At 37.4% G+C, this 72,089-nt stretch overlaps 3 protein-coding genes across 4 annotated transcripts in view; 2 read left to right on the top strand and 1 right to left on the bottom strand.

Moving 5' to 3' along the window:
- The first annotated feature begins 727 nt into the window (after positions 1-727).
- tube1 (tubulin, epsilon 1) lies at positions 728-28,563 on the top strand. 2 transcript variants are annotated; one of them, XM_042746909.1, is made up of 12 exons: positions 728-903; positions 1,576-1,649; positions 4,298-4,350; positions 4,480-4,525; positions 5,119-5,234; positions 23,365-23,486; positions 23,569-23,756; positions 24,206-24,378; positions 24,667-24,807; positions 26,188-26,328; positions 27,915-28,093; positions 28,297-28,563. In XM_042746909.1, exons 1-12 carry the CDS (start codon positions 879-881, stop codon positions 28,446-28,448), a joined length of 1,410 nt encoding a protein of 469 aa, XP_042602843.1. In that variant the 5' UTR covers positions 728-878; the 3' UTR covers positions 28,449-28,563. The 2 variants fall into 2 exon arrangements, with proteins under 2 accessions (XP_042602843.1, XP_042602842.1); XM_042746908.1 differs by lacking the exon at positions 28,297-28,563 and having other exon boundaries at positions 729-903; positions 27,915-28,119.
- A 3,411-nt stretch (positions 28,564-31,974) lies between these two features.
- ccn6 (cellular communication network factor 6) lies at positions 31,975-44,840 on the bottom strand. The gene is made up of 5 exons (XM_042747070.1): positions 44,631-44,840; positions 41,651-41,912; positions 41,122-41,361; positions 35,329-35,522; positions 31,975-33,565 (listed from the first exon to the last, which is right to left on the bottom strand). Exons 1-5 carry the CDS (start codon positions 44,676-44,678, stop codon positions 33,284-33,286), a joined length of 1,026 nt encoding a protein of 341 aa, XP_042603004.1. The 5' UTR covers positions 44,679-44,840; the 3' UTR covers positions 31,975-33,283.
- Positions 44,841-65,810: 20,970 nt separating this feature from the next.
- si:dkey-119m7.4 (uncharacterized protein LOC560629 homolog) overlaps positions 65,811-72,089 on the top strand; it is a 13,131-nt gene continuing 6,852 nt past the window's right edge. The window contains exons 1-5 of the mRNA XM_042746995.1: positions 65,811-66,431; positions 67,473-67,576; positions 70,386-70,540; positions 71,356-71,524; positions 71,653-71,779. Coding sequence (XP_042602929.1) covers positions 66,087-66,431; positions 67,473-67,576; positions 70,386-70,540; positions 71,356-71,524; positions 71,653-71,779 — 900 coding nt within the window. The 5' untranslated portion in view covers positions 65,811-66,086. The remainder of the gene's footprint in view (positions 66,432-67,472; positions 67,577-70,385; positions 70,541-71,355; positions 71,525-71,652; positions 71,780-72,089) is intronic.

The following is a 72,089-nucleotide window of genomic DNA, read 5'->3' on the forward strand; positions in this document are numbered from 1 at the left end:
AATGAAGAGTGAAGAGTGTGCATGGATCTGTGCTTCGATAATCCATCAATATCAAGACAGAAGTGCTGAGTTTAAAACAGATTTAGCCCAGAATCTGTTCACAACTGGGTAGTAAACCATCCAGATCGGGTATCTTTGGGATTTCAGCATACTATAACCTGGGACACACTAATTTTAATCTTGGATACTGTTTAGTGTGGACAGTATGTGGTTTGATACACAGGGATTCATTCTCTGAAAGGATGTATAAAACTTTTTTTTTTTAAGTAGGCCCACAGTAAAATAAAGAACAATATCTTACAACAGCACATAACTGAACATGACTAAATAATAAAAAAATAACTACAAACTTTAAAAAGTAAATAAATAAAATCAAGAAGTAGGCCTGTTACAAGCTAGCCTAGAACAATATGGCATTCAAATAACATAGTACTAAATTAGACACATAAATATAAAAGGGTAAATCAATCAATAAAATCAGCAGCACAAGCTCAAAAAAAGGTAAACAAACATTAAAGGGGTGTTAACAAGATGTTATAATTAAATGAATAAATAAACTTACACTTGTCAGTTAAATAGAACAAAATACCAGCTTTTTATTCTCATTTTAATAATTCTTGAAGAGTGAAAACAGGTGGAGACGTGAAAATCTACATTTGTGGATAAAACGCTTACAGGAATGCTGAAAGGAAAAACTACAAAACAGAACTTCCTTGCGCACTGTGATACGTCATCAACCAGCGACACTTTGACTTCAACTGTCGCGCGAAACGCTCACTGTTTCTATAGCAAACAGCAAACGCCAGCTAACAAGCGACGAGTCTATAGATGGATGTAAGATGCCGATAAAAGTAGATAAAATAGTATAAGCTAAAAAGATGACACAGTCCATAGTAGTTCAAGGTAAGATAGTTCATTTTTAATGGTCATAACTAAAGTTAACCGCGTTAACTTAACGTTACTGCCTGTCACAGGGGCTGAAACATGAATTTAGAGTCATGTCTTTATAGTAACCATGACAATTTCAGGAAATAGAACTAAATCTTATTTTAAGAAATATGATTTCAGGAAGTTTCTGTATTACTGTCCCAGTCTGTTCATGTCAGCTGCTAGGTCTGTATTCAAACCGCTGTTTTCTTCTAGTGTTTAGCTTCTCGCAGCTAACGTTATGTCGGTAATAAATAAAGCAGACTTTCCGTCATCAAGAGCATAAGATTCATTCAACCCAACACTGTCCCTTTCAGATTTGAAGCAATTGGATTTTGAATTCTTCTTTTACATACAGAAATACTTACAAACATACATGCATAAATGAATGTAGGTGATCATTTAGAAATGATTTATCAACACAAGACCACTGATATTATTTCATTAAGATCCTCTTCCATACTAAACCAAAAATATCAGAAAATAGTATCTCGCATGGGAAAAAAATAAATAAAATAAAGTTGTCATTGGTTCCCAAATAAACAACAAAAAAGTTGAATAACACCCCTGACCTAGAATTTCTGTCTTGTTGCCTCATGTCATTGTTGTGTGTGTGTGTGTGTGTGTGTGTGTGTGTGTGTGTTTCAGTTGGTCAGTGTGGGAATCAGGTGGGCTGCCGCTTCTGGGACCTCGCACTCAGAGAACATGCACACGTCAATCAAGTGAGAAATAATATGACACTATAGAGATGTTTTTCAAATACTTGTTTCTTTTTTGTAATATTTTTTTAAGACTTGTATGACACTGTCTATTTTACAGGTAGACTGAGTATGTAATATTTGTGTCCTTTTATGTAAATTAGAAGTTTATTTATCATGTCAGTCATATTCTATTCACCGTAAGATTTAGATTTAATATGGGGATCTCAACAAGCCTGTCAAGAACACACCTGGGCCACATTTCACCCTAAAATCAAAAGACAAAAAAAGAAAATAATATTTTGCATTAAATATGAATACATATACAAATATGTTTAAATGTTATATGATGATAAAAAAATTCTGTTTCATTACATTTTAAAAGTGCCTCTATCATGTCTAAATTCTGCTTTATAATTATATGAATTGGGGGTTTGCATTGTTCATTGGTTAGCATTGAGATTCACCATAAAAGGTGTTTTCTAACATTGTTACTGTTGTGCTGTGAGGGAATATCTGGATCTGGTGACACTTCATTCTGGCCACTGGCCTAAGTAAAGACCTGGAATTGTTTTTGTTTTGTTTTTTATCTATGAGCAAGAGATTATTTAAAGTGAAAATTTTTATCATTTACTCATCCTTATGTTATCCATAAGACTACAGTTAATCTTTGGAACACAGGCATCAAAAGTCCAGGTAACTACAATGTAGAAGATCCAAAAGGTCATAAAGGATTATTCTGCTGTGGTGACTCCTGATGAAAGCAAGCAGAGAGAGAGAGAGAGAGAGACAGTGACAAACCTGTTTTCCTATACATTTGCCAAATGATTATATGATCAACTCCTGAACCCAAGTCTTGTGAAGAGATACAATCACTTTATATATATATATATTTATATATATATATATATAGTTAGTCGAGGCCAAAAATATTGGCCCCCTTGGTAAATATGATCAAAAAAGGCTGTGAAAATTAATCTGCATTGTTAATCCTTTTGGTCTTTTATTTAAAAAATCCACACAAATGTATGCTTTCATTGGATAATAAGAATTTAAAACGGAGGGGAAATATCATTATGAAATGAATGTTTTTCTCAAATACTCGTTGGTCACAATTATTGGCCACCCTATAAATTCTTATGAGTATATTCTGAAGTATATTCCCATTAGGGCTGGACAATATATCAAACGATATGACCATGTGCATCTCGTCAGTAAAGCCGGTTCCATGATTAGCGGTAAATCCCCATCACCTGCTTTCAAATGGAGCTGCAGTTAATACACAGAGCCGTAGTTTACTGACAAGCTACGCTATATCAAGCTCATTATCGAAGGCGATTCATCTTCAATAATGAACTCTATATAGAGTAGCTTCTCAGTGAACTACGGCTCTGTGTATTAACTGCAGCTCCATTTGAAAGCAGGTGATGGGGATTTACCGCTAATCATGGAACCGGCTTTACTGACGAGATGCGCATGGTCATATCGTTCGATATATTGTCCAGCCCTAATTCCCATTCATATTCACAATTTTGAGCACTCCAGCATGATTATAAACATGAAATCATCCAGCTCTGGCTTCCTGTTTCACAGAAATATAGAGAGGAGGGAAAACAAAGCCCAAATTTCCTTAATCATCCATCACAATGAGAAAAACCAGAGAATATATTTCTGATGTGCAGCAAAAGATAATTGAGCATCAACACATGTTGTTTGGGAGGGTTACAAGAAAAATTCTCCTAGCTCATTCAAAAACAAACTAAAGCATATTCAGTTATCAGCCATGACTGGAACTTTAAATGAGACTGGCTTCTATGGTCAGATGAAACTAAAAAATGAGCTTTTTAGCAGCAAACACTCAAGATGGGTTTGGTGAACACAGAGAAAAAAAAGTACCCCATGTGTACAATGAAATATACTGCTGTATTTTTGATGTTGTGGCCCTATATTTCTGATGGAGGTCCTGGACATCTTGTTTAGATACATGGCATCATTGATTCTATCAAATACAAACATATAAAAATCAGTAAGTGACTGACTCTGTTAGAAATCTTATAATGGACCATGTTTGGAACATCCAACCGTACAATAATCCAAACACAAACCTCAAAAACAACACAAAAATGGGTCACTGGGCACAAAACCAAGCTTCTGCTATAGCCATTCCAGTCCTCTGACCTGAACCCTACGGAAAATGAGAGGAGTGAACTGAAGAGGAGAAGCACCAACATGGAGCTGGGAATCTAAAGGGTCTGGATGAAGGAATGGTCTCTGATCTCTTGTCAGGTGTTCTCTAACCTCATCAGGCATTATAGGAGAAAATGTAGACCTGTTAAACTGGCAAATGGAGGTTTCAAAAAGTATTGAATAAAAGGTGGCTATTAATTGTGGCCAATGTGTATTAGAGAAAAACATTTATTTCATAATGACATTTCCCCCCATTTTAAATTCTTATTATCCAATGAAAGGATACATTTGTGTGAATTTTTTAAATAAAAGACCAAAAGGATTAACAATGGAGATGAATTTTCACAGCCTTTTTTGATCATATTTACCAAGGGGGCCAATATTTTTGGCCTCGACTGTATATATGCTTTAGCATCTTGTGGTAGAACAAACCTCACCGGTTCTTGCGCCTCATGCCCACATGAGTCTTGTTTTTGTCTCTACAGATGGGAATTTATGATGAGGCGCTGAGCAGCTTCTTTAGAAATGTTGACCAAAGGTAGCCTCTCTTTCTTCTCCTTATACTCCCTTCTACCCCGTTCATGTTACTTTGTTTGTCCATATGTCCTCACCTCCTTGCTGACCCACTTGATTTATTGTGGGATCTTGTGTGTGTGTGTATTTGTAGAGGAGCAGACTCTACAGGGGGCAAGATCAACGCTCTAAAGGCCAGGGTGAGCACCATGTTAGGTGATGTATTGAAGATGGGACATGGAGACCCATTTGATTTTGGCTGCTGCTGTGTGTGTGTGTGTGTGTGTGTGTGTGTGTGTGTGGTCCTGGTAAACCCTATGTTATGGGGACAAAATGTCCCCACAAAGATGGCAATATCCAAAATCCTTGTCCTTGTGGTCAAGGTTTTTTTGGTGCCCATGAGGAAACAAGGTTATAAATTATACAAAATGAAGTTTTTTGAAATTCTAAAAATGTAAGGGGTTTAGGTGTAGGGCCATAGAAAATACAGTTTGTACAGTATAAAAACCATTACGCATATGGAGTGTCCCCATAAAACATGGAAACTCAACATGTGTGTGTGAGTTTGAGATATGTGTGGTTTGGCCTGTAGAGCCTATAGAATGTTACTCTCTTGAGGAAATACATTTACAGATCAACAGTTAAAAAATAGTACAACCTTACCTCCCAAGTACTCAGTTGATTAATATCCAGTACTTGAGTAGATAAAATGACCATTCCTAATAAAAACAGATGTCAATGGTGAGTCCCCAACATAACAGAAAATCAGTTGTATCTGTGTGCATGTCTGCAGGCCGTGTTAGTGGACATGGAGGAGGGAGTCCTAGGAGAGATTCTGCAGGGGCCGTTGCGTTCTCTCTTCAGCAGCACACAGCTCATAAGTGATGTCTCTGGTTCTGGGAACAACTGGTAAGAGTCTGTCTTGGCAGGGACACAGCTTCTAAATGCATACTCTGTTCAGTGTGTGAATGTGCAATGATTGCTTTTAAAATACAGATACAGTCCTACTAGGGATGCACGATATGATGTTATATACTTTGCAAAGACAGAAATTTGTCAACAGGTAGAGATTATTTTATACCTTTAATACCACAGTATATCAGATGCATAATTTTTAAAAGTCCAATGCCAAGAAAAAAACTTGGGCATGTAAAAAAAAATCACAGCATGAAAATAGTCTTTGGTTCAATCAGGACCACTTCCGTCAAGTATATTTATGACAATTATATTGCATACAGTTAGTGTTGGCGGTATGGTTATGTTCTGGGCAACACTCCACACGCCTGTCCAAGACAAACCCCCCGGGGTACAGAACAGAACCATTATATGCATACATAATTACAATTCAAAATTACATGAGTTGTAAACGAAACATGATAGAGAATGCTTCCAATGAAGTGACTGTAAAGAAAGAAACAAAAGTTAGATCGGATTACAGGTTAAGTTGGTGGAGTTGGGGTTGGAGGAGGGAGTTACTTGCAAGCAGCGATGCGATGGAAGAGACACTGAAGAATGGGAATTTAAATAGACCGCATGTGATAGGTGTCAACACTGGATTGGTACATGTCAGGAACAGCTGACTGTCGGCTGATGCAAGCTTGACTAACGTGGCCTGACTGAACTAACGCGATGTTGAATTTCAATCAGGACCACTTCCGTCAAGCATATTTATGACAATTACATTGCATACAGTTAGTGTTGGCGGTATGGTTATGTTCTGGGCAACACTCCACATGCCTGTCCATGCAGCCATGCTTGGACAGAGCAGGGAAAGCAGCAAGAGAAACCCCCAAAACAATCATATGCCAAACTCCCCAACACAACTGATGCAATTTGAATGGCCAGTGATGGGAAATGTTGGCTTAATACTATATTTATGGGGGAAGCATCACCCCAGCTCAGAATGGGAGCATACTACAAGAATGTTGCTTAAGCTGCTTATGCAAATATTTGAATGTACAGGGGGAAGCATACACCCCTAGCAGCAGCAGTCTAATACAACGGCAATTTGTATATTATCCAATTTTAAGTGTCTAACATGCTGTAAAATCACTTTAAGGTGGAAGCGTCACCCCAAGTTAAGGAATCGAGGATGTGCAACAAGCATGTTGCTTAAAATGCTTAAAGCAAATGTGTGATTTTAAAGGGGGAATCATACGACCCCTTGCTACGGCACGAAGAGCATGTAATATGCATTAATGCTGTAAATTGCATAATTGTGCGTGGTAGTCCAGCAGGGCAAGCATTCACCCTTCGGAAAAACTTAGAATGACAGTCCAATCTGAATGAAAATGCTCCATATAAACACCTCAGTCGGAATAAAATTACCCAAACCAAAATGGTAATCGGTTTGAGAGGAGTGGGATAACCTTCTATAAACCAAACAAAATTAAAATCCTGCCATGTAAACGCGTTAAACCTATTACTTTTTTATATCTATGTAATCACATCAAAAAGTCGTGGTCGTCAGAATGGGAACGTGATGTCGGCAACGCTGTACATTCTATGATTTGTAGACACCAACACTACAGTAGAGACTATAGTGGAAGTTAAAATTTCAATTATACAATTAACACACATTAGAATGGAGAACACTTGCTGTGTTATGAACTGTCATATCTGCACTCATGACCGGAGCAGAAAGCTGTAATAAATGAAGCACAATCTACTGCTTTTCAGCTTGGAAACAACACGATGATAGTGAATAGCTCAATGAAAATAACAACTTGACCAAATTTGCCTTTGTCATTTGTATTAATTATTACAGATTCTTAATAAAACCCGTTTGGAAATGCTGTGTGATAGCTCGTTGCAGCACTCTCTGCGTTCAACAAGCAACTCTTCTTTGATTCGTTGTTAAGCAACACTTTGTGAGAAATTGTGTATTTTTCCATTTAAGTACAGTAAAACTTTTTTTGTATCAGAATACAATTCATTTCATAATAAGGCTACGGTTATTTCCCTTAATTCTTTAACATTAAGAAATTAGGGCGATATGATGATATAATTATCAACTGCTGAGAGCTATATTGGTTCTGTGTGTGGTACGATAGAAGACGGCCTTAGTGTGTATGTGATCGTGATCTGGCCAAATGACTGAGCGCACGAATGAACACTAGGGGTTCAAATATTAGTCTGTTTATTCCAAGCAGTTATTAAAAATATTAGTGTAAATGTGGGTTTTTTCCTCTGGTGATTATATTTGATGTCATCGTAGGCCACTTACAGGGCCGCGGTGTTAACTGCAAGTCAGTCGCGTGTTAAATTCATTCGCGAAACTACCGCCAGGTAGCGCAAAGGGACGGATTGCGAACTGAATGTAATTGTAAAATGAGATAAAAGGAGGAAGTAAAACAACAATAACATTATGATATAACATTGTACCATCTTTAAAAACCATTAAAAAAATGTACTGTGAGTTCATTTCAAAATGTAGGATAGTCTTAGGCTACAGTCTACTCATCAAAAATTAAAAGAAAGACCTTTACACAAAGGATCTTATGCATGCTATTAAATATAAGTCATTAAATATAAGGCCTATATATATGGATAAAAAGCTAAATGTTTTCATTTCGGTTCATTCTTGGTTTAAAAAAAATCCTTCAGGTTTCATTTGCAGATCGAAATGAGAACGGTCCAGCATTTAGCAATAATATTTATTAATTCTGTTATTATTCTTGATTTTTCAAACTGCTAACACTTTGCATTTTTGAATTATGCCTTTACTGTGTGACCAAAAATTGAGTATTTTCTGTTTCAGCTGTTTGATCGCGCTGGTGCCTCGCGCACATTCATTGGAAACAGTAGCCGTTCATCGTGCCATCCGGCGCGAGCAGCGGTCCACTTTGGCATATTTTTGCTAATTATGATTTTTTTTCCGTCGATACTGAAACACGCGTGAACTACAAAGCCTATTTTACCTCTGAATAATAGTTAAGCTTGAAATAGGCAACATCACGAATATGGAAACGTTTGGATTTCTCCCGAATGAGAGAGCCCAACCTTACCTTATGGCTCGCTTTAAATTAATATTCTTTTTTTTTGTTTGTTTGTTTATAGCTAAGCCTATATTATTATATACTGCAATTTTAGTTATCCATTAGAATTATATATTCTTGTTCTGTTCTGATAAATTTGTTAAATTTAAAGGATTTGTTGTAAAGTGAAGAGAACTAAAAATATCCTGTTGGCACATTATAACATTATTAGGCCAGCCGTTATTATTTCTGAATGTAATAAAATGCAACTTATACATGACTTATATATTTTTTTCCTCTCACAAACTTAATTTATTTTTTAGCCTGTTTTAAAAAAAAAATAATAATAATAATAAAAAAACATGCAGCAAACGAAAATAGGCGATTAATCGGTTAAAATTTGTTACTGTGGGTTAACAGTAATTATAATTATTATATACTTAGGAACTTAGGAACAGAGTCTGGGCCTAATCTAGGCTATCCAGGGTATTTTTTTTTCCTTCTTTTTTTTTCATTGCATCTGAAAATGACTTTGTGCAGCACATTCACTTCGCACGCTCAACCTGCCCTCGCACCTTTGCTCAGCTGTGGGACGATTTCAAAATGTTTGATATAAAGGTTGATGTCCCATTTTATACAGGAATCGTTCATTTAAAAAAAAAAATGAATTATATTGTTAGTTCTAATTATATTGTTTACACAAGTTCATTTAGGCTATTTAACATGCACTGTGACATTTTACTCTTTTTAACTTATAAACTCCTTGAGATTTTAAAGTCAGTTTAATAGTATTGAAGTTTAGAAAAAAAGGTTTTAATTGCTTAAATTATTTCTATGACTTAATAATACGTTATCAGGTTTTAATTGCTTAAATTATTTCTATGAATTAATAATATGTTATCATGTTTATTCTTGTAGAAAATAAGTGTTTATTCTTTAAGAAAATAAGGGAAAAAATAAGGGACGATCCAAATATTATTCATATTTGTTTTGCTTCACCTTATATCTAGGCTACAATTATTTAAATAAAAAAAATAAAATAAAAAATTATGTCATTAAAAGTGCCATCGGCCTGAGTAAATTTGACCATTATAGAATTGTGACTTTAAAGGTTAGTAATTTAGGAGGTGAAAATACTGTGAAATTACAAATGGCATGGAATTTTAGAGCATAACAACTGAAGGTCTACGAAAAGTTAGCCAATAAAGCATTTTTTTTTAAAATAATGGCACTTAAAGTTTTGAACTAAAATATTATTTCAGCCATATACCCTGTGATAAACAAACAATGCATACTTTTCAATGAAAGAACACTGAGAGTTTGCTTCTGGTGTTTGGATTTGTACTTCAATATAATGAGCTCCAAGTTTAGGAATAGCCAACACGTTTTTTTTTTTTATCTCTCTCTCTCTCTCTCTCTCTCTCTCTCTCTCTCTCCATTAAACTCTCTATTTAACAGCATTAACTACAATGAAATACAGCTTCCTTCAGGTAGACTGAATGTTTTTCTGTCTTGCTAAATGTGGGGCATCATGATCAGTAAAGTTGTATTCGCTCAAATTGAGTTAGTTAAATCAAAACTTGCGGACTTTGAAGCTGGGTCAGTTAGCGCGAGTCCACGCGCGCGGTGAAGCGGGAGCAGCTGATGGGAGGATTCCGCTGGGTCTTAAAGCCTTCCGCAAACGCTACGTTCACAAATAACAATGATTTTCGTAAAATAATGATGAATTATCAATTGATAATTTGTTATTATTATGGTCTTGTGAAAACAATAATATTGGCTGCGGGAAAATAATGAATAAAAAGAGTAGGGCTGCTGTAAGTGTAGGCATGTTTCAACTTAGTAACATAACAACACACCGTTCCTCACAGCCCAAAAACAGACCGAGTTCAGTTCAGCTGGAGGGGGCCGGGGTTTGGGGTAGTTCTGTATAGCTTGTGGGGGTCGAGATAAAGGTGTGAATCTCTTGCTCTTTCATATGCACAGTGTCTTATGAGGGTATCAAACTTGCAGAACAGGTTTAAATAGGACGATTGCCTCGTCATTTTGGTTTTAGGGGCAACTTTGAAGAAAGGTTTTGATCCACTTCAAATGTTGACTAATGTATAGCGCAATATAGTTTATTGGTTATTATAACTTAATTTCAGAGGTAGTTGCCTTAACTCAAAAAAAAAAAAAAAAAAAAAAAAAAAAATGAAATAAATTCGCAAACTGTTGCGTTATTTTTCTTTTGTTTCGTCTAATATTTTTTAGACTATGAAAAATAAATTCTCACAGAATGTAGCCTTTTCATAACCAATATATTGGACCATCTCTTTATGTTTTTCTAAATCCCAAACAGAGTCCAGACATCAGTATGACTCCGTCTATGATGTTTTATAGGCTTTTTTAGATTTGGGAATACACATGCGTTACAGACATGACAAAAACATTTTGGAGTTTTTGGAGACATTATTATTAAGTCAAGTCAAGTCAAGTCATCTTTATTTATATAGCGCTTTAAACAAAAAAGATTGCATCAAAGCAACTGAACAACATTAATTAAGAAACAGTGTGTCAATAATACAAAATGACAGTTAAAGGCAGTTCATCATTGAATTCAGTGATGTCATCATGCAGCTCAGTTCAGTTTAAATAGTATCTGTGCAATAATTTGCAATCAAGTCAACGATATCGCTGTAAATGAAGTGTCCCCAACTAACCAAGCCAGAGGCGACAGCGGCAAGGAACCCAAACTCCATCAGTGACAGAATGGAGAAAAAAAAAACCTTGGGAGAAACCAGGCTCAGTTGGGGGGCCAGTTCTCCTCTGACCAGACGAAACCAGCAGTTCAATTCCAGGCTGCAGCAAAGTCACATTGTGCAGAAGAATCATCTGTTTCCTGTGGTCTTGTCCCGGTGGTCGTCTGAGACAAGGTCTTTACAGGGGATCTGTCTCTGGGGCTCTAGTCCTGGTCTCCGCTGTCTTTCAGGGCTGTAGAGGTCCTTTCTAGGTGCTAATCCACCATCTGGGCTATATACATACTGGATCCGGGTGACTGCAGTGACCCTCTGACTTGGATATAGACTGGATCTGGTGGCTACGGTGACCTCGGAATAAGAGAGAAACAGACTAATATGAGCGTAGATGCCATTCTTCTAACGATGTAGCAAGTACACATCGGGTGTTTATGGGAAGTGTTCCCGGTTCCGGTTTACCTAATTAATGCAGCCTAAAATCCTTTAAAGGATTTGGATATTAGAAGTGTATTAGTATGTTATGTGTAAGCCAGGTTAAAGAGATGGGTCTTTAATCTAGATTTAAACTGCAAGAGTGTGTCTGCCTCCCGAACAAAGTGTTAGGTAGGTTTTATTCCAGAGTTTGTTTTTCAAATTGGTATGTTTTGCCAGGCCGCGAAGAAATATAGAGATTCTAGGTATTATCAAATTGCCAGAGTTTTTGAGAACGGAGCGGACGTGGAGGACTATAATGTAACAAGAGCTCGTTCAAATACTGAGGTGCTAAACCATTCAGGGCTTTATAAGTAATAAGCAAGATTTTAAAATCTATACGATGTTTGATAGGGAGCCAGTGCAGTGTTGACAGGACCGGGCTAATATGATCATACTTCCTGGTTCTAGTATGAATTATTATTATTATTATTATTATTATTATTATTGTAGCCTATTTACAATGCACAAACCAGAAGCAACAATATCTGCAGAGAAGGGCTGGCCATTCTCAAAACATAAAATATCAATTTTATTTCAATTTTCGTTTTTGTGTTTCAGAGGAAAAATCAGTGTTAAAGCTTCTCTCCACTACGGACCGTTCTGAAAGAAGAATTTATGCAAACGCGTATGCTTTAAAAACTTTAACAGAGATGTCTAGAGGGTATTTAATAGGTCTGCCTCCCACGTAAGATTTTTCTAGTTACTAGTCGTTCATTTGTCATTATTCAACTAATCGCAGGTTTATATTAAATTTACATCTATGATCCATAATGAACCATAATATATTCTGCGCTCAAAGCACATGCATTAAGTTTGCCCCAAAGCACAGGCAGAAGTAGCCCAATAATTGTAAAAAAAGGAGACATTTTAATTATTTATTAATAAACAAATGTTTTCTTGTCGGCTGCAAGATTAAATTCACAGTGCTGACTCTCTCCACATGAACGCGCCTTTAAAGAGAAATACAACCTTCACAGATTACATAATACTTTCGTTTTGAATTGATTAATTTAAAAGACATTTCAAGCTTTCTGTAGATATATTTCTCATGTATGTGAGACACCACAATTTAAAGTTAATTCATCATCAGGAAAAAATTCAAGTGATCTAGAGGGCACCTCCCTGTCCTGCATGCGCATTAATAATTTTCTCACAAACACTTGAATATGAATAATAATTCACATTTTGCATATGCATTACAACGTAAATTATTTTTTACATGCAATTCTCCAAAATAAAACCAAACAAGATTTGTAAAGAAGATAAAACAAATAAGAATAAATGCTGCGCGTGCACTCAGCATCACTCGCGCCGCGCAAATCTTGCACGCAGACATTTTACATTTAAATGCGGCTGCAATTTTATTTTTTTACTTAAATTATATGAAAGCAAGTAAAGAAGGCTCCCTTTAAAATCACTGAAGTTGTCTATTAATGAAGCTCTTTTTTTTTTCATCATTTGCACTTTGGTGATTATAATGAGAGAACTTGAGTTTAATCGTGAGGACGTTTTATTAATCCGTCCATTCTTTAGAATTTCAATGATTTAGCTAAATCGGTGCAGGTTTAAATTTATTCGTTTCTTGTTTTAATTAGGCCTAAATAATGGGAACGAAATTATCCGTGCCTCACGTTTTACTAAAATAAAGAAAATAATTTATAAAATACGCAACAATTTCTTAATCAGTGTACAGACAAATATATTTTCCCAAGAAGTTGTCTGTCAAAATAAAAGACAGGTAACGAATAACAAAAATGCATGTTGTTTTATTAAAGGAATTTTAAAATATAAATTAAAATATAGGCCTAATATATGAGAATATTGACATTTTGCATATTAATCCATAGCCTAGCTCACTAAAATAGGCTACCACTTTTAATGCTCTGATGCAAAGTAAACCACAATTTCTTTAGAATAATATAACACATAATTTATATTATATAAATAATACTGCACACCTATTAAATGTGTCAAATCTAAAATATGGTGTAAAACTGTGTAGCTTAGAGAAAATATAAGCACAGGCTCAGGCACAGGCTTGACATTTACCCTGCTTGAATTCATTCTAAGAAATGCACATAAATTCACAAGTACCAAACTTTCATCTGTGAATATTAAATATTTTAACTTCAGTGTTTTTCTTTCATTTTCCCTGACTGCAGCCGTCAAATGTAACACATCAGCGAGGCAAAACTGACGTCTATTTGCGAAAATGTGCTTTGATGCGCTTCAGTTTGATAACTTGTGATTAAAGCGCCACTCAGCGGTCAAAAGCTGCAAATTAACCTCACAAACAAAACAGCGGCGGTACGAGCGGCGGTAGAAGCAACGTTTTGGATGGCCACCTACTGTAGCATGTCCCAAAATCGAAAGCACAGGCACATGTAAACACCATATTGGATTAGATGTAAACAAACGTCTCATGTAAACAGTCCACCGAATCTTTAAATCGGAATGACAAAAAAAGTGTGCATGTAAACGTGGCTATTGATATCACGGTCTTATAGGCCTATGTATAGAAGCCATAGAACGATAAAAGCGTGCTTCTGACGCTTCGTACACCTGAATCAACCGCACACTCACACAGCTAATGTAACATCAACCTTAGAAATAAACAACCGTGACATTGAGATTACGCCGCTAAATACAGTGAACCCCAGTTGAAACGCCTACACGAGAATGCTTGTCTCATTTAACCCTGTCCTCAGTGCGATTACATGCCCTAGGCTGCGTATTGCTCCATGTGTATAAACACAGATGTGTAAATGCTGCTGCAAATATGCTTAATATTTTGCTCCTCCAACCGATGCAAAATGATGTTAACCAGGCAATATACACAGCGATATGGATTAAAAGAACATTCACCTATCTTAGATGTGGATTTCAGATGTTCTGAAACACGCTGCAACAGTTTGATTTACAAGCAGCGATGCCAGTTATTTGCAAGCGGTGATGCGATGGAAGAGACGCTGAAGAATGGGAATTTAAATAGACCGCATGTGATAGGTGTCAACAGTGGATTGGTACACGTCAGGAACAGCTGACTGTCGGCTGATGCAAGCTTGACTAACGTGGCCTGACTGAACTAACGCAATGCTGAATTTCTAATGTGGCATAAAAAATGTAAATTATGTGTGCAGGTTGCTGTCAAAACCTATTAGGCATTACTGCAGTGTTGTAGTACTTAAGCCTGTACAAAACCAGGATGTGGACTTCATCTCAAGTCAAAGTCCATATTTTCTGTGAATAGTCAGGACCAGCTCATTCGAGTCTGAGTCCTGGCTGAGTACAGATGCTCTTGAAAATGTGATCTTGCCCTAAGTCGTTTGCAGTACAGACATATTCTACATGTACTCTGCCATAAACACTGTGTTCTTAATTGCAAAAGGCACAACATGCCAACCCAGTGGCTTTTTTTTTTCACATATGCTAGGGTATGCAAACAATGTGTGTGACATAAGTGTAATCATCAGCACAGTACGTGCACACTGTTCATGCACAGCATGATTTTTCAAAACCAGCTTGCACATGTGCCTTAGGGTGTACTCACACTAGGCACGGTTACCTTGAACTCTGCCTGAGCGTGATTGAAATAATTGTTCAACCAAGTTTCTGCCTTTCTCACACAGAAAAACCTGCTAGACAGCAACCAGGCTGGCTTCAGAAGTGAATATTCAACCCAGTGTTAATTTTGACAGCAAATTTTGATTTAGTTTTAGTCATGGTCTTTTGACTAAAATGACATTTAGTTTTAGTTTTATTTTAGTCATTTGAATTGTTTTTAGTTTTAGTCGACTTTATATCATAAGATTTTAGTCCACTAAATCTCCAGTAAATTTAGTTGGCTAAAATCTAATGGGTTTAGTTACAGTGCATCAATGACATCAATGACTCGGAAAATAGCAACTAAATTAGACTGCTATCCCTTTAAAACCAAATGCATAGCTGCAATGGATGCAATGTACTGATACACGTTCTTTCTGCTGTTTACGTTCACTTAAGACGTAATCAACTGTGTTTATGTGAATACTTGTCAAAACGGACAATTCAACATCATCAACCATGCCAAGACAGAACTGCTTGGGGTTTCAGCCAACACATCACTTCACAATTTCTCCATCCAACTAGGCTCATTAACCATAACTTCTTCTAAAACAGCCAGAAACCTTGATGTATGCCTACAAAACAACCACTTACTCTGCACCCCTTTACTTAAATTCACTAATTCAGACTTACATGCCCTCCAGAACCTTGCATTCTGCAAGTGAACATTGCATTATTGTGCCATCCCAAAGAGGCCATCCCATCTTCAAGAAAGGGCTAAAGACACATCTCTATCTACACTTGATGCAGCCAAGCAGTTCTTTATAGAACCAGGTTTACATACATAAGAGAAACTTTCCTTTTTATAGGTTCACTATAGTGCTATGTCAGTAGCTTACGCTGTGAGAACACCTCACCACAATGCCATACTACAAAGTTACTGCCAGTTTATCAGCCTTTGACAACTATGTACAGAATATGAAATATGAAACAGAATATAGTCAAGTCAAGTCACCTTTATTTATATAGCGCTTTTAACAATACAGATTGTGTCAAAGCAGCTGTACAGCAGTTTTTCAGTTAAAGGCAGTTCATCATTAAATTCAGTGTATGTCATCATCCAGCTAAGTTCAGTTTAAATATTATCTGTGCAATCAAGTCGACGATATTGCTGGAAATGAAGTGTCCCCAGCTAAGCAAGCAAGAGGCGACAGCGGCAAGGAGCCAAAACTCCATCGGTGACAGAATGGAGAAAAAACCTTGGGAGAAACCAGGCTCAGTCTGGGAGGCCAGACGAAACCAGCAGTTCAATTCCAGGCTGCAGCAAAGTCACATTGTGCAGAGGCCTCAACTGGTTCCTGTGGTCTTGTCCCGGTGGCCGTCTGAGGCACGGTCTTTACTGGGGATCTGTCTCTGGGGCTCATCTAGTTGTCCTGGTCTCCGTTGACTTTCAAGGCTGTAGAGGTCCTCGCTAGACACTGATCCATCATCTGGTCTGGATACGTACTGAATTCGGGTGACTGTGGGTTATGTGTAAGCCAGGTAGGGATATGCCGGTATCAAATTTTCATGTTGCAATTAATTGCTAATGCTTTTATCATGGTATTATCACGGTATTGCAATTTAGTTTTAAAAAAGTGGTCATAATACAATATAACAGATTTAATAACTTTTTAAATAACAAGAATAACTGAAAATTTAAATACAATAAAGCAATACAGAAAAATATATAAACTTAAAAGTTTTACACAGATTAAAGTGCAAAATAACTATAAAGACCAATAGGTATCACTTTACAATAAGACCTCATTTGTTAACCTTAGTTAATGCATTAACATTCACAATAAGCAATAGCTACATTTGCTACAGAAGTTATTAAAGGGATACTCCACCCTAAAATGAAAATTTTGTCATTAATCACTTACCCCCATGTCGTTCCAAACCCTTAAAAGCTCAGTTTGTCCTCGGAACACAATTTAAGATATTTTGGATGAAAACCTGGAGGCTTGAGACTGTCCCCATAGACTGCCAAGTAAATAACAGTGCCAAGGTCCATAAAAGGTATGAAAAGTCGTCGTCAGAATACTCCATCTGCCATCAGACGTGCAATCTGGGTTAATAACACAGTTGCAACTTTTGATTTTAACAACGTGTTATTAATTATTGTAATACCTAAGATTAATGAATATTCAGAAGAATTTTTCATTGGCAGTTTATGTTAACTTATGAATTAACTAATGTTAACTAATGAAGCCCTAATGTAAAGTGTGAATGAATAATAAAGAATCAAAACACTTTCAAACAATATTTAAATTTAAAATTAAAATTTATGCATTTAGCAGACGCTTTTATCCAAAGTGACTTACAGTGCTTTCAGGCTATCAAATTTTTACCTATCATGTGCCCCCGGGGAATCGAACCCCTAACCTTGCGCTTGTTAACGCAATGCTCTACCACTTGAGCTACAGGAACACAATATCACAATATCTAGGGCATGTTATAGTTATAGTAAATAATATATAATTATTCACAGTATTTAGAAGTGCCCATGATAACAATATCATGCATATTCATTACCGTGATATATCGCATTACCATGTCTAAAGCCAGGTTAAAGAGATGGGTCTTTAATCTAGATTTAAACTGACCGAGTGTGTCTACCTTCCGAACTATGTTAGTTAGGTTATTCCAGAGATTGGGCACTAAATAGGTAAAAGATCTGCCGCCCGCAGTTGATTTTGATATTCTAGGTATTATCACATTGCCAGAGATTTGAGAACGCAGTGGACGTGGAGGACTATAATGCAGTCAAGTCAAGTCTGCTTTATTGTCAATTCTTCCACATGTACAGTACATACATACAGAGAATTGAAATTGTGTTACTCTCAGTTGCGTTACGCATGGTCGGGAGGGAGTTCAGCTTCCTGAGAGCCTGACAGTCCTTCTGTCTGCTGGTCCTGGGTGGGATCACCTGCGATGCAGAGGGCTTTACGGGTGAGATAAATGTCCTGGAGGAAGGGGAGGGAGACACCAATCAACTATCCAGCTCATCTAACCAAACTATGCGAAGAATCATCCTTCCAGCACTACTCCTACGAGCCACAATACCACGCCTCTGTAGAAGGTGCACATAATGGGGGCCTGGGCTCTGGCTCTTCTCAGTTTGCGGAGGAAGTAGAGACGGTGCTGTGATTTCTTGGCCAGTGCTGCGGTGTTGTCAGTCCAGGAGATGTGTTCCTCTGAGATGTGCACACCCAGGAACTTGGTGCTGCTCACTCTCTCCACAGTCGCACCGTTGATGGTCAGAGGAGCATGCTGAGTGTGCACTCTCCTGAAGTCAACAACAGTCTCCTTCATCTTCTCCACGTTCAGAGAGAGATTGTTGTCACTGCACCACCCGACCAGGTGGCTCACCTCGCTCCTGTAGTTTGTCTCATCTCTGTTGCTAATGAGACCTACCACAGTCGTGTCAAACTTAATACAGAGGTTGGAGTTGTGTGAAGGTGTGCAGTTGTGGGTCAGCAGAGTGAAGAGAAGGGGGCTCAGCACACATCCTTGTGTTCAGTGTGATGGTGCTGGATGTGTTGCTGCCGACCCGTACTGCCTGAGGTCTTTCAGTCAGAAAGTCTAACAGCCAGTTGCAAAGCGTGTTGCAAAGTGTTGAGCCCCAGCTGGACCAGTTTGTTAATGAGCCGTTGAGGGATGATTGTGTTGAATGCTGAACTGAAGTCTATGAAAAGCTTTATGATGTATGAGTCTTTATTCTCTAGATGTGTGAGTGCTGAGTGGAGGGTAGTGGTGATGGCATCATCGGTCGAGCGGTTGGACCGATATGCAAACTGAAAGGGGTCCAGGGAGGGGAGGATGGCAGACTTGATGTGGTGCATGACTAGCAGTTCAAAGCACTTCATGAGAATACAGGTAAGTGCAACTGGACGGTAGTCATTGAAGCAGGATGGAGACGGCTTCTTCGGGACTGAAATGATGGTGGTAGCTTTGAAGCATGTGGGAACAACAGCCTGACTAAGCGAGATGTTGAAAATGTCTGTGAAGACATCAGTGAGTTCCACTGCACAGTCTCTCAGTACACGCCCAGGAATGTTGTCAGGACCCGGAGCTTTGCGTGCATTGATCCTAATAGGAGCTCGTTCAAATACTGAGGTGCTAAACCATTCAGGGCTTTATAAGTAATTAGCAAGATTTTAAAATCTATACAATGTTTAATAGGTAGCCAGTGCAGTGTTGACAGAACCGGGCTAATATTGTCATACTTCCTGGTTCTAGTAAGAACTCTAGCCACTGCCGTTTGGACCAGCTGGAGTTTGTTTATTAAGCGTGCAGAACAGCAACCCAATAAAGCATTAAAATAATCTAACCTTGATGTCATAAACGCATGGATTAACATTTCTGCATTTGACATTGAGAGCATAGGTCATAATTTAGATATATTTTTGAGATGGAAAAATGCAGTTTTACAAATGCTAGAAACATGGCTTTTCTAAGGAAAGATTGCTATCAAATAGCACACCTAGGTTCCTAACTGATGATGAAGAATTGACAGAGCAGCCATCAAGTCTTAGACAGTATTCTAGGTTATTGCATGCAGAGTTTTTAGGTCCTGTAATTAACACCTCTGTTTTTTTCAGAATTTAGCAGTAAGAAATTACTCGTCATCCAGTTTTTTATATTGACTATGCATTCTGTTAGTTTTTTCAAATTGGTATGTTTTGCTGGGCAGCAAAGAAATATAGAGCTGAGTATAAACAGAAAACAAACACAAAGCTAACACATTGATACCTCACAATATCACACAAGTAAAACATGTAAAGCGTGAAAAGTAATGGCCCTAGTACTGAGCCTTGAGGTACTCCATACTGCTCTTGTCATCGATATGATACCTCTTAATTCACTGCTACGAACTGATGGCGGTCATATAAGTACGATTTGACCCATGCTAATGCACTTCCATTAATGCCAACAAAGTTAGTCTATTTAAAAGAATGTTGTGGGCAATAGTGTTGAATGCAGCACTAAGATCGAATAGCACTAATAGATAGATACAACCACGATCAGATGATAAGAGCAGGTCATTTGTTACTCTAATTAGAGCAGTGTCAGTACTATGATACGGTCTAAATCCTGACTGGAAATCCTCACAGATACCATTTTTCTCAAAGAAGGAATATAATTGTGAGGATACTACCTTTTCTAGTATCTTGGACAATAAAAAGGAGATTCGAGATCGGTCTGTAATTAACCCTCTGGAGTTGACTCACGCGTATACGCGTGTTGAGGCATCTTCTCCTGATAACCCCGAAAAGAACTTAAATTACACTTTCAGTTTTGATCGTACAGATAAGAGCAATACATCAATCGAATCTGTAAAGGGTCTACTTTTATTTGTATACACACATAATAACAACAAAACTTTGTGCACTTACAAAATAAAGAAAACAAACAAGGTGTGTTGTCTGCAGCCTTGGTCTGCGGTGATTTTCATTTAGAAATGCGTCATTAAAATGAACTGTAACTCAGCAAATACTTAAAGAGACATGAGAGATATATCTATAGAAAGCTTGACATGTCTACTTTTAAACTAAGCAAGTGCTACTGAAAACAAATATTCTGTGATAAAGTAATCCATATGAAAACAACGCGATGTCCGTCTTTCCCGTCTACCTTCATTATATCAAATGCGCCCACGCGCTGAGCGTGCTATTGACATTTTAATGTTCCACGTGAAGCTTGCAGCGTGTGTAAACGCCCATACCACAGAAAACAAAGCAGCGAGGCTGTTTTTCAAGTTTTTTATTTTATTTTACTGTTTGCTTCACACTGAGAGGAATAAGACATAATTCAGCCCAAGAAGATGCGCTGAGGATTACCTCAGGATTTGAGTTTTGGATTTCCTCAGAAAAAAGAATGAAGCACTTTATCCAGCAGAGATCATAAACATGAGTAAGTCGTGAAGCAAAAATTCTAGGCTACATGCTCCAGGTTTGACAGTCTTGTGAACATATGTTCTCTAGGTGTTTTATGACCTTATTTCAGTAACTTAAAAATTTTAGTTTTCCACTAACCATGCATAAACGTTGTTTTCTCAAAAACACAATCATGTACATACATGCTATTTACCTATTATTGTAGCCCAGTTTGTACTGAATACAGTGTTTTTTAGACTTTAGCCATGTATATGTTTATAAGCAACTGAAAAAAGCACAAATGTCAGGGCATACCCTATACCCTTAAACAGATGAATGTCAACATCCAGATTCTAAGAGACCCATTCAACCACCACACCAATGTCTTCCAAAGTTGGACCACTAGAAAATATCCAAGAAAGAAAAACTCTTCTAGTAGTGTGAGCTAAAATGCCAACAGGCGAACTTAACCCATGTACTTCATAAACAAGAATAATCACATAAAATCCAATGCAGATCCATTATTTCTTAGCAGATCAGATTTATGCCACTGGCTTGTAGGGCTGTGCAAATAATCAAATGCGATTATCATGCACATCTCGTCAGTAAAGCCGGTTCTGTCATGCCTACTGTGAGCTTCAATTTAAATATTGCGTCAAAATCAAATCAATTTAAGTGCGATTTAAACCCAGATGATTATAACCACTCTAAGTTCGTCTGCCTTGGGAAAGCTAGCGTGTCTCAGACATAGTGATAACACTCATTGCCTTTTCTAGTGCAGCTCAACCAGGTCTCGTCCCATTCGTTGATATTTGTGAAATCACAAATTCCGGAAAATATGCATTGTAGTCCAAACGAGTCGTTCATTGTAGTTTTTGAAAAATGATTTTAATTTCTGTTAAATAAAATATCTCCTTTTGAAGTGGACTTTGAGCTCTGTAATTTTGTAGATCTTTTTTATGCTTAAACAGCAACATTACAGACTTGCTATTGTGTTGCTATTCCTCATGTGGTTTACACACCCATGTGTTTTTACACTTCAGAAGCTTCTGCAGGGCTCTAGACTAACTTATGGCACTGGTTGCACTGGTGTGCCTAAGCAAAAACAAAAGTTAGGTGCACCCAAATTTTCGACCACATAATCCGTAAAGATGCGCTTCTCTATAAAGGTGCATCTAATCAGGAGATGGCAAATCAGGATCAGCAACTTCATCCTTGTGACACAGACTCAGAAAACACTAGTTTATTAGTAAATAATTCAAATATCTCCTTACTATTTCCCCCTGTCACATTTATGGTAATTACTTTTGCCGGTGCTTTGCGGCAAGCTTAAGCCTATTGCATGTATTTGAACGCAGAACTTTTCAGCTGCCCTGACAGCACACGCCATACTGCTGCTGCGGGACACTAAACACCGCCCAGCCGCTCTTGACAGTCGTGGAAGCACGGTCTCGTGTTGTTTCCACCAGCGTGGCAAACAGCCGGGTGGTCCGGCCCGCGTCTGAACTATGACATGAAAATTTGCCCGAAGCCCGGCTTGAGGGGCGTAAAAAAGTCGGGGCCCGTCGGGCTTGGGCTGAAATGCAGGGCTCTAGTGTCTGTTGTTTAACCACAGGGAGACTTTCAGAGTCGTGGAGACTTTTTTTTCCCCCTCGAACGGCTGGTCGCACCGGTGCGACCTCTGATTTTTTTGTCGCACCATTGAGAAATTAGGTCACATGTGCGACCAAATTGGTCACACTCTAGAGCCCTGTCCTGACAGCCCCCAGGCATGTTACTGAACAGTCACATTTTATAGTAGTTGACTGTTTGTGGTTCTTCATGTATCTGTGCACAAGGTCAATTGCTTGTCATTCCAGATAGATATTCAAAAACTATGATTTTGATTGAAATGAAACCAGCCAGTCATAACCTAAGGTCAAAGATGAGTCAAACAGAGTCTGACATTGTCATATTGAATTGTAGTGTTAAAAAACAAACACCAGTTCACCAAAATCATTAAGTTTTAATGTTAAATTTAGCTTTTAAAACTAATACATGCTATACCTAGCTATTAAATCACAGACTTTTTATGCAGAAATTTTTTATACGTTAAAACATTTGTAATCCTTCATAATATGATGCAGTTTTAATAGCCCTATTCTAAAAACTGGTAAGCTGTCTACTGAGGCAGCGTTTTAAGACGTGGACTGATGTAAAATTGTATCATCATCAATGTGTACAATGATTAGTTCCAAGTTGGACAAGCAGTATTCTAAGAGTGCTGAATTTGAATCTGTATCCTATTCTTTAGCTAATGACAGAGTATTTTTAGTTATGCATTGTTGTTTTTTTTTATTTGACTGTTGATCAGTGACTGATACCATGATTATTCTATGACTCTTAGGGCGGTCGGGCATCACACATATGGCTTGGCCTACAGAGAGCAGATTGTGGATCAGGTCCGCAAGGCTGCAGAACACTGTGATTGCCTTCAGTGCTTCTTCCTCATTCACTCTATGGGAGGAGGTAAGCTTCTGATGTCTGGCATGTTACCCTTGATGGTGGTTGAGAAACATTGGCTGACCTTAGTGTACATTTGTGTGTTTAGGTACTGGTTCGGGGTTAGGCACGTTTGTGTTGAAGCTTCTAGAAGACGAGTTCCCAGAGGTATATCGGATAGTGACCTCTGTCTACCCGACAGCAGAAGATGATGTCATCACCTCTCCTTACAACAGCGTCCTAGCCATGAAAGAACTAACAGAACACGCAGACTGTGTCTTGCCAGTTGATAACCAGGTACAGTATCTCTCTCCTGGCATCATAGCTCTCAAACCATATTTGCAGTCATGTATATTCTGATAAAGCAAGTAAAGACACGTTGCACCATATTTGACATCAGTGATGCTAAACAACATTGCTCACATGTCTTATTACCAAACTAGATGGACTGGATGGAAAGATTTGAATAATAACTTGAATATCAGTCTGTTCCTCATACAAAACTGTAGTTTCGTGCCTTTGGGAAGGTTGGAATACAAAATAGAAGGCACATGGAATACCTTTATTGTACTTTTTTAACCTATTTATAACTTGACAGACCTTGTCACTGCTGCTTTTCTTAAAATTGTTGCTGTTGTGTTGCACATAAAAAGGGACGTCATAAAGTTTTGGAACAGCGCGGGGGTCAGATATCATGGTAATTTCAATTATTATTATTATTATATATTTTTTTACCTTTATTGTAGTCTCTGGTTGATATTGTTGGTAAGATACAACACATGTCCAACACTGGCAAACCAGGCTGTACCATCAAGAAGGACTGTACCATCATCTCGGGACAAGGAGGGGTGGTGAAGGTCGAGAAACCTTTTGATGCCATGAACAACATTGTGGCCAATCTACTTCTTAATATTACCAGGTACAAAATGCTTTGTGACAATAGACATTATCTGCTGAGCTATTTTGTTCTGGTTTATAGTCTAAGATTGGTGGATAATTTCTATATGTATATATAGCTAGTAAGGTCATCACATAAAAGTTGGCACTTAAATATTTTTTTAATTAACTGGAAAACATTCTAAAATCTTATAGAGGACATGTAACTGGCCGTCTTTGACTCTTTAAAAAAATGTAAGACATTTCATCACTAATTTAATTAGATTTTCTCACTAAATTAATTGTATTGAATTAATTTCTCCTCTTGCAGTTCAGCACGGTTTGAGGGCTCTCTCAACATGGATCTGAATGAGATAGCCATGAACCTTGTTCCGTTCCCACGGTTACACTACCTTTTGCCCAGTCTAACTCCTCTATACACACTTGCTGATGTCAGCGTACCACCACGCAGGTTTGTCATTATATATCTGCAGTAATCTTTACCTATTTTCTCATTGTATGCTCTTATACCTGCCTCAAATACCCTGGGTTTTCAACATATATATATAAATAACTGATTTGTAGTTCAGGTAGGTTCCTGAATGTTGTTTTTAAAAAAAAATTTTTTAACTGTCTGAATTATATCAGTACTGGGCTAAAAATTATTTAAATGTAAATTTTTACTTTTCATTTTCATTCTTTTCAAAGTCAAACTTTTTTAAATTATTAAAATCTGAAAATGCCATGGACATTAATACACGAATGAATACACTGATCAGCCACAATGTTAAAACCACTGACCAGTGAAGTGAATAGCATTGATTATATTGTTACAGTGGCACCTTTAAAAGTTTGGGATATGTTAGACAGCAAGTGAGCAGTCAGTTCTTGAATTTATTGTGTTTACAATTGTATTAAAGCAGTCTTTAAGTGTTTTTTTTTTATTATTATTATTTTAATGATCATAAAAAAATTAAGCATGAGAAACCAGTGTTTATTATAGTGACGTTCTGTATCCAAATCAACTGAATTTCAGAAACTTCCCCAGCTCAAAATTTTTCTGAAGGAAGATAAACATGTATAGTGATGAACGCCAAAATATTAAATGTCATAAATGTATATTTATGGAGTAATTCACTGTTTCGTAAAGGGGGGTCAAAGTGACATTTTCACTTGAGATTTAGAGCCAAATTACAGGAGGGTAAAAATGACTTAAACATAATGATGCTGCCATCTTTCCATTATTACACAGAGATTGCTAGGTTTATTAGTAACTTTAGTTGACTTCAGCAATCTTTGTTGCATTACATGCCAATAGTGACTTACTTGTTTCCCTTCCCTAGTGAGCAGGGCCTCTCAACTCTGGCCCTCGAGGTCCACTTTCCTGCAGAGTTTAGCTCCAACCTTGATCGAACTCATCTGCCAGTAACTTTCTAGTGATCCTGAAGGCCTTGATTAGTTTGTCCAGATGTGTTTGATTAGGGTTGGAGCTACACTTTGCAGGAAAGTGGACCTTGATGGCAAGAGTTAAGAACCCCTGGCATAAAACATACATGCAACACATTTCTGGTCTCCCACATTTGCATGCACACGAAAGTAAGTCAATGAAACCAAAAGTGTAGTCCAATCAACCCTTCAGAGATAGATAAACTCTGCAGGACAGTGACCTTCCAAACTGAAGTTAAATAGCTCTGCCACAGAGAACCTTAGAGGGTGCCTGCTCATTACAGGTCCTTGAAAAATATTTATAATTGTCCCCCATGCCAACAACCCAAGGGAGAGACTTTATATAGAAAAACCTCTTCATGTGTGTTTTGTCATCACCAAATGGATGCTGTGCTGTGTTCTGTAGGCTGGATCAGATGTTCTCAGATGCATTTAGTAAGGAGCATCAGCTAATCAAAGCCGACCCCAAACACAACCTGTATCTGGCCTGTGCTCTTATGCTGCGTGGAAATGTTCAGTTGTCAGATCTGCGCCGGAATATTGAGCGGTTTGTTTCTCCCTTATTTTGATTTACTCTCTTTTTTTTTCATTACAATATACATTTTTCCGAATTGCATGCTCACCTAATGAATTTTCATAAATAAATTGCACATATGATGTAAAAGATTTTGCAATGCAATGGTTATAATTTTTTTTATTCATATTTTTTTTTTTTTTTTTTTTTTTTTTTTTTTGCGCAAGTGTGTAGATCTTGAGTCAAATTTATTAGTCATTGGCAGCTTCAGTGATGGGGAATGCTGGCTTTCTGTATATTTCCAGTTCTGATATCCATTTTGTTTTTATTCTACTAAGCTGAACTAGTCTTGCTTTTGGAATGTGAAAACAATGGACTTAAAACATTGTTTGGTGTTTCAAGATAATTAAAAACATTTGCATTGACAGGTTGCTTACTGTAAGATGGTTGAATGACAAAAAAAAAAAAAAGTGCATTGAGACCATGTATTGCAAAAATATTAGTTTTATTTTTAGAAACTGATAGCTTTGAAATTACACAAACATACTTCTACCGGCAATAGAAAAGATTCTAAAAAATAAAAAAGTTAATAGTTTAGAAATGGAATAAGGAAATAGAAAACACATCTCCTAAAGTATTTCAAGGATTATGACTTTTCATTTGCCGTTAAAAAGCTTTTTCAGTCAGATTTTTTTATTTTTTAACAAACATGCCCTTGAAGTACATGATAAAGGTTAGTTCACCCAAAAACAAAACTCTTGTTATCAGTTGCCCTCACAGATTATTTAAATTTTAAATGAACTATCCCTTTTAATGCCAGGTGTAACTGATAACGTCTCGGCTGACCACTTGTGATCAGATCAATGAAGACTTAATACCATTAAAAAGCATCATTAAAAATCCCAGGATGTCCTTCGAAAAAGAGTAGGGGTGTAAACCCGGAATCCTGGCCAAATTCGACCATTGGCCTCTGACCATAATGGCCTCCCAACCATCCCCATACACTGATTGGCTTCATCACTCTGTCTCCTCTCCACCAATAAGCTGGTGTGTGGTGGGCGTTCTGGCGCAATATGGCTGCCGTCGCATCATCCAGGTGGATGCACACTGCACACTGGTGGTGGTTTAGGAGAACAACCCTTTATAAAAAAAATACAAAAATAATATCAAAAATCGAAAAATAAATGTAATCAATTATTAAAATTATTAAAATAATTATTATTATTATTATTATTATTATTATTATTATTATTATTAATACCAGGTGTAAATGGTCATAGAGTACTCTTAATCACAGAACTTCTTATTAGCACAAATTAGTGTAAAATATACATTATTATAACTATATATATTTCTGCTAATTTTTGTACTTTTTTGTCTTGCATTGCTTTAGACTCAGTCCACCTTTTTACCCATAAATGTCTACTATTTGATACAGACTTTGCATTAGGAGCACGCCTGTGATACTGTAAAATGCTAAATAGACAGCTTGCAAGGTTTTGTAACCACTTATTTCTGTATGTAATATAAATATATGATCTGTAAATGATCCATGATGATGTATTTGAGTCTCTCTTCATTTTCAACTACAGAATAATCGGTTCTTTTTATTCCCTCAGACTAAAGCCCACCCTTCCGTTTGTCGCATGGAATCAGGAAGGATGGAAGACTAGTCTGTGTTCAGTCCCTCCTGTGTGTCACTCACATTCTCTGTTGGCCTTAGCCAACAACACTTGCGTGAAATCTACCTTCTTTGAACTAAGGGAGCGTTTTGTGAAGCTCTACCGTAGGAAGGTGTGTGTAGCATAACATACCAACAGCAAAATCACGTTAAATTTTGATAATTTTTTAATGCACAGTCATGCACTGGTTCTATACAGATTTTACTTGTATAGGCATTAGACACACACACACACACACACACACACACACATATTAAACAAACACATATATAAATAATCAAAAAACCAAAATCTTAAAAAAATTTTCTCCTCACAACAGTCACACTCATCAATAACTATCAATTAACTGAATGCATAGAGTTGGCTGGATTCAGTGAGGCCTTGTCATCTATCTCAGCTCTAATTGAAGAATACACACACCTGGAAAGCCCTCTCATGCCCAACGCCCCCAGACTCACCATCGCCACCTGACTCATGTGTATAATAGACAACGTGATCAAAATTTCTACTTGTACTTAAACTAAATATTTAATATTTTTGGACTAATGTTTTATTGATTAAAAATGTCTCTATTTTAGAGGCATAGAAATATAATATTCACAAAAACAGATTTGAGCTCTAACCCTAATATGGATTTGTTAGTACTACCTACAGCATAACAGACAATATTGAGTAAAACAGAGTTGAGCTCTATCCCTGAGCAAACCTTCCCTAACATCAATTTCTCACCTAAAAATGCAAAACAGACATCCTCTTACCAAAACCCCAAATACATACATCACTAGATGAACAGACAATAAGAAAACAGTCCTAAATTCACCATATTTATACACTAATAAAAGCTTATATTTTAAATAATTCACTTTATATTTAACCTAATTTATATTAAAATTACACACTTCACCTGTTTTTTAACCTTTTCTTTAATATAAAAAAGTTTGTATTTTGAATAATTCATTTTAAAATAGACCCACTTTAGATGAAGCTGTTTGTTGCATTCATTTGTATACTGTTTTTGCACTCTTTCTATAGTGAATGTGTCCTGTAATGTGTGTGTGCTAATAGGGTGAAGTTGTCTTGTGAATGGGCTGAATTTGAAAGCAAAAAAGCACCTAGTAGTAGTAAAAATAATATTTTGTATATGTATCTAGTGTTACATTGTAATGCTTACAAAAAAGAAAAAAGGAGACACATTTTGATAAGGCTTACCAAAAAAGAAAAAAAGAATAAGAAGAGAAACACCCAATAAAATTCATCAAGTTGCAAGTCATTCATTTTCGATTAGCTGACCATTAGATTTCAACTATATTCAAACTCAAAGCAAATTCACAGCAACTAGCCAGATACCATAATCAGGAGAGTTCAGCTTTATGCAAATGCACAGCAATGTGCCAGCTACTAGTGAGAGTTCATAATATACTATTATATTATTATTAACTCTCCTGTACTGCACCACATTACTGCTCTCTTTTGTTGATTACTTCTACAGTTGAGAATATATTCATCGTTCATGAATATTCCTGTTTCTGTAGCGACCTCTAGTTGGTTGAGCTTTGCTCCAAAATAATGGCTAGCATACACATACTTTTTTTTTTAACAAGTTTGAAATGTATTTATTTGTTTGACTTTTTCAGAAGTATATGCCATTGCTTAACCTCAGAGCTGACTGTAGCTGATGGTCTTAAATGTCTGTGTTTTCCCACAAGTTCAAAATCTCTACAGGTTCATCACATCCAGGTGAGTACCTGTGACCTGCGAATTTCCTATACATTACTCATGAGAACTTACTTAAAATTAATTGAGGAATATGAGACATGTATTAGCATGACTCTGCTTCATTTAAAGGTGCACTAAGCAAATTTTGCTAAATGATGTTGATATTTGAAAGCACTAGGGGTGTGCGATATGACGATTTTTGATCGTGGATGATAAAAATGTCCCCACGATCAGCTTTTGATGAAATATCGTAGTATCGTGATAGAGCGCACATTCTATCAGCTGCAGTTCTGGCGCCTCCATCATATACTGTACAACTCCACATGCATTCACAGCAGTGTTAACTCAGCGTAGAGTTACTCTCACATTATTTGCTTGTGCTTCCGTGCTAAATGTTTCATTCGCGCACTGGTCTGACCTGTGCTTTTTCTGAGCGCTGCATACACCCGAAGGGCGCGCGCTAAAGCCTGTCAAACAGCGCCTGATTATTGAACTTTTATTTTTTATTGATTATTGAAGGTATCTTGCGCTAATACTGTCAAAACACACAAGGTTGATACTTAGCTTAGCTATAGCTTGATACAGTTGGATCTCTCAGATCAGAAAGTTATAAACGACTGCAATAGCCGAGCGGGAAGTTACAGGCTAGTTCTCAAGGAGTTTGTCTGTTCCTTTTACTGAATATTTTCAGGTTAAAGCATAATAAAAACAACAACACAACAACAAGCAATCAATCTCTTCAACAATAAATCAAAAAAAAAAAAATAATACAACACTACTACATCATCATCTAACTTATAATTAATAAGCAGTAATCTGTAAGAAATGCATCGATCTGTAGATAAAATAACTGACGAAAATGTAAATTGTAAAATGTAAATGTTATTTTCATCACAAACAAAATTTGCACAGCAGAAGCAGCAATTATACCTTTTAATGCTGACAACCCATGTTTGGACATGGGGTGTGGCACCGAAAAAAAAAAAGTTTGCACACAATAGCCTAAGCCACTTTGAAACTCTCCTGTTTTTTATTTATTTTATTGTTTTAATATAGGCTACGTTATGAACATTTCAAACATACTGAAATACTTTAGCCACGGAGCGAAGTAGGAGCAGTGATTCTGGTATCATTGAGCACGGACTGGAGCAGGAGCGGGAAATGGTAAACCCGGAGCGGAGTGATTATGAAATGCTCGGACTCGGAGCATGGAGGGGAAATTGTTGCCGCTCCACTCCGCTCACATACTCTTGATATTAGATGCGTGCAGTTCTTAATGTGACAGTAGGACTATTAAACATGCAGCCTACTGTCATTACTGTCAAGGGATAGATCACCCTAAAATTTCATTTCTGTCATTGTGTAGTCACTGTCACGTTGTCCCAAACCTGTATTAATTTCTTTCTTGTGCTGAACACAAAATAAGATATTTTGAAGAATGTTTGGTTTTACACGTTCTTCAAAATAGCATTTATAAAATAATAGGGGCAGCTGTGGCCTAATGGTTAGAGAATTGGACTTCCAGAAGGTCGCAGGTTCAAGTCTCAGTGCTGGCAGGATTTGTAGGTGGGTGGGGAGTGAATGAACAGCGCTCTCTTCCTCCCTCAATACCCATGGCTGAGGTGCCCTTGAGCAAGGCACTGAACCCCCAGTTGCTCCCCGGGCGCTGGATATATAGCTGCCCACTGCTCCGGGTGTGTGTTCACTTTCCTCACTGCTGTGGTGTGTGCACTTATGGATGGGTTAAATGCAGAGCACCAATTCTGAGTATGGGTTACCATACTTTGCAAAATGTCATGACTTTTTCTTTTCTTTTATGTTCAGATGAAGAAAGAAACTCATTCAGGTTTAAAACAACTTTTGAGTGAGTAAATGATGGTATAAATATAAAACACTATGACAGAATTGACAGACAGCTGACAGAATTTTTATTTTTGGGTGTACTATTCCTTTAACGTTAATAAAAAAAAAATCACTCACTGCGCTTGACTGAAGAAATTTAATACAGTTGCTTTAGGAATCAGTTTATATAGTGTTTTATTTTTATATTTGTTCATTCATTGTACCTGAAAATAAAGCACTGTTTATTTTATTTGTATATTATTATGTGTAGTAGTAATATGCATCCTTTTAATTTCTTTAATAAAAAATAAAAAAAAACAAACAACCAAACACTTTTTACCAAAAACCCCTCCTTTTTTGTTGTTAGTTTGAAAGGCTTTGTCTTTATAACAAGTTATAATAAAATTGATTGGAAATTGACCCTAGAAAGCTTAATGGTCAGACAACTTGCAAAATAGTAAAACCATAACCAAAACCATGATAAAATCGTGATATGATTTTTTTTCCATATCGCCCACCCCTAGAAAGCACCAAAACAAACACGCCCATACCCCAACAGGACCTCGCCACTATTTTGAAATCTCCACCCCACACGTACGTAACACAACCATGGCAACGAAGATGATGGAATCTGCTATGCCTGCTGGCTAGGGCTGTCCAATTAATCGCATTCGATTGTCATGCACATCTCGTCAGTAAAGCCGGTCCCGTGATTAGTACTAAATCACCATCACTTGCTTTCAAATTGAGCGGCTTTTTACTGCACAGAGCCGTAGTTCACTGACAATTAGGCAAAATCACCCTCATAATTGCAGATGAATCGCATTTGATTTCGAAATGCGATATCGCCTAGCTTGTCAGTGAACTACGGCAAAAGAAGTTTTTCAAATATTACTTAGTGCACCTTTGGTAAGTGTTTACAAAAATATCTCCCTGTTCTCTTTACTCGCTTTATTCCAAACAGCAGAGTAAAACACTGGCTTTAATGTGTTTAGTTGTGCGTTTAGGCCCGAATCATACTCTACTCAAATATGTGAATGCAGACACATCGATGCATGGATGATTTCACAGGTGCACTCTGCATTGACCCAAGGGATGCTTTAGGTGCGTCCCAGTTCACATACTAATGTGGTAGTATAAAAAGTGAACGCTTAAAATTCTAAATAAAAAAATAAGAAAGAAAGAAAATGGTGTGCTTTAAATACTAGCATGATGCAGCTGACAGAGAAAAAAAAAGTGTGTGTAATGTTGGACACTTCATGCATTCAACTGTCACAGCTTTAATTACATAGCAGAGGACAAGGGGCTATCAGACTGATTATGAATGACAAAATAACCTTCATACACAAAACTAAAATTCATAGGCTACACAGTTAAGTACATAGTCATAGTGTATAAGTGCACAGTAAATAATGTGTCATTCTTTTGTCTGTCCTTTTTTAAAATCAACTACTCATTGTAAAACAACAGTTTGAACTTTGCCATTAGATTTTATAAAAGCATAAAGCTATCTGAATAACAACACCTTCGGATTAATGGCATAGACAGTTGAATGTAACTCTGTCTTATTCAAGTTCTGAGGTTTATTAGCGCAATAGCGCTTGCACAGACATTAAGTATTTACTACATGTCTGTAAAATTGAAGTGTGTTGACAAGTTACTTGTCTTTATTCATATACTTGCATAGAGTATTTCTGGCCATATGCTATAGCTACCATGAAGCACTGTGTACTTCCTCTTTGTCTGTTTTAAATTAAGTGCAGCTCTGAAAACATATCATTAGCATCATTACATTTCCTCTGACATACACAAGAAGTGATCCACTGCATCTTCCAGAGTACGTTAGATCCCCCTTTGCAGTGGAACTCTATATTCACCATTTTGGACTTATTGGGAACGCAACAGCGCTTGTCTGTGCAGATGCCGCAGTATGTCGGGCGGTGCTTCTTAACGCTGGTACAACCAGACAGCGAGAGCTTCTCTTCTTTACTGGCCTGGAATTTCGGTCTGCAGGTTTTACCTCTTGGCATCTAAGCATGAATGAGGAAAGAAAAAAATTAATCCCTTTTATGGTTATGATTTTGGGTTCAAAAATAGAACATTGGAAAAGTTCCAGCTTCATTCATTTCATTCTAAAATACCTGCATATCTTTCATTTTTTTAACATATTAAACATTTAAGCCTGTGTCAGTCTAAACCTTGGGTAAACAGGATCATAGGATCTTTTGCTTGACACTACTCATAATTTACCAGTGTTGACAGTTATTCTTGGGTATACAGTCTGACAAGTATAATCCTAAAGGACTTTTAAAAATCGCACAGTCTGAGCCCGGCTTACGCTGTATGGTAAGTACACACAATAAATACTGACACAGAATAGATGATATTTACCTTATATTTTGGGATCTTGTGAGTGAGGAATTTCATCAGAGGTAAAATTTGATCACAATGGACATTAATTGGCTGTCAGTGAACATGTCAAACCAGTGATCAAAGACTACAGATTTTAGCCTAGGATTTTCAAAATTTATGTCAGACGACCAAATTGTGGCCAAAATCGCACAGTGTGAGCCGGACTTTAGTAATTCTGTACTTAGTAATATACGTTTATTTTTAAAATGTAGTTTAGTTTAATTCATGGGAAGCAAACAGGTCCACCTAAGCTTCCCCGAATCAACTCCAGATCAGCTGGACCGTCTGGGGATGAAGTCACCATTCTTCGGGGAAAGTGAGCTGTCATGAGAGCAGCTGCATGATTGAGCTCCCCTGGAATATGGATGGCACTCAGCGACTTGAGCTGCGTCTGACTCCATAGGAGGAGATAGAGGGCGAGTACTCTGGCCTGTAGAAAAGCAAGGTTCAACCAGGGGATGAATAGGTGGTGACACATCAGTGTGATGGTGACACAATGTGTACTGCAGCACCATGCCCATCTCGGGACTCGGGAGTGTAACCAGTGCTGAAGTGGTCTCAAATAAAGCAATCCGAGCGACGTGACTGCAGCTGCGGATGCCATATGCCCCAGGAGCCTCTGAAAATGTTTCAGTGGTACCACTGTTCTGCCTCTGAAGGAACTCAGGCAGTTCAGCACCGACTGGGCATGTTCGTTGGTGAAACGTGCCATCATACTCACAGAGTCTAACTCCATACCGAGATAAGAGATTCTCTGCGCAGGGGAGAGCTTGCTTTTTTCTCGGTTGACCTGAAGCCCCAACTGACTAAGGTCCCTGTGATCGCACAACTCCTCAGGTTGGGCAACTCAAGCCACGCTCCCAAACTCCGTACAAGTGTCACCAAAGGGATAGTCGACATACCCGCAGTAGTGCAACGATGGGGAGTTGAGCTGGGTGGCCCAGAAGGCATTGCATTTTGAGTCATCACAGCAAAACTCCCCGTGTCCCTGGAGGGACTGACCAGAGATGCTTGTAGAGGCATTGCGTCTGCAAACCGTGACCTCTTGGCCACTGGTGATGGGGGTGACTTGGGGGAGAGTGAGGAAGTGGTGCGTCGCTCACTGTCAACCCACGAGCCTAGCAACCCAGAGTTGCAAAATGTTCAGATTTGCTTGAGTTTTTGATCTATTTGTCATGCATACAGTATGATCATTTTGTCCTCTGAAGATTTGGATTAAATCAATGGAGGTGTAAGAATTACATAGATAGTAGGCTACACTTTTGTCCTTTTTGGCGATTGAATACAAGTTTGGAATGGCATGAAGGGTGTTTAGATGAAGACATAATTTCTAGTTTAACCTTGCCCAGCATGTGAAATTCCAGCAGAACGGATCTCTTACCTTTAGTCCCTTTAGAGTGTTTTTATCACATGGTCGAAGCAGACAAAGTCGGCGCTCTTTTCTCATCTCACACTTGCTGTTGTCGTTGTTGACTCGTACAGAGATGCCGATGCCGCAGGTGCGTGAACAGGGTGACCAGGGTGTGGTCTGAACCAAACAGTTCTTCTTCCAGGCTAAGGGAGGATCCCTGTAAGCTTTCAGTGTTACAGTCACAAAGCACTAGGTCATCCCACAGCACACATTCAAACATATGCCCTCACCCCAGGCTTCACATTCTGACAGGAACAATGAGTCTGTGAATACTGTATAGTTACTGATCTGTCACAGCTACTTAGGAGCTGTTTAGTTATGACATCAATTCATAGAACAGTCCAGAAGGCACATTCACCATGGGTTCTCTCTGGAGTTTCTAAGAAGATTTAGCTGTTTCCTAGTTATGAATAATGTTAGTACATGGTTAATGTCACTCTACATGCTGCTTCAAAGATTGGAAGTAGTTTATTTTTAGTATAGATGTTTGAAAACAGTTGGCAACACTACATTTTCTATGTAAACCTTGTTTATGCGATTGACGAATGACATTTACCTAAAGTAAATGAACAAAAAATTATTCCTCTTATGACAACTTACATTTGAGGCAAAAGTGCATGTAATTTATTAAATGATAATCTCTTAACTGCTGTCCATAAGGAATTCTAGAGTGAACCCATGATTGCAAAATGTACAATTTTTCACTCACACTTTAGTTTAGGACCATTCAATATGTGCTTTATACTGTAAGTACTAATAAACAGTCAATATGCTGGAAATATGGATGCTAATAAGCAACTAGTTATTAGTGAGAACTGGTCCCTGAACTAGTGTATTAGTGTTAGGACAGGAACATGAACTGCTCTGTTGGTTGAAAGTACATATCTACTGTATCTTATCTCATTCTCATAATCAGAGTAACCCTCACATGCTTATAAAGGAATGATTGTTCCAAATTTAATACAAGTAATGCTCTATTAACATTTGTGACATGCTGTCAGTTTAATTGCCATAAATAATTTCAATTAAAAAAATAAATAAATAAAAAATGCTTACAGCAAAGCACTTACAATGAAAGAAAACTGGATCAGGCAATACATTTTAGAAGAATAGGCACAAGCTTTAAACACTGTGCTGTGTTGTCATGCTGTCTACATTTTATGAGTGAGGACTTGCATGGTAATAGCCAGCACCCATATTGCCCTGCAGCCCAAGACTGGTTGCCCACTGAAGCTAAGCAGGGTTGAGCCTGGTCAGAACCTGGATGGGAGATCTCCTGGGAAAAGTAGGTTGCTGCTGGAAGTGGTGTTAGTGAGGCCAGCAGGGGGTGCTCACCCTGTGGTCTGTGTGGGTCCTAACACTCCAGTATAGTGACGGGGACACTATACTGTCAAAAAGTACCGTCCTTCAGATGAGATTTTGAACCGAGGTCCTGACTCTCTGTGTTCATTAAAAATCCCAGGATGTCCTTCGAAAAGAGTAAAAGTGTGACCTTGGCATCCTGGCCAAATTCGACCATTGGCCTCTGACCATCATGGCCTCCTAACAATCCCTATATCTACTGATCGGCTTCATCACTCTGTCTCCTCTCCACCAATAAGCTGGTGTGTGGTGGGCGTTCTGGCGCACAATGGCTGCCGTCGCATCATACAGGTGGATGCTGCGCACTGGTGGTGGATGAGGAGATGACCCCCTCACAATGTAGAGCTCTTTTAGTGCTTAGAAAAGCAGAAAAAGCGCTGTATAAATGTAACGAAGTATTAATTGTTTATCAAGTGTTTGACTATTCATCATCTCATGCTACACTTAATGGCATTGCTAGTTGCATGTACTGTGAGATTTTTAAGAGTGCTTTAGAAGTATTTAAAAATACTTTTTTAAAAGGAGAGAAGGGGACTGGCTACACACAATTACTCACGCTAAAACCCTGTGGGTCCTTTTCTTTCTCTCTCTCTCACTGGAGCATGTTAACCCTATTTCACCGTTTGAATTTGCTGATAATGATGTTTTTGTTATGTCCCGGGCCAGAAGCTTGGGATGTGGTCTCTGGATGACATTCTTATGACCACTGCTGTCGGGACTCTGAGGAGTTCAGCAGCAGTTTAGCTGCACTCCAGTGCTCAGGAGGCCATGCATTTATCAGCTTATATTGAGCTGCGAGAAGTTGTCTCATGTGCTGAGGAGATGCTTCACATACAAGTCATGCAGAACAACTTTGGAGCTGACTGGTAAATCTTATATCGCTACCAATCATGCTGGTACGGCGCTGCATACCATGGTGGTTCTGCAGGCCTACCAAGCAGATATCTTTAAGGACATGGCCGATCCTGACCTGCGGAAGGAGGGAAAGTTGGTTTTTAAAGATCCTCTCCCTTTTGCAAAAAAGAGCCATAGAGGAAGAGAAAGTCCAGATTTTACATTAAAAACTAGTGCTGAAGAAGAATAGAGGTCTGCAATACAGTAGCACAATGTTTTCTTGATATTGTGATTGCACACGAATAAAAATAGACCCTTTACAGTTCCGGACGATGTATTATTCTTACCTTTATGAGCAAAAATAATGGCGTATATAATTTGTTTCTAATGATGTCCTGAAGTGCACTTCAGCTTCCACTCTCCCCACAAACGATTGGATATGCGCCTAATAGCGCATATTTATATAGGTTAAATGTTTAAACAAATATGGTGATATGCTTTAAATATTTTATATATATATATATATATAATATATATTATATATATATATATACAGGTGCATCTCAATAAATTAGAATGTCGTGGAAAAGTTCATTTATTTCAGTAATTCGACTCAAATTGTGCACACAGACTGAAGTAGTTTAAGTCTTTAGTTCTTTTAATTGTGATGATTTTGTCTAACATTTAACAAAAACTCACCAATTCACTCAACAAATTAGAATATGGTGACATCCCAATCAGCTAATCAACTCAAACACCTGCAAAGGTTTCCTGAGCCTTCAAAATGGTCTCTCAGTTTGGTTCACTAGGCTACACAATCATGGGGAAGACTGCTGATCTGACAGTTGTCCAGAAGACAATCACTGACACCCTTCACAAGGAGGGTAAGCCACAAATATTCATTGCCAAAGAAGCTGGCTGTTCACAGAGTGCTGTATCCAAGCATGTTAACAGAGAGTTGAGTGGAAAGAAAAAGTGTGGAAGAAAAAGAAGAAAAAGACTGATGCTGGAGTCAAGACATCAAGAGCCACCACACACAGACGTGTCAAGGAATTTGGCTACAGTTGTCGTATTCCTCTTGTTAAGCCACTCCTGAACCACAGACAACGTCAGAGGCATCTTACCTCGGCTAAGGAGAAGAAGAACTGGACTATTGCCCAGTGGTCAAAAGTCCTCTTTTCAGATGAGAGCAAGTTTTGTATTTCATTTGGAAACCAAGGTCCTAGAGTCTGGAGGGAGGGTGGAGAAGCTCATAGCCCAAGTTGCTTGAAGTCCAGTGTTAAGTTTCCACAGTCTGTGATGATTTGGGTTGCAATGTCATCTGCTGGTGTTGGTCCATTGTGTTTTTTGAAAACCAGTCTCTGTAACTGCACCCATTTACCAATAATACTTGGAGCACTTCATGCTTCCTTCTGCTGACCAGCTTTTTGAAGATGCTGATTTCATTTTCCAGCAGGATTTTGCACCTGCCCACACTGCCAAAAGCACCAAAAGTTGGTTAAATGTCCATGGTGTTGGTGTGCTTGACTGGCCAACAAACTCACCCGACCTGAACATTGTCAAGAGAAAAATAAGAAACGAGACCAAAAAATGCAGATGAGCTGAAGGCCACTGTCAAAGAAACCTGGGCTTTCATACCACCTCCGCAGTGCCACAAACTGATCACCTCCATGCCACGCCGAATTGAGGCAGTAATTAAAGCAAAAGGAGCCCCTATCAAGTATTGAGCACATGTACAGTAAATGAACATACTTTCCAGAAGCCCAACAATTCACTATTTTTTTTTATTTATTTTTTTATTGGTCTTATAAAATATTCTAATTTGTTGAGAGAGTGAATTTGTGGGTTTTTGTTAAATGTGAGCCAAAATCATTTCACAATTCACAATTTCATTTTTAGCAAGTCATAATTACAACATCATATGACGTTGTCTAATATGATGCTCATAAGTTTCTTCATATTGTGTTAGTATCTAATAACACTAAATCAGTAAAAGAATAAAAATTGTATGAAAGATCTCCATGATTAGCCTGTTTTTGCACTGTTTTTCCCTGCTTGAGAACTTCTGTCCAATGAATGGATGACCTTAGCACACTTGTGGTTGTGTTTACTATTTCTGGTCCACTTGCAAAAAAGGGCAGAGAGAAATTGAACCACACCAAAAAAAACAAAGACCAAAGCAAGTGACCTACCAGACTTTCCTGGTGTGAATACACCCTAAGAATTGCACTTGTTTACGAAGTGCATGGATACAACTCTGGTGCCTCGGGGAGGGAGGCATCAGCACCAGCAGATACTAAATTGGTCTGTTTCTTTATGGGCTTCAGACAGTCATCACACCAGGGGGTGTTCTCATAGCATCAGCTGCCAATGCATTGTTCCCTATTCAGGGAACCAAGGTTACATATGTAACCGAGATGTTTCTTTTGTAATTCTGTCTGGCTCAACCAGACAATGGTGGGCAGAATTAGAGTAAATAGCCTTAGCCATCAAGGCGGGCTATTTGCACTTGTGTAAAAAGTGTACACTGAATATTTTTTTCTATGATAACAGACATTATGCCACAAATACTATTTAACCTGGAGCATTCCTTTTTAAGGCAATGTGAAATCAAAATCGTACCGACAGTAGATCGTACCTTTCTTAATATCCTCGGTCTTGTTGTTTTCATAAACTATCATCAACATGTAATAACTAGGGATGTAACGATGCACTCGAAGCCAGTTGAAAATCAATGAAAATATGTTACAATTCAAGTTCGATAAGACGCTGAACAAATCACGATACAGTTGGGGTGGAGGTTTATATGAATGTATCTTTAAGGGGAAATTACTGTCTTCAAATAAGTTTTGATGGTATTTTTTTTTTTTCATCTTGCCTCCGTATAATGCATGTTTAAGTAGTTTTTATCAGCCCAGTGCTGCTTTGTTTACAGCGATAACCAACAAAACGCTGTATTGCTGTTCTTCTATAGGTGCTACCAACTGGTAGAAAGTGAATTTGAGTTCTCATTTAGCCTATTTGCTTTTATGTAGTTTAATGTAGCATAATTTCATAAATGCTAAATTTAGACCATTCTGTTTTTGCTTTAAATGCATTTTCTGTACATGGTACATTTTCTGCTGGAAAATGTCTATACGCTAATATTTCAACATAAGAGATATTTCAGTTTCACAAAGAAATGTGCAGCATTTTGTCTTAGAAATAATAAAAGGACACTTTTTCATTTATAATTTGTCTTAAATCTAATTTTGTTAAAAATAAAAGTGAGAAAATCATTTTGTGAAGCCAGTATCTTGAATCAATAAGCTTCTGAGTTGAATTGTTCCTTCCTAGTAATAACCCTCTTCATCTCTAAAATTATTTTCGTTTCTGCAAATGTAACTAAGCCTGTGTGGGTTGTGAAAAATAAAATTAACCAATAAAATCAAATGCTAACATGTTTCCATCTAATCAAACCCAGATGGAGAGAATTATTTTCTCAGAATATTCAAATTATGTAATACGTTATGAATGCTTTTTTTTTTTTTTTTTTTTTTTTTATGTCTCACACAGGGTAATATTTACCTGACATGGCCCTGTAGGCGGTGTCCTGCTGGTGTTTGGGGCTTTGATTGCTCTTGAGTCCTGCTGGCAATCTGCCCTGAAGAGCAGCGGGACTCAACATTCCAGCCGGCTTTTGGATGAAGGCAGGAGTGCAGCCGATTGCTCCAGCAATGCAAGTGCACTTGTAGAGGGGGCTGGGTTGGAAGGCGTGTCCGTTATCATAGTGAGCCCCATTCAGGTCACAACCAACCCCCATCATGTCTGCAAAAATATGCAGGATTGACTATTACATACAAAAAATAAAACTTAATTTAAGATCTATCTATCTATCTATCTATCTATCTATCTATCTATCTATCTATCTATCTATCTATCTATCTATCTATCTATCTATCTATCTATCTGCAGATATCATATCATGTGCCAGGATTCTAATTACACCACTATATTCTGTAAAAACATAAATTCTAAACTAATTGTTCTAATTTTTAAGGAGTAGTAATGTTGATTGTAACAACCACCTAGGGTTTTTCATAATACGCTCACTCACAAGCACAGACGCCAACTTCATAACGTGGCTGGTCTTTGGAAAAGTCACAGTACATGCTTTTGTGAGGGTCACAGAGATCCCTTTCGTTGCATGATTCCCCAATCTGCCGTGCACAGGTTTTGCAGCAGCCGCAGCCATCCAAGATGGAGCTGACACCAGGGGCACACAGCGGCCGGTTGCCACATTTACACGGCCAGCTACAGAACTGCCTCCTCTCCACCAGGCCCGTCGCTTCCCGCTGCTTCTGCCTGCTATCAGCACCCTGCAATACATGCAAAAACAAAATAAGACCCTGGAATAAAAGATATCATAGAGAGAGAGAGAGAGAGAGAGAGAGAGAGAGAGAGAGAGAGAGAGAGATACTCTCAAGATTCTACCACCTCTGTGAGCTCATTTGTAGTTATTTGTGAAAGAATCACTAGCATCATGCTCTTATTCTTTGGGTTTCATCTCCTTGGCATGCACTTTAAATTTGTTTAGAGCATAGTTATTTGATCAATGTGGGTTTTTGAATGAATAATCCAAATTAGGAAGACAACATAAAACTTAAAAATAAATATATTTAATACATATTATACTATACATTTATATAAATATGGCATCATTTATTCAGACATATTCCATTGCATCTTCTTCAAACTAAATATATATGCAAATGATGACATTAGTGGTAGGGCTACATTTGATCATGAACATGATGACACAAGGCATTACTCAGATTCACAGAAGAATAGACCACAAAGAAAAGAGAAAAGTCATACATGTTTAGAATGAAATGAGGTAAGAGTAAATAATGACAAAAATGACATTTTTGGTAGAAGCATCCTTTTAAACTGATGTGTCTCATTGGTTTATAGACTTGCTCCTGGAGGAGGATATGGATTTGCATTTTCAATGTGCTTCCTCAGTTTTTGTTATTACAAAGAATATTACAAGAATATTAAAAATCCTCATTTGCTGATGTTTCTAAGTATGATATAACAGTCACACTTTGGTTTGGGGACCAATTTTAACTAAATATTAACTATGAATTTTGCCTCAATAAACTCTTAATTTGCTGCTTATTAATAGTTAGTAAAGTAGTTGTTAGGTTTAGGTATAGGGATCTAAAATATGTGCAGAATAAGACATTAATATTTGTGCTTTATAAAAACAGCCATTATGCAAGTAATATGCTTGCTAGTAAGTAACTACTTAATAGTGAGAATTGCTCCCTAAAAAATTATAACTAATTAGATTTGTTTTTAGATTTGTTTATAATAGTTGTTAATACTGTGTGATAAAGAACCCCTCCACCTTCCCTCCTTTCATGACACTTTAAGCACTGTGTTACTGTAATTCTCTGGCTCTTTCAGTTACTTTAGCAGCAAATCCACATGCAAAGCTTGGCAGAGGAAAAATCCAACCCTGATGTCAACAAGCGGCCCCTTCACACAGCTCTACTGACTGCACTTCTGTTAAAGAGCCCTATGGAAGAAAAACATCAACCGACCCAGCTGCATTTATAGTGTTGACACTCTGCAGGCAGCAAATAAATAGCACATATATGCACCTCCATCTTTCATTTTCTTGCTTTTAAGTACCACATGAGCATATCAGTTTACTTTCTTCAGGTGACCTTTTTTTACTTTCACTTGGGTAAATTACCTCCAAAAGCCTTGCGAGAGTGTAAGAGTGATTCAGTATTAAATATTACAAACCAGGGGCCTGTTTCATGAAACAAGTTAACCAAATAATCCAGGCTTATTTTGAACCAAATAAACTAAGTCAGACTAACTGAAATAAACCTGGCTTATTTGGTAAACTTGTTTTATGAAACAGCCCCAAGATGAGAAAAAATCTACACAGTCATGTGTTATTAACGTCAGTGCAAATGACAATATGTCCACAGACTGTAGGTACTGTAATTTAGTTAATAACATATTGTTATTACTATTTTGTAGTAATTATAGTAGTAGTTTAAAAGCTGTATTTTGAATATGAAAAGACATGATCTATTTTGTAATGAAAATATATTACAATTATATATAATATTACATAAAAATAAAATAAATGTTATATACTATTATATAAACATTTATATAATATATATAACAATCATATTAATTATTTAAGTCTGTTCCTCAAAGCTTGATTCCATTTCAATCAATTATATTGATCCTTTATTTTATAATAGGCTATATTATATTTTATAATATAATTCATATAATAATAAAAATTATATAGCATGACCCAGATATCAGAGATTTTAACAAATATGACATTTTAAATCCATAAGAGCCTTTGTAAGCTTAGTTCTGTAGGTTTAAGTGTAGTTAGATTAGCTGTGTTTATCATATGAGCTATATCATTTCTGTACCTTAGGGTTTACTGCAGGCCCCTCTCTTTCACACAAGTACTTCCAGGGTCACCAGAGGTCAAAACAAAAATCTGAAGTCTTTCTGTCAGGGTTTACAGAATGAGCTCATTTTGTGAAACTGAAATAACAATAGGAACCTACATGCCAATGCAAACTCATGAATATCTTGTATACATCTCATGAGTAGGTTTCACTTTAAAGAGATGCCATATTAAAATGCCATTTCATCTCAAGGTTTTAAACAGCAGCCAACTTGCATTACATCACTCGGAACCTGACCTGTCATAAGCACTTTGACAACTTCTAAAAAGTTCTTCTAAAAGACAAGAATACCAGCACAGCTTTGACGTGAACTAAAAAGTTTTCTGATTTTATGGGGTCTTTACGTGCTAATGTAAATAAGCAATCAACTACAATTATGGATGCATGCCAAGAATGTACAGTTAACATTCCAAAAAATATACCAAGGTTACCTCAAAGCCAAGGTTTAACTTTCGGGCCAGCTAGGCCAGTTATATGGGTTATGGGCAGACAGTGATGCTATTAGTTATAGTCAAGCTTTGACTGTTAAGAGAGAGAGATAATAATAGAATAAGAGAGAATGGAATTGGTGGCTCTTACCTGACTCAGAAAGAGCAGCAGAACACAGCACAGTAGTGATAGCATCATATACGGCCTGCAAAGGAGCTCTGTGCACCCAGAATGAAAGAACGAGGGAAAGAAGGAAGGCTGAGAGAGAGAGGGAGAGAGAGCTGACCTGTCTGAGAGAGGTACACAAAGCTCCCCTCTGTCTGTTCTCCAAACACACCTTTCCCCTACAGAACTCACACAGAACTCTATCTGAAATATTCCACCCTCCCTCTGCTATCACTCTTTCCTTCAGCTGTTCCTTTCTCTTTTCACACCTTGTAGTATCAAAGACAGCAAAAACATTTTCTTTATCAGTATCTATTAAATATCAAAACATGCTTAAAACAAGATAAATTTATCAATTCTTTTTTAGAGAATATGTCTTTAATAAAGTATATTTTTCTTACCCCATTGGCAATTTCTTTAAGCATAAACACAAAAAGGTTTATAATACCCAAAGAAAAAAGTCCATTAACCTTTCCATTAATCTCAATTCCTTGCATTCAAAGGATGCAATTTGAAGTCTGACCTATGAACAAACAGTGTGTGTGTGTGTGTGTGTGTGTGTGTGTGTGTGTGTGTGTGTGTGTGTGTGTATGTATGTATGTATGTATGTGTCACACGACTGTGTCGATGAATGGACACCAAGGCATAAACATGCTTTAATAATCCACAAGGCTAATAATCCAGACAGGGCAGGTAGAGACACACAAGATTAGATTTGAGACCCGACCCAAACACACTCAACAGACAGGAATTTAAATACACCGCTAAATGAGGAGAATTGACAAGACACAGGTGAACCAAATGACATAATCAGACATGAGGGACAACTGGGTCAATGAACACATGAGGATTGAAAACAACAAAAAAAGTCCATTGTCTGTTTGGTAATAAAGGTGCTACAAATACTTCATGTTTCAGAAGGATCCCTACAAGTGACGAAATTGGATAGGACATTACTGTGTGTCTAATCAATCACCTGCAAGGTGAGTTTTTGTTTATTTTAACATCCTGTATATATTAACATCTGTATTTGCAAGCACATGTATTGTCAAACTGATGAAGAATTTTTCCTTATTTGCTGGTGCTTTTTCAGTTTGCATGTGATTTCTTCAGTTGCAGCGCGTTGAGCTCTCTTGTCCACCGTAGTTATGACCGTCACAATCGCACCAGTGTAAAGTAGATGCATGAAGCAGATAATTCACCAGAGACACGTATAATGCACTAAATAAAGATACACAAGTACCCCCCCCCCACAAAAAAAGAAAAGTGAGATCTCTTAACATCTCAAATATTTCTCCTATATAGAAGTGAGGTTACTCTAAGATCAAATTGAGACTTACGTTTGAGTCCACTGCTTCTCACACTTGTCTCCTTTGACAGAAACTGTAACACTCTCACAGTGGTCTCCATTAAAGTTGGGAAGAGATCTCAACAATAGCACACACTGTGCTCAGATTTTTCTCCTTAGCTAGAGACTCTGGTGGTCTCACATTTCTCACCTTTAAAGTGCATCTGTAAAAGTTTTGTGTGTATATGAGAAGTAAATGTGGCTTGTGTCTTTTTAAGTTTTGTGCTTTTAGGGTAGTCTGGCAAGACCAGCCTCCACAAGAACATAGGTCCAATTTTTACATTCTGGGAATTGAGAAATAGCCCTATGCCTGTTCAAATTTGACTGGCAAAAATGTCCTGCGCTGTGTTATTTCACCTCCGGAACAAACTGGTGTGTGCTGCGTTCAGGGCCAGCGTTATGAAGGGCAGTGGGGGGCAACAAACCATTACCCAAACTATTCCTCCACCTCAGTCAAGAGGAATGTGAACAAGGATATTAATGTTGAAATAGACCTTTTCTGCTCTCACACATTATGTAACAACTAACATTTTTTAAAGAGACTGATGCAGTTAACGAAACAATTATTTGTGTTAATTTTTTTTTTTAATGGACTGCTGAGATGGAGCTGTTAGCCATGCAGAAATCCCAGGTGCTGTGCCTTCAGTTGGCAGATGCAGCCTTTACCATCAGATAACGAGTGTAAAATTATTTTAGAGCTCCTTGGATTCAACCCACTTTCCTTTTGTGGGAACATTTGGATGTATCCTGCAATGCAACTAATTCAGGTTTAGCTAAACTTGTGCTGATATTGGTCCCCATAGGCTAAACCTGTACACACAAATATGTTTACTTAGCTATCTAAAGGGGACATTACATAGTTGTTGTTTTTTTTTTTTTTTTTTGCTTTTACATACAGTTGATTATAAACACTTTACATACACCCTTGACCCTAACAGAAAGTTTTCTATATTTTATTTATATTCATTTATTTATAGATTGTTCTATAATTTGTAATTTGACCCCAAGGTCCACAAAATATGTTAGAGTAGGTGTACATACAAACACACACACACACTCCACTTTCCACTTTCTAAGAATCAACATCTTTTTTATTTTTTGTTTAATGCTCTTTCTATGAGGGTTGTTTTGCTGGACCTCTGTGTATTTGATTTTGCATTCCTGTAATGTTTGCACAGGGGAGAGACCTCAGAACTCAGTTTGGGCATTCAGATTAGTTGGTAATGTCTGCACAACTCTGGTTATAACCCTTCAAAACACATTAACAAGTCTATAAGAACTCTAGAAATTCTTAATATATAGAAAGATGTCATCAATAATTTTTATTGTCATCTGTATCATGTATGATTTTATTTTGTGGCTGGGGAAGTTGGAAGGTTTGACGTTAGTATATTTGATCTTTTCACAGTTGCCAGTCAAGTTGTCAATCCATTGATAGTTGTAAAGATTTAACTTCCTCCAAGGTCAAAGCTGCAAGACAACATATCTCTTTGAATCTGCTGATTTCACATAATTCTGTGAATTTTGTCATCATAACAGTGAGCACTGGTGTTTGTCTAACATGAACGTTTTGAATTTGTGGTCTCTGTTGTCCCACATGATGCTTACCCAGCTAACAGAATTGTGTTACAAGAACGTTCAAGAATATTCATAGTTGTGTTCATTATAGTGTTGGTTCTGGGAACATAAAAATGTCCAGTTTTCTTGATGTTAGAGGAATGTTTTTTAAAAGGTATGATGTTCCTCAAACATTCTTTCAACTCAATTTTGTTTTAAAATTAAATATTTTAGGAACGTTGATTTCTAATATTTAAAAAACATAAAAATATCCAGTTTCCTTAATGTTAGTAGAATGTTATTTAAAGGTTAGTATGATGTTCCTGAAACATTCTTTCAATCATTCAAATACCTGCTGTTAACAAGCACTGAAAGAAAGAGACATAAGAACACAAACTACAACTTTCTTCAGCCACAGCTTTAGATGAACTGAAGATAAAATACATTAAATGTCTCAAGATCTGATTAAACAACTCCACAAACAGCATTACTAACCAGATTGACTTTATTTCTGTCAGACGTCTACAGAAGTTCTTATTGAGAAATAACATATGTTTAGATGTTGGTGTCTTATTGGAAATGTTTAGTTTGAGATCATCATCATGGAGATCAGTGTTTGCTTTAATTGGGCACTTGACCCTTTACTTGTGTTGAGGTGCATCTTTTGCAGAAAACATTTCTGTGTTGATAAAGCTGCTCAATATGTCTGTTTTAATAGCAGATAAATGACTGCATTAAATTGGTTAAAATAACTCAACCAATGTGAAGAGAAATAATTTAACGCAGTTGCTGCATTTCACATGCTGAATGCTGATGTTTGGTAGTGTATAAATAGGGTCATTATTAACTTTTTGTTTAAAACATGTTCTGTGTTAATAATACACTCACAGATATCAACATTTGACATGTGAAACACAACAATGGTGACATGCTTCATACCAGCATACAAAACACATCCATGGCTCCCAGCATGCATTGCTGCAATTTTTTTTTTTTTTTTTTTTTTTTATTGTCACCATTGTTGAAGTTGGTATGATGATTGCTGATTTCTAAGTGTGACGTATTAAACTTTTAAGTAGTTTTGGACAATCTTACATAAATCACTGAAATTTTAAAAACAAAAAATTCACATTTGAGTTTATTACTTCCTTCTCATATAATATTTCAAATCCAAAAGTAAAAAAACTACATAAAAGCCAGATGTTCAATCTACTTTAATGCAGTCACTTGTCCGTTATCAATACAAACATATTGATCTGCTTTATCAACGTAGAAATGTTTTCTGAAAACACCTGCAATTACTGCAAAAGAAGCAACTCAAAAAAGGTCAAGGGTCAAGAGTCCAACTAGACACTGATACCCATAATGGTGACCTCAAACGAAACATTTTCAATAAGACATCAACGTCTAAACCTCTGTTAATTCTCAATAAGAACTTTTGTAGACGTCTGCAGAAGAAAAAGTAAATCTAGTATCCCTTAATCACTTAGTAATAAGTGAAGCTGGTAATGCTGTTTGTGGAGTTGTTAAATCAGATCTTGAGAGATTGAATGTCTTATCTTCAGTTCATCTAAGGGTGTGGCTGAAGAAAGTTGTAGTTTGTGTTTTTGTTTCTCTTTCTTTCAGTGCTTGTTCACAGCAGGTGTTTGAATGATTGAAAGAATGTTTCAGGAACATCATACTTACCTTTAAATAACATTCTACTAACATTAAGGAAACGTTTTTATGTTCTTGGAATGTTACAAATCAATGCTCCTAGAATGCTGAATTTTAAATCAAAATTAAGTTGAAAGAATGTTTGAGGAACATCATACTTTTTAAAAACGTTTCTCTAACGTCAAGGACATTTTTTATGTTCACAGAGCCAACACTGAATATTCGGAGAACATTCTTGTAGGTGTTAGCTGGGTACCTCAATATTACTCAATATAATCCAACACACCTCTCTGCTTTAAAATTATCTACCAGCATAACCACTATCTAAAATTTGTCAAAAGTTGTGCTATTTTAGGGAATCCTGTAGCTGGAGTAGAGGCAGGATGTGGGCTTTATTGCTATTTGAGGTTGGTTATATTTGGCATATGTTTTTGCAGACACTATATAAACTATGCTATTATAATATTTAGGTTAGGTGGGCTAGATGTTTTTTTTAATTATTTGTTGTGATACAGGGAGTGGTACATTCCAAAGAGCAGGGCTTCCTAAAGGAAAAAGGATCTTTGTCTGTGCTCTCTATACTTGTTCTCTACTGGCCCAGTAGACATTGCATGGGACACAATGTGAGAGAAAGAAGAAGAGAAAAGGTTTCAGGCTCTGGGATCCTGGCCAAAGATAGATTAACTCCAATCCAGACCTGTGACTGTTGCACCTAAGAAAGATCTGGTGCTTGTGAGACATTTCTTGAAGTCACAAGAGCAGAGGCATGAAGGTTTTCTCCAAGAGCTCAGGGGGCTTAAGAAGTACATGCAGCAAGCTCCAATTACAGCAGAGATGACAATTCATACTGTAAATCTGAGCAAGCCACTGCTAGAACCACAGAAAATCCAAGAATTGACCTTGCTACCGCAACCCCAAATCATCAAGCCACCCCCATGACTATCAGACCTGGCTTTATGGCAGAAAATTGCATCACTGAAAAGTCATTGTCAGTGGGCAGGCAGAGTTAAACATAGATATTTCAATTTCTCTCATCAAACGATGTCATGTTACAGATAGTTTGGTAGATAACAGATTATACTAGATTACTAGATTATAGTTTGGTCAAAACGCAAATGTTCTACTGTATGTATACAAGGAGATAACACATTATATTCTACTGCGGAGGCTAATTTATTGATCCAAGTACAGTTTTGGCCCTCTATGTATGCTAATACGTAGTTGTTCCTGTCCCACCTGTCAGTGCCATTCACAGATCAGAGAAAGTCTGCATCTACACCCCCTCCAAGGAATTACTACTGACATTGTCAGTCACCTGAATAAAAGTAGTGCCGGCTGCATGTAAAGTAAGACTTTCCCCCTATTTTCAATAACCACCCAAAATCATTAGTGCCCTATTAAAGCTTTTTTTTGTCCTGAGTAAATAATCATAGATCAGGGAAATAATTCCACCTCCCACTTAATGAAGCAGGTTAATTTGGTGAAAGTTGATATCGTGACCATTAAGACCACCCCATTTCATGTCGTGTCATAGAACAGCCGGCAAATGGAGCAAAGTTCAGTGCAAAGGGAGAAATAGTCTTTTACAGAATTCACTTTTTAAGGCCCATTCTGAAGCATCCTGTATGAGTTGATCCTCTTCAATAATATTCTCTGGGTCTGACTCGGGCTCAAATTTATAAGGCAATAATGACACCATGTTTCCATCCACCTATTTTTATGCATTTTGGAATATTGCATAAAAAACGCTGGAAGAAAAAGCCAAGATGTGCATAAATTCTAAAAATGTGCATAAAAAACACATTTTTAGAGTATATAGAACGTCTCGGTCAAGTACGTAACCCTCGTTCCCTGATGGAGGGAACAGAGACGTTATATCGAACTACATATGGGGTCTCACTTGGGAGTCCAATCATCTTAGCACCAACAGTGCTACGGACACTTTTTGTTCCACTCTGACCTCTTGCTTGGACAACTTTTGCCCACTGTCGTCTAGACCAGCACGCACCACCCCATCTGCCCCCTGGCTGTCCGATGTACTCCGTGAACATCGCTCTAAACTCAGGGCTGCAGAGAGGAAATGGCTTAAATCAAGAAACTCTACCGACCTCAGTGTGTATCAGTCTCTCCTCTCCTCCTTCTCTGCAAACGTCTTTACTGCTAAAACATCATATTACCACGACAAAATTAACAACTGTTGTGACGCTCGGACACTCTTCAAAAACCTTCTCTTCTCTTCTTAATCCGCCTCCACCTCCTCCTCAATCGACTCTTACAGCTGATGACTTTGCAGTTTTCTTCACAAATAAGACAAGAACCATCAGTGACCAATTCTCCACACCGCAGACTGAGGATAACTTCTCAACGACTAATGCTCAGTCGTTCTCCTCCTTCTCTCCACTCTCAGAGACGGACGTTTCCAAACTTATCCTGTCCAGTCATCCTACTACTTGCCCACTGGATCCGATCCCCACTCACCTCCTTCAAGCGATTTCTTCTTCAGTCATACCTTCACTTACTCACATTATCAACTCCTCTCTTCACTCTGGAACATTTCCCTCAGCATTTAAGCAGGCTCGGGAAAGCCCACTGCTGAAGAAACCATCTCTAAATCCAGCACTTCTAGAAAACTACAGACCGGTATCCCTTCTTCCATTCATTGCAAAGACACTCGAACGAGCTGTGTTCAACCAGCTCTCTATGTTTCTTGTACAGAACAACCTCCTGGACAGCAATCAATCTGGCTTCAAAAGTGGCCACTCAACTGAGACTGCCCTGCTCTCGGTTACTGAAGCCCTGCGACTGGCAAGAGCAGCTTCAAAATCCTCAGTACTCATTTTGCTGGACCTGTCTGCTGCTTTTGACACTGTTAATCACCAGATTCTCCTATCCACCCTCAGAAAGATGGGCATCTCTGGAACCGCACTCCAGTGGCTTAAACTCCTACCTGTCTGATAGATGCTTCATGGTGTCTTGGAGGGGTGAAGTTTCTAAGTCACAACAACTTGCTACTGGGGTTCCTCAAGGCTCAGTACTTGGACCGCTTCTCTTCTCCATCTACATGACGTCATTAGGATCTGTCATTCAGAAGCATGGCTTTTCCTAATACACATACCCAGATGAAACAAAAACCATCACCTCATTCCAACCAGATGACCCGACGGTAGTTGCTCGCATTTCAGCCTGTCTGAGTGACATTTCTAGCTGGATGAATGACCATCACCTTCAGCTCAACCTTACTAAGACTGAACTGCTGGTGGTTCCAGCTAACCCATCGTTTCATCACAAACTTCTCTATACAGCTGGGTTCGTCAACCATAACTCCTTTCAGGACAGCCAGAAACCTAGGAGTTGTGATGGATCATCAGTTAAGCTTCACAGACCATATTGCTACAACGACCCGGTCCTGTAGATTTGCCTTATTCAACATTAGGAAGATTAGACCCTTCCTGTCAGAGCAATCCACCCAACTTCTTGTCCAAGCTCTTGGTTCTCTCCAGACTGGACTATTGCAATGCTCTCCTGGCGGGCCTTCCTGCATGTACTATCAAGCCTCTACAACTGATCCAGAATGCAGCAGCGAGGGTTGTCTTCAATGAGCCGAAAACAGCCCATGTTACTCCTCTCCTCATCAGGTTACACTGGCTACCAGTAGCCGCTCGCATCAAATTCAAGGTACTGATGCTTGCCTACAAAACGACCACTGGCACGGCGCCAACTTACCTAAACTCACTAGTTCAATCTTATGCACCCTCCAGAAGTTTGCGCTCTGCAAGTGAATGACGCCTTGTGTTGCCATCCCAAAGAGGTTCAAAATCACTATCACGGACTTTTTCCTGGACTGCTCCCAGCTGGTGGAATGACCTCCCGATCTCAATTCGAACAGCTGAGTCTTTACTCATGTTCAAAAAACATCTAAAGACTCATCTTTTTCGCCTGCACTTAACCAACTAATACTAGTACTTACCTTTTTTTCTTTTCTATCATATTCCCAAAAAAAAAATAAAAAAAAAAAAAAAACCTGGCTACGTGTTCTGTACTAGACTAACTGAGACTTGTCATTGCACTTGTATACCGTTGTTGTTCTCGTTGATCTGATTGTTTCTACTGTTCTCATTTGTAAGTCGCTTTGGATAAAAGCGTCTGCTAAATGATTAAATGTAAATGTAAATGTAATCTCTGAGTTTAAAAGAAAACGCCAATGAAAATTGGCTAGTGGATTTTGCATGCTAAGCCACTCCCCATGCCTATGGGTATATAAGGTGATAGCGTGCATCCGCTCATTAGGTTTTTTCGCTGAGGAGCTGAGAACGTCCCGGCAACAGCAATAGTTCAAGGTTGTGGCATGGGGACATAACGTCTCCATTCCCTCCATCAGGGAGTGTTTCATATGTAACCAAAATGTTCCCTATCTCTTGGTCACTACGAGTTATGTCAAATGACATATGGGGTCCATGGAAAATGCCACAACCTGAACACCATCACAACCCTGTGGCACTGCAGTTGTTGACACAGTGTGTCACAAAAGCTACGCCAGTCGTCGAGATAGTTGAGGATCCTGATGCTGATTCTGATGTGGGGCAAGGGTGCCCTCCCCGACTAACGTGTATTTTAGCCCTCAGAACATGATTTTTACCAATGGACCCCCTCGAAATGCGGATAGTTTGGGATACTTTTGAGTAGCAATTGGGCAGATTTTGTTGTGAAACCTGGCAACCCTTTCCGTCAAGCATGTAATGTTATTATTACTAACATAGCAGACTCATCAGAAAATACACTTAAGTATTAAAGAGAAAATAATCACTTCATCCGATGTTTAAATGAACAAAATAGCCTCGACAGCCTTACTTATTGGAGAGCCACAACTACTGACTTTGTTCTCTCTAAACCGGACTTGTGTGTGTGTAGGTGATGTAAAAGAGAGGAAAGCAGACATTTGGACCAAAGCACTGTGAGGCAAGGGAGAGGGAGACTCAAAATATTTATAAACTTAAAACACATTTTTGCCCCGTTTGTGTTTGTGTTATTTTACTACTTACACTATTATTTAAAGCATTAAACATTTCTTTTTTTACAATATACAGCATGGTTTTTAATCATATTTTTAGGGGGACAACCCTCAGATAGGGGGGTTCCTGTCCCCCCCGACCCCCTGGGATTTCCGCCAATGGGCACGGGGAGTTGCTCAGCATGCAAAATCCACTAGCCAATTCTCATTGGTGTTTTCTCTTAAACTCAGAGATGACTGGCCTCCCAAGTGAAACCCCATATGTCGTTCGACATAACTCGTAGCGACCGACAGATAGGGAACTGGGGTTTGTGATTGATTTGGAGGGGGTTCATGACTTGATAAAAAGCTAATAATTGATTAATTCAAATTAACATTAAAATAAAAATGGTCTTACAGGACTGCTTTCCCAAACAGAAGGCATCCACCTCTGAAAGCAATGAACACATTTATTGTTTCGTCTGCTCAGGCACAAGTAATTAATCATATATGAAAATTATTATATTAAGTGGCTTCTCTAATATTATTATATTAAGTGCTTTATTTGCAAATGTTTTGTGCAATATTCCAGTTTTACGCATAAGTTAAATTCAAATCTTTGTATGGAAACATAGCCATTGTTTACAATACACCGGGAGTGCATGCAACTACCCGTTATGGCAAGAGGCATGACGTTTCCGGTCACAGACGGTTAGTGAATCACAACACCCTGGGCCAGCTAACCTATTTGAGGCCACTGCGAATTTCTGAGGGAGGAACCAGGAAATCAAAAGGCCATTTTTACGAGCCTTCGAAATAAGATGGTAAACAACCCATTTAAAATTAACCATGAAGTTTTTTTTAAGTAACATATTAATCACAATAGTAAAATGTTTTGCCAGTTACCATTTTTTGAATTTTTCATACAGAGAACACATTTGATTGTTTTAGCTCTAGATATACCACCTTAATCTAAAAAATACTCTAGTTTTATATAACCACATATTATGCAGCCTGCCCTCTTTCATAAAGTCACAAGGATGATGTAAAGCCTTGGATAACATTGTCAACTTATGCACTTTTCATTTATCCATGTTACTCAACCTTGAGCAATGCCAGTATTTTTCACTGGATATAACTGCTGGAGCATGTTTATTATTGTTATTTTTGGCAAAAAATATTTTTTTTATCATTCTTATGATTAGAGATTTAAACAATCTTATGGCTCTAAGTATTAAGCTTCTATACCAATTTTTTGCTAATGGTACATCAAAACGTAAATTGTTAAAGGGGAGAGTGCTCTTATTTTTTTAAACAATCTGACAGACAGTTTTAGCATTGATAAAAAAAAATAAAAAAAAATCCTACAGCTATATCTAGTGAGGTGGCTTCTTTTGACTTGGGCCAGTAACCAACCATCTCCCAAGCCACTCCCTTACATCTTAAGCTTTGTATTTTGTTATTTAAGTATTATTTTATTTTATTCACCTCCTATCTGTCTTTGTTCTCAGAGTTTTTTGCTGTTTATTTAATAGGTATATTACATCATACTGCACTGAGATACTGAAACCGCAGCACTGATATGTAATGGTTTCTAAAGAAGGCCCTTCTTTGGGGATCTCATATTTCACATGCGAGACACAAGATGAAAGGCTCCACCGGCAATGAAATGTGAGAAACGTGTCCAAAGCAAATGCCTTTTGAGTGACGCTTCAACAGCATGTGAGCAAATTATGAACATTTACACGCACACATAATGCTCTCTCACGTGCATGTCTTACTGTTACACAAGCAGCAGGTTTGTGCGCAGGACCCTGAGGGGCAGATACGTTAAAGAAATAGCATAAAACACACTCTGATTTATGAAGTGCTACCACAGCCAGCAGGCTTCCTCTAGGCTTCCTCTATTCAGCTATAGAGATATCAACTGGATATGATTAGATCCCTGTCATCACTACTTGATCTCAAAACAACTTGAACTCAGACCAAACACAAATCCAAGGTTCCTTCTTACTATTCATTAAGTTGGACTCATTTTACGACACATTTAACTTTTAAGTGTACTCGCTGTACATTTGAAATACCTGCATGTACTTATATGTAGTTACACCGTTTATTGACTGATTGATTAAGTGTAGTTTCCTCAAAAAAAAAATATTATTTTACTTATGATTTACTATATAATACTATATATAAGCTATTACTATATAATAGCCTATATACTGTTATTTTTCTGTGAAACATAATAGAAGAAGAATCTTCACAAAACATTTTCTGTACATTGTTTTGATATCCATAAAGCTTCAAAGATGACTGTAAATGTATTGTAAAAGTAGTTCATTCAAGTCTTCTGTGAGGAATTAAATTTTCTAAATTCACTGAAAATCTTCTCTCTATAGATCACATTCAGTTTGCATTATCCAGTGTCCAGATTATTTTTTTTTTTAAATGGTTTATGGTGTTTATATGTGAGAATCGATACAATTTTGACATCACTCTTATTTAACTTTTTTTTTTTTTTTTTTAGATCTTCTGCAGAAAGGGAGAATAACAACTGAAATATCAGTTTGTTCCTCACACAAAACAATTGTATGGCTTCAGTAGACTTGGACTACCACATGGTGCTTTATGGGATTAATAAATATTCTTTAAAAAAAACAGTGTATTATAATATGATAGTAAATAATGACAGCATTTTAATTTTGGGGTGAATTATTCCTTTATGTATGCATGTATGTATGAATGAATGAATGAATAAATAAATAAATAATACCTAACCAGCCTGTGTCTGTGTGTGTTAGTATGAGTAATGTCTAAGTGCCTTTATATGACCAGGCCACACGATCCCCTCCTGAAATGTGTTCACGTGTATGCTAACATAGGCTACTCATTACTGCTGTTTTGTAACTCTTGCATAAAGCTGAATGTTGCCACATGGGGGCAGCTTGAACCTCATTGTGTAATTGTGTCATTGAGTTTTTATTTAATGATAGCTGTAGTGTCAGTCAACTCAATCAACATCAAGCCTATATTGAGATGAGGTGTAAAACAAAGTGTTTGACATAGAGAATTTTACATATACATTGTTGATATACATTTAGATGATAATATTCACAATAAACAATTATTTCAAGTATTAGCTTAACTGTTAGCTGTTTACATGTGCCAAACAGATGGTTTTATCTATTATCAATGTTTTTCTTCTGCAGCGGATGTAAGAAATAAGTTATAATGGACAACTCAGTAAATGGTCCCATTTTATATTATGTGCATTAGCACAGACACTATTTAAACTGAACTGTGCTGGACAATGACATCACTGAATCAAAGATGAACTGACTTTAACTTAAAAAATTGAATGTTTACTGTTGTCCTTTTGCATCATTACACACTATTTTCCCATTTAATACTGTAAAGCTGCTTTGACACAATCTGTATTGTTAAAAGCACTATATAAATAAAGGTGACTTGACTTGACTTAACCCCTTATGTGTAGCTATTATGTCATTACATTATAAAATTAAGCATTTGATACAATATTCATATTGTTATTCTGCAAAAACTTTGCCACTTTAGCATTTGCTGCTTTTGGGGTTTGGATACAGGTAAGGGTAGGTTTATGGGTAAGTAACAGTCAACTACAGTAATAGTGTAACTATGGAGGTTTGTGAGAGTGTTCCTAATTCTAAAAAAATAAAATAAATATATAAACTTTTCAAATATTATTTTATTCCTTAATATTAAAATGACAAGCTTTGGTGTTGTCTTATATATTATCCATGAGGATGCATGGTCTTCTGAAAAAAAAAAAAACAATGAAATAAAGAAAAGACACTTTACACAGCACTTGCACATCTACCAATCACCGACCCAACCCATAAACCATTTGACTGATCATTTGCCACAAATAATAGACATCATGACAACATCATGTGTCATGTGTTTTCTATCAGCTGTTTAGAATCTGAACTAGCAGTGCCAGATTTGTGAATGAATCACTCTTTTGCATAATTTTGTGTCCGCAGTGTGTGTATACAACCACCCTATAATAATAAAAATCGATTCATTCCTTTTTTATTTTAGTGTCATACTGTTATGGAGAATCTAAAACACAAACCATTCCTAACAAATCTTCCTCACAATGGAACACGGTGTGCCTTTTAACAAATAAAGACTAAATTACAATATGCAAAACAGCTGTATCCAACACTTCGAGTTGTATCATTGTGTCATTAAACAGTGAAATAAGGATGAATGAATATGAACTGTCTGTGATCCATCTTCATATCCAGAAGACATATTGCACTTTATACTTTGTAAATGTCTGCAAATTATAAAATAGGTTGTGTTCTGAGTCAGCACTGATCCACAAGATCCACTCTATCAGAAAGAAAGAAAGAAATAGAATTTTTGTTCATGCAATTTCTTTGGATTCCTACGTCAGGGTGTGGACTAGATGTTAAATTTTGTTCGAATTCTGGCTAAATCAGAACATTTTTGTGTTTGTGCATCAGTTTAACATGTGTGACAATAAATATTATAATGTGATGAGAAAATCAACTGATTTTTTCAAACTGTTTCATTGAAATAAACCAAAAGAACAGAAAAAAACTTTTTTCTCTATTCCTACAACAATACATATTTTAGAGAGTTTTTATAATTATCATTATTATTAGAGAGCATTACATTTTGTGTTTTTTTTATGAGTCAAAAAGTAAGTTGTTGGAAACACTGATACCGAAACTCTAGTCTATAGTCTATCTGGCGTTCAGACCTGCTTGGAAACAGTTGTGTCACAACTACAAGTCTTAACAACTTCTCGATTGTTTAGCTACAAACGTCTCAATTAGATAAGCTTTTCCAGTTTGGCCTCAGGGGGATTCCTGAAATCCCACCCTCTTTTACTTTTAAGCAACCACTAGAATTTGCAGAGGTTGAAAGCAGAACAAATATAACCAAATTATAAATAAATAGTAAATTATATTATCAACCAAATTATCCAAATAAAAATAATAAAATAAATAGGATCCAAATAAGAAATGGTCCAAGAAGAGCTTAAATCCTGATGCGATGTGAGAACCTTCTTTAGTAGAACTATACTGCGGCTGCTTCTAAGAAACCAGAAACCAATAGACTGACCTGAGGAAGCTGTTATATAATAGCAAACTTTTTTTTATTTTATTTTTTAATTCATTGCTTTGGCTATTTGGTGAATATATATATATATATATATATATATTTTTTTTTTTTTTTTTCTCTTCAATGCAAACATGAAAATACTCTGGGTTTATGACAGAACACAATTCTGTCTTACTGTTTATACATTTGTCAGAGACTTTTTTCTAAACCATTGTGTGCATTCAAATGATTAATTTTTATCATTGCAGCATTCAACTTTCCTAAACAGTGCATGCATTCTTTAAAATTACAGTGCGCTACCCTTCAAACACACACAAACACACACACACACACACACACACACACACACACACACACACACACACACACACACACACACACACACACACACACACACACACACACACACACACACACATTGGTTTTTGTTTTATGGGGATTCTCCATAGCCGTAATAGTTTTTATACTGTACAAACTGTATTTTATATCACCCTACACCAACCCTACACCGAAATCCACCCCTTACAGAAAACTATGCATTTTAGATTTAAAAAAAAAAAAAAAAAACCAATTTAATCAATTTAGTATGTTTTTTTTAAGCCTTTTGAATTACGGGGACACAGAAAGCGTCCTCATAAGCACCTTCACATTGTAATACCTATGTCATACCCATGTCATTATACAAATTCTCATACAAATCCTCATAAACCACATAAACGCACACACACACAGAAAAAGTTAAGCTTATATCACTGGGCCGATTTTTTTTTCACTTTTTACCAGATAAATAAAAATCAAATAGAGAACAAATATTTTGTTGTGAAACATGTGCTAATGTTTTTCATACTTTTACTGCACAGTGAGTGTGTCCAAAAAAAAAACATAAATTGAGCAAAGAGGAAAAGCTAAAACATTTACTCTTTATAATCTTTCTTTCTAAGATTCTTGAAATTAAGAGCTGTTTTAAACCTAAGGTGCTGCAAAGTGCCATGAAAGACATTTATTTTAAAGAATATACTACTTTTTTTTTTTTTTTTAAGTATGTTTTACATTTTATAAAGATAGCTGCAAAAAAGGTACATCAATTTCTTAAATGCCTTAAGCAGTTTACATTAGGTGGTATGAAGTCTTAAATTTATCAGTCTGAATCTTTAATTTACAGTGTTAGAATTATTTCATGGAGACTCACTGTGAGTCATCTACCCTGATGATTTCATGATAAGATCAGAGCAGAGTTTCACAAGAGCTGAACCTTTATATTGTCTATTGATATGCCGATTGACTGGCTGAGTAGTTGGTGTTAAAAATCCCTGTATAATTATGTCATGTCCACCAGACATTGATCATAACTGTGCAAATAAATAGACTATAACCTTTTGTTTCCTAAAACACTCAAAATCATCAAAGAAAAAGCTACAAGAGGGGTACAAAAATTGTGCATATCTTAGATACGGAATAATTCATTTTAATGTAAAGGTCTTTAGCCCTGCTCCTGCAGACCCACTGGCCTGCAAAGTTTATTTGCAACCTGCTTTACACCTTGCTCTGGGTTTTAAGCAATCCTGAAGACATTGATTAGCTTGTTCAGGAGTGTTTGGTTACGGTTGGATCTAAACTCTACCAAGAGCAGGCTTGAAGATCTGTGCTTTTTATGTAAAGGACTCATGGGTAATCTTTGCATTCAAAAGTACAAAACTATTAGAAATTAATTAGTGTGGGTGTGAAACATCAAGTTCACAGGATCGTTACTGTAAGAATACCAAAAGAAATATCCTAATCAGTATGGGGGACTTTAAATATTGAATTGGGGGAAGTTTGAGAAAGACTGCTTTGAAAGCACAGTGCTTAAAAGTCTCTCAAACCAGTTCTGACCCATCCCTGGATGATAATTGTATTTGTTTGTCTTCAGGCTGAATTCTGAGCATTTTTACTCCAATCCTAAAGATTTCTTGTGAATATGCTCACTTTCAGTTGGGTCATTTAGAATGAACCCCCTATGTTAATTCACAACATCAGTTACTTATTCTGTATTTTGAGCTTGCTTAACCAAATTAGACACAATATACTGTAGCTCAGCAGACAGCTTCTTCTTCTTCTTCCTTTTTTTTTTTGAACTAACTTTCATGGTTACAAAAAGAGCTTGGATTTCATATTTGCTCATTTAGGAATTAATTATTTGATGTGTATGTGTGTTTATATAATAATGACAATACTTCAAATTTCTCTGTGGCATCACCTCAAACTTTTGTCTTGGATATCCTGTTGCTCCCTATTAAATTACCTGAACCATTTAGAAATATGACTCTTATCAATCAGGATTTGACTTCTTGTAACACACTCTATAGTGTCCATCACTGAGTGACTTTGTTATCCGACTTAATAAATTCCGCTGAAAAATGAATTCAGAAACAAACTGAGGAGGTAACCTGACTGAAACTGTCCCCACACTGTAAAAATCTAATTAGCTAGGTTTAAAAAAAGCATGCAAACCAACTGCCTTAAAAAAGAAAGAACTGTAGAGAGTACTTGATAATTTACTTTGTATTTATTCAGAATTACTGACTCATTACTAACATTGCAACATGAAGAAATTATGCAAAATGCTTTGTTTCACTTTTTTTGGCTGCCAGTTTTATTTGGTGTCTTGTGTCAGTTGTAGCACAATAAAAAAAACGAGCAAATAAAAGTGTTATTGTTATAGTTAATAAAGATGGTTACACTTTATTTTGATAGTCCACTTTAGACATTCTACTAACTATAAGCAACTTTGCAACTATACATGTCATCTAATTTTCATTCATTTGCAAACTACATGTCTACAAACTCTCAGAGACTGTAAGGTTAAGTTTAGTGTTAGTAGAATAAGTTGAGATATACTTGCAATGTTTCTCATAGTCAGTATGTTGTATGTTGTGGGCCCATCAAAATAAAGCGTTGGAAGATATTAAGCATACTAATACTCCAATGACTGTTAGTTGACATGTAGTTGAAAAGTTACTTACTGTTAGTAGAATGTCTAAAGTGGCTATCAAAATAAAGTGTTACCAAAATGATCAAATTTGATTCTGTTTTGCATGCTGAACGTTAAGTCAAACATGGTGGTGAATGAAGGATTGCATCAATCCAATAAAAAAGCTTCATAAGGTGTTTACGACAAATGTTAGCAATAAAATTGTAAAAGATCATTAATCGCCATGTAAAACAGAGTAGTTAATGATTTAGTAATAAGTTAGGTAATCTTTTAAATGCAACCTATTTATTAATCCTCTTCGCTTGAAACCAAATAATTGATTTCATATTGTCTCACTGCATCAATAGGAAGAGAATTACAATAATATAAATGAAGTTCCAAGTGCCCAACCAAAGGGAGCACTATAGTCACTATAATGGTGAGTTCAAACAAAAACAATTTAGGAAAATCAGCATTCATTTATGAAGTCACCTTATGTGAAGTTCTCTCAAATATTGTATTGTATCTTATTGTATTGACAAGTCAACATTCAAGATGACTTTAGGAAACGATTGAAAGCAACTAGAGAAAGTTGACTGCAGAAGTGGAGGAAATGAGTGAAAAGTCTTAACAGTTGTCCCGCCTTTACGAAATGGCTTTAAAAAAGGTTGTTGTGCATGCTAACCTTCCTTATTTCTTCTTCTGTTGTTTTGTTGTGCACATCAATGCACTGCTGCTTCTCACTGGTAAATTAATATAGTTGGTTCCTTTGTGGCTTCTTGAATGTTTTAAGTGTCACTCAAAGCAGTCTGTAAGTTGGTTTATGCACATTAAAATGATCTGTAACTAAAACCTAGTAAGTATAATAACTAAGTTAAGATAACTAATTATATCTAAGGTAAACTATTGGATTTTAAAGTGCATGAGAACGTCGTGCATTTACTCTCTGTTTACAAATTCTCTTCTTTTACAGCCATTCTGTAAATTCCTATAGCTTTTAAAACAGAATGCAGCTGCTGTAAGTCTGGGCATGCTGTATTCCTCTTAGAAGCTCCTGTGTCGACCACCCTACGACAGGGAAGGTCTGTTTAAGTACTTTGAACACTGAAGTATAAGGAAGTATTTCACCCCTGCTGAGAGGGCTACAGTGTGGTTCCTGTTGACCGGCATTCCAGTTCTCCTATGTCATTCAATTGTAATTCACAACCATTTCAAAAGAGTTATATAATAAAAATTAAATTTGATATGTTATTAAACGTTCACTAATGGTTATAAATGAGAACTGTCTCGGTTTAATAAGAATATTTAATGAAAATAACCTGTGAAAACAACTTGTTCTGAACTTTTGTAAATTCATGAAGACATGACTGCCAACATTTACACATGCCTACAATATTCTGTGTTCAGAAACTTGGCCTGCCCAGCTATGACGTAAAAAAGACAGACATTGGTTAGAGTTTATTATTCCTGAAAGTTTGTCAAACCTTATGATTATTTTCAACAAGAGCCCTGAAGAGCCTGTTATGGTGCAGTTAAAAACAATGCATTTTACATTCAAAGAGGCTGCTTACATAGAAAGCTTAAGTCTTGCAAACTTTGGAATGACATGAGTAAATAATGACAGAGTTTTTGTCATTGTTTTCACAAGCAATATTTATCTATTATATGTATCTATTTTTTAACATCTTGCATTTGTTTTACCTTCGCTCTTGACTGACACAATGCCTTGATAAAAATGCATGTCGAAAAGTTGGTCAAAATTGTTGGTCATGATAGAAACAATGCCACAACCAGGTGATTGGTAGCTGATGATGTAATAATAATGTAATAAATGTTGATGGATTTTCATATTTCAAGATTAAAGGTCTGGGTCTGGGACAAAGATTAAAAGATACATAACAATATGAATGTGTTTAATTGAAGAAACACCCTTTCATTGAGTCAGTGTGGATGGGTGTGTGGCTTAGTCCACATGCACGCCTCTCTGAAGAATGCTGAAAAACAGCAGCCACATGACCCCCCCTTAATTCATTTCATCTCCCCCTCTATGATCCTGCTAGCCACCATCCTTTGCATTTTTCTCAACATTTTCTCTCTAGCTGACCTATTTCATCTTCCAACTCTTGACTCCAGTCAAAAAGAAGTAATGAAATAAAGGGCAAAAACACAGGTAGCGAGACAAAGAGAGGTGGATCATTACAGAAGAATAGGTCTGTCTCAGTTTTGTTATGTGTTTAGTTGGTCCTTAACTGGCCACTATAATGCATCTCATAACAGATCATTCAATTAATATAAAATTATTTGGCTTTCGTTAGACTGATCTTATATACACTTAAGTGCAAAGTTAGCCTGAAACACCTCACAATAAAGCTGGGAAAACACTTTTGGGAAACCATCACAATAAAGAGTTAGCAGATATTAAGTAGACAGTCTACTAACGGTGCTTTTCCACTGCATGGTATGGCACGGTATGGTTCGGTACGGTTCACTTTTGGGGGGTTTTCCACTAGTACCTGGTAATATTTTCAGTGCCACCTCGGTTGAGGTTCCAGTGATCAGCGGAGTTTACACGTCACATTTTGGTTACGGTAGTAGAGGAGTTTCAGGAAAACTCCTGAAAAAGTTTTTCAGGAGTTGCTGCAGTAGAGGCGGCGCAACTATAACAACATGTTAATAATCCCGCCCACTCTAAAGCGATGCTGTGCTGAGCCGAGTCGTACCACACAGTGGAAAAGTGCCATAATACTCAAATGAGTTAGTTGACATGTAGGTGCAAAGTTACTTATTGTCAACAGAATGCTCAAAAGCCACCATCAAAATAAAGTGTTACTGAAAAGTTTGTTGCTATTTCATAGTTTAGGAGCTTTACTTTAGTTTAGTGACCAGTTCTCACTATTAACTAGTTGCTTATTAGCATGCATATTACTAGCATGTGGGCTGTTTTTAGTACTTCTAAAACACTATATTAATGTTTTACTCTGCATGACTATATTTTAGATCCCTTATCCCTTCCCCATACCTAAACTTAACAACTGCATTACTAACTAATGTATTCATAAGCAGCAAATGATGAGTTCATTGAGCTAAAAGTCATAGTTAATAGTTAGCTAATAGTGAGAAATGGTCCCCAAACTAAAGTGTGACCCCTAATTCTTGTGTGTAAAAGAAACTAGTTATGTTGGAGAGAGATGACGATGTGAAAATCAAACTTCCTTTACTTTCTCTTACACTTCCTCTGCTCTCACAGACATAAAGTTTGTGAATGAAATGAAAATAAAGAGGAAGAAACAAGCGCAGGGGGGAGGCTGGTGAGAAGAGGAACGAAACGGTGCCTTTGAGTTTGTAATGCTGATGGAGAGAGAGTGTGAAAGTAATTCTTCCCTCCTGTCACAGATAATCCCCACCCCTTCATTCAGTTGTCCCTCCCCCTGGTGCTCACTGGCTCATTTCAGATATCTGGGTCACTCCCAGCCCTCCCCTCCTTATATTTCCCTCAAACAACCCAAACAGTCAGAACTCCGCTGCAGCGCTCTCCGTCTCTCCTTCTCCCTCCCTTCCTCCCTCTCTCTGCTACAGGTGTGAGGAGACCAACACCAGCAATTCACACGCGCCTGTCCCTCCTAGCCATACCCATTTCATAGCATTGATAATATCATAATACCGACCTGACATCATCTAGAGCATTACTTACATGTGCACTAACACACCAACTTCTGCTGTGTCCTAAGACTCGTGGGCCCAGTCATCATCACTTCAATAGGTGCTGTGTAAGTTTTCATGAAGTGACATTCAAGGAAAGGCAGGATGAATTTTGACGAAGTCCTGGACCGGATTGGAGGGTTTGGACGCTTCCAGAAGACGCTTTATGTGTGGATCTGCCTGCCACAGATCTTCTTGGCCTTCCACATGTTGGTGTCTGTCTTCACTGGGGCCGTGCCCCCTCACCTGTGCAGATCCGAGGGTGGTGGCCCCAGGCTGGGCTTCAACTTCAGCATTGCTTCTGGGGAGTCCTGCACATCCGTTCAGGATGGCCTTCTGTCCCAGCTTAATCACAGTCTTCCAATTACTGAGCACTCGTCCACCTCAAACGGCTGCATGGGAGGATGGGAATTCAGTAAGGAAGTCTTTCTCAGCACTGTTGTCACAGAGGTGAGTGCTAATCTCAAACATCATGGTTGTATAACAGGATATGGCAGTTTTGTGATGTAACATGCACAGCATTGCTCTTTCTTAACACATCTCTCTTTCTGGTGCTATCGGAGCCGGTCATGTATTGTGGTTTAGATGTTTTGGGTGCTGACTGCATTGAGAATTTCTGGCCTCCCATGGTGAAGGCATCTCAGACGGCTTCATTAAAGTGGTGTAGCTCACAAGACGGACCAATGGAACTGCATTTCTCTTGCGACATGTGACCACAGAGAGATGGGTTGCTCACAGTAGGGCATCCTGGCAGAACCTGCTTTGATTTACAAAATCTTTGCCCAACCTCACTACGGGGGATGACTATCTGATATGACTCTCTGCTTTACAGCTGCGTTGTTTGTGTGTATAGTGGGGGGGGGGATCTTTCTCTAGTCCATGCGCATAGACCTCGAGGACAGAGTTTCTAAAACAAACTTCTTCTAAAATCCTACCAAAGGTATTTTTGTGGTGAAGACAGATGAGAGTTAATTCCAAAATATGATACTGGAATTAATTCAGAAAAACAGGTTGTCACTATTGCAGTACTTTCATGGGCCATCTTTATTTACCACTAAATACTAGTACCTTAAGAGTATATACAATGCTAATGTACTAATATGAATCTTTTAGGGGTAGATAAGTTACAAGGTTGTCCCTTTAAAGATACTGCAACAGTTACACACTGTTGTACTTCTAAAGGTACAGTTTTTGCACTTTTTTTCTGACAGTGGGCTACTCCAGTCCCTGTTGAAAATTTCAACTAAATCCAGTTTAATAACTGATTTATATATGGTAATAAGCTTGAAAGTAGTAAGTCTAGATGGATGATCAGTGGGCAATTATACCAACTGGAGAACTGATTTTGAAGAAAGCAGGCCATCTTGACCAAGCTGGTTAGGACTGATAAACCACCTTGGACTGACAACAACTAGCCATAATGTTCCACAAACCACCTGATTATTATAACACTGATTTATTTTGTTTTGACCTTGTGACCTTATTTTACAGTGGGACCTTGTGTGTGAAAATGCCACTTTGAACAACATTGGTTCTTCTATCTATATGTTTGGGCTGCTGGTTGGAGCTGTTCTGTTTGGCGCCCTCTCTGATAAGTAAGTAGAAGAATCTCAAGGTAATTTTCAATGCAAAAAATCTCTCTCACACATCCCAAACTTTCCATTCCAGTTGGGGGGAAAAGAAACAGGATCTGAAATTCAAAACCTGTCCTCCAACTAATACGCTCGTATAGGTCGTTTGTCCAAATCCCTGAAATACGACCCATCAGAGCGTATACTACAATTGCCCCCCTATTGGCAAAAGGTCGTTTTCATATTAATGTTTTGTACTCTTTTATTGGCACTGTGATTTGCGTTTCGTGTAGCTCAGTTGGTAGATTATTGCGTTATACCTTGATATGCAATCATGCTATCATGGGTTCAATCCCAGAGAACGGACGTGCACGTAAAATGTATATGCTCAGTAAATCATAATTTAGCATGATTTCTGTGAGAGTTAGGTTTAGGGGGTGGGGTTAGGTGTGGTCATTCGAACGAATAAGCCACCTAGTAAAATATGTACGAATTACTGTGAGATCGATGTAAAAAGTCCACACATTGCATTTAAATAAGCGTGCGTTTTGATTGGTAATGACGTTATACGTCATTTCATGACAACAGACGCAACGCAATACTGTCATTATTTTTATGCCCGCTAGAGGCCGCTAAACTTTAAAACGTAAATATAGGTCGTAATAAGGTGCTTGCACAAACGACCTATATGGTCGTTTTTTGTTGGAGGACAGGCTCGAAATTCAAGGTTAGCTTAACCATTCTGATTGACACAAGATGATTTATGAACTGCGCATGCCTGGACAAGAGCTTAAGCACCAGGAGGTTTTGGATATTTTACATAAACAGGTCTCAGAAAAACTCTGAACACACCCTTTCAATAAGCTGACAAATGTGACTCTGTCTGTGAGAAACACAGTTTGTGCTCTGTCACACTTCTGAGATGGCTGGGAAGGCTTCTGTCCTGTATGCAGACTTCTATTTCTGGTTTTATTTACTGATATTTATAGAGAGAAGTGGTGATTTGACTAGTAATGTCTTGTGCTAGAGCCAAATCAGATGGATTCTGCAGTATTGGAAATGTAGTGGTTTTAGAGAGCGGATCTAATAAGCAGCACATGTTCACATTTCAGAGCTGAACAGACAATAGCAGCACTGTGGTGTGAAAACATTAACTGCTGAATGAACTGAAGGGAGAATGTGGGATGGAATGCTCTAAAATATTGGAAAGACTACAGATGTTTACATGAGACTGTGCACCATCCACTGTATGTGGTTCTAAACAGGCTTTTCTTCACAACCCAGATTATACATTGGATTCAATACAGAACTAAAATAGTTTGTTGTTTAAAATTGAACTTTGATGGTTTCATGCTCTTGGCAGCCAACAATTCACCACACAAACAATATTCTGGTTGGCACAAATCACACTCTAAAAAATGCTGGGTTAAATACAACCCAGAACTGGGTAAAATATAGACAAACCCAGCGATTGGGTTGTACTGACCCAACTGTTGGTTGAAAACAACCCAATCGCTGAGTTTGTCCATATTTTACCCAGTGATGGGTTGTATTTAACCCAGCATTTTAAGAGTGCATGTTTATCCACAATGCAAGTAACCACATATTTTAATGTAGCCTGGATCATATGATTTCATGTCAAAATTGTATAAGTACTCCTTGTTATAGACTGTAGCGCAAGGCACTTTTGTGCATGCACACATTAAAAACATCCAGTCTGCCTTGAAAATCCTCTCAAATATTAGGGTTGGATGCATGGCATTTGAAGATGATAAGAATTAAGATGTTACTGTTTACATTTTTACATGTGGCAGGCTATTTTACTCAAAGCGACACTGCAGGAGGTATTCTTTTGATCAGTCCATACATTACCTAGGAATCAAACTCAAAACTTTTCTGCTACATTGTCAGCAACCATTTTAGAACAGACCAGTCCAGTATAACCCTTTTGAAAAAGAAGTACACTTTAGCATATTTTTAAAAAGAGTACTTTTAATGGAAATAATAAAAACATTACCAAAGTGTGAACTGAATGTAATGTTTTCACATACAAAATTATATTGTCTCTGGAATAAAGTGTACCGTTGCATGTGCTGACAAGCTTTCATGATAAACTAAAATATAATTTAACATAATGTTCACTGAAACACGTATATCATGTGGTGAAATATATTTGTAATCACACATTTGTAATGATAAAGTTCAATATTATATGTGACTATGGACCACAAAACCAGTCATAAGGATCAATTTTCTAAAATTGAGATGTATACATAATCTGAAAGCTGAATAAATAAGCTTTCCATTGATGTATGGTTTATAAGGATATCTGGAATCTGAGGCTGCAAAAAAATCTAAATATTGAGAAAATTGCCTTTAAAATTGTCCAAATGAAGTTCCTAACAAGGCATATTACTAGTTAAAAAATAAGTTTTTATATATTTATGGTAGGATAATTACAAAATATCTTAATGGAACATGATCTTTACTTAATATCCTAATGATTTTTGACATAAATGAAAAAATAATAATTTTGACCCATACAAAGTATTGTTGGCTGTTGCTACAAATATACCTGTGCGATTTATGACTGGTTTTGTGGTCCAGGGTCACATACTGTATATATATATATATATATATATAGAGAGAGAGAGAGAGAGAGAGAGAGAAAGAGAGAGAGATAATATGATCTGAAGTAAAAGATCACAATCAATAATTCTTTTTCACAAGGGTATACCCATGCACACCTATTTTCTAGGAAACATATTACTAACTGAGCTTAGTCACATAGTAGTGTATCTATGAAATGACGTACAGTTTTATGCTGTTTCAGGTATGGCCGCAGAATGATCATATTGATTGGTTTAGCAGTACAGGCCATCTTTGGAGTGGGGGTCGCTTTCGCCCCAAATTTCTACATATATGTCCTGCTTCGCTTCGTGGTGGGCATGACGATTTCCGCAGTAATCATGAATGCATTTGTGTTGGGTAAGTAAAAGATCCATTAAAGGCTCCAATATTTTACCTTATTTTGCTCTGTCAAGATCTCTGGAACTAGAGAAAATGGCCTGTCAGAAAGAAATTGTACTGAGCATTTTTATTTTAGCAGCAAGAGAATTTTCTTAAAGGGGTCAATATGATGCTGCTTAAAAGAACATTATTTTGTGTATTTGGTGTAATGAAACATGTTTATGCGGTTTAAGGTAAAAAAAAAACATTATTTTCCACCTACTGTACATTATTGTTTCTCCTCTATGCCCCGCCTTTCTGAAATGCGTCGATTTTTACAAGGCTCATCACTCTGAAAAGCAAGGTGTGCGGTGTCTATACGACATGCCGGCGACGGCAACAACAATACTACAACGAGAATAAAAGGTACGCCTTCTTTCTTTGCTTGAACATCTGGACGGCATTATGCAAATGTTCCCACATCGTGACGTAGACATGTGGGGCATGTTAGAACGAGCCGTTTCGGGGGGCGTGGACGAGTCTTAACTTTTATAAAGAATATCTCTTTGGATTTGAGACTTTAGTCTTTGCAACTTTACAAATCTTCTTTGATCACCAAGAGCTTGTAACACTCCAAAGAGAAAGGAAAAAAAATTAAAATCGCATCATATGACCCCTTTAATAATAAGAATATATATTCTTTCGAATTTTACTGTGGTTAAGCCAGCAGAGTCTGCGATAACATTAAGTCTGAGACTAGGCCTAATACAATGTCTAATTACGCTGGGATTTTCTGGATTACTGTGAGTGTAGCATATTGTCCAATGTGTGCAGTTTGTCTTTTCATTCTGCAGGCACTGAGTGGACGGGCCCAAAAAAGCGCATGTTGGCAGGTGTCATCACAGACTACTTCTTTGGTTTTGGCTACATTCTGCTTGCAGGGGTAGCCTACCTCATCCGAGACTGGCGTAAGCTGCAGTTAGCCATATCTGCCCCAGGCTTCCTCTTCCTGTTCTACATCTGGTGAGCTGCAAACACAAAAAGGCCACAATGTGCCTTGTGACTTAAGTGTCCGAAAAGGACCAGGTACTTAGGTATGTTCCTACATGTATTCTTGTTATTTAGGTATGTTTATTTTTGTGAATTTTCAGGGTGCTTCCTAAGTCTGCCCGTTGGTTAATGGCCAATAACAAGCATGAAGAGGCACTGGATCTGATTCGTAAGGCAGCACTTATTAATGGCAAACCTTTGGTAGACGATGACATTGAGCTCTGTCAGGTATGGCATACTCTTAGTCTCACGTAGTTAGACTTTCCACTATAAGCAAAAAAATCTGGTCCTTATTGCAGCTTATTCTGGCAAATAATTGCCCTGATTGGAAGAGACCATTTTACTAACATGTAAATTGAACAAACCAAAATTTGTATAAAATATCTTTTCAAAGAAGAATTATAGCATCTGTTCCACTTCACTCCTCCTGGGCTTTAGGCACTGCCCATGGGCAAAAAACACATGGGGTTGGATTATCTGTGAAATCCAGCTCAATATATATATTTTAAAATAGTTAAAAATTTGCCTTCATCAACAA

This window comes from Cyprinus carpio, chromosome B20, assembly GCF_018340385.1.
Source record: "Cyprinus carpio isolate SPL01 chromosome B20, ASM1834038v1, whole genome shotgun sequence".
NCBI classification, from domain to species: Eukaryota; Metazoa; Chordata; class Actinopteri; order Cypriniformes; family Cyprinidae; genus Cyprinus; species Cyprinus carpio.

Coding starts and splice junctions, on each gene's coding strand:
- tube1 (XM_042746909.1), top strand. CDS start 879: ATGACACAGTCCATAGTAGTTCAAG. Junction 4,351..4,479: donor TTTAGAAATGTTGACCAAAG/GTAGCCTCTCTT, acceptor GTGTATTTGTAG/AGGAGCAGACTCTACAGGGG. Junction 26,329..27,914: donor CTGCGCCGGAATATTGAGCG/GTTTGTTTCTCC, acceptor TTATTCCCTCAG/ACTAAAGCCCACCCTTCCGT.
- ccn6 (XM_042747070.1), bottom strand. CDS start 44,678: ATGATGCTATCACTACTGTGCTGTGTTCTGCTGCTCTTTCTGAGTCAG. Junction 41,913..44,630: donor TGCTGCTCTTTCTGAGTCAG/GTAAGAGCCACC, acceptor CATGTATTGCAG/GGTGCTGATAGCAGGCAGAA. Junction 35,523..41,121: donor CGCCTACAGGGCCATGTCAG/GTAAATATTACC, acceptor TAACACTGAAAG/CTTACAGGGATCCTCCCTTA.